Genomic DNA, 60,948 nt, shown 5'->3' with positions numbered 1-60,948 from the left:
TCAACTTTATAGTTGCTACGGGACGGACCAAGTCACAATCCCCTCGGTGCACGCCCACGCGCCTGTCACCTAGCATGTGCGTCACCTCCAAAAATAATCACATGATACCAAAATTCGGGGTTTCATACCCACAGGACCAGATTTAAAACTGTTACTTACCTCAACCCGTAAATTTCTTATTCCGAAATTTCCTTTCCTCGTGAATTGGTCTCTAACGCCTCGAATCTGGTCATAAATAATTCGATTCAATCAATACCAATTATTGTAATTAATTCCATAAGAAAATACTAATTTTTTCAATAAAATCCGAAATTAACTCAAAAATCGCCTGTGGGTCCCACATCTCGGAACCCGACAAAAGTTACAAAATATGAATGCCCATCCAACCACGAGTCCAACCATACAAATTTTACCAAATTCCGACATCAACTCGACCCTCAAACCTTCAATTAAAGTCTTTGAAGATTTCTACCTTTTTCAACCCAATCTTTACCCATTTGAACTCAACAATCTTTCCATAATCCTTATTGATATGTATAAATGATACTATTACACCCAAGCATCATACTCTTAATCACCCATCTTTACCCAAACTCGAAATTGAAGACTAGGGGTTAGAACCTTACCTCTTGGCTGAAGATCTTGTGATATTTCCTTGTTGGATTTCAAAGCTTGAACAAGATCTTGATGAACAAAGTTCTTGAGCTTCTTCCTCTCTCTAGAACACTCTCCATTCTCTCTAAAAATATTAGATTTTTGCTCCAAAATGAGCTTCAAGGCTTATTTATCGAAGTTGGGTCGGGTTATAACAATAGAAGAATGGATACTCCAAACATTCCGGACCAGGCTACAGACCTGGCCTCGCCAGGCTAAAGCCTGGTCTTAGCGCGCGATAGGCCTGGCCTTGCGAGCTCTGTAGCGAGCTACAGGACAGCCTTTGGGTATTTGATCATAACTTCTTGTAGGAATGTCCGAATGACGAACGGTTTGAAGTGTTGGAAAGTAGACTCGAAGATCTTTCATTTAATAGGTAGATCATCACATAACTCCATATATATGTAGATGTTCTCGTTCAAAGTTGGGTCTTGTGCGAACTCACTTGAAACTTTAGTCTTATGAAATTTCCAACTTCTACATTCGAGCCGAAACCTATCGAATCAAGTCCGATTGACCTCAAATTTTGCACACAAGTCATAAATGACATAACGGACCTATTCCAATTTACGGAATTGAATTCTGACCCCGATATCAAAAATTCAACCCCCCAGTCAAACTTTTCAAAAATTTAACTTTCGGCATTTCAAGCCAAATTCCACTACGTACCTCCAAAAACTTTTCCGGACATGCTCTTAAGTCCAAAGTCACCATACGGAGCTATTGGAATTATCAAAACTCCATTCCAATGTCATTTACACATAAGTCGATATCCGGTCAACTATTTCAACTTAAGCTTCGAACATGAAATTCATTCTTCCAAGCTAACTTCGAAGTACCTTAAAACCAAACCGATAATTTACACAAGTCATAATACCTCGTAGGAAACTATTCAATACTTCAAATAGTTGAAAGAAGCGTAAATGCTTAAAACGACCGGTCGGGTCGTTACAATCTCCCCCACTTAAACATACGTTCGTCCTCGAACGTGCCAAGAGTTGTTTCCAAGCCACCACATCACTATTCCTTCTTACCACGCATGTACCCGGGGGTGATCTCACGTCATCCTATTCTATATAGGCCTGACCACACAACATAACTGAAAAATTATTAATTTACCCTTAGCCCAAAAACCATGGAGCCAAATTTCTAACATCCAGAATTCTTTTCAATACCCGGATCTCACATCTACACACTGTATAAGTATGAACAAGATGTATCCAGCCATAACTATAGTCCCAGATAAAATCACTTTCTAGGCCGACCTTCAATATGTTCCTCCCAATATACCGGAATCCAACCTGATAGTATCCATTCTTGGTCCAATGACCTTATATTATTAAACACAACTATCCGATTGACATGCCACACCAATACAACTCAATCCACAACTGCGCAACTTTGTACCCAAAAATGGAAAATGTCTCAAAGTAGAGAACTGTATTGTAAGTTCAACAAGAACCACCACCACTGTAATGCTATAATCTCATTATATATTGTACAACCGATACACACAAGTTTAATAACAGTAACCAGTTCTTTTAGAGCTCACATTAACATCACTCGCACAAAAAACTCACGTGCTATCGTATCAATAACATAATCCGCCAGGCATGGTCACAGGCCTCCAGTCCAAGCATATCATAGAGGAGCAATCAAATAAGGACACATGTATGTGATACATGAAATAAGATTCACATGCTCCTGGACTGGTATAAATAACGCGCCATAGCGTAAGCATGTGCAAAGTCTGGTGTTACACTTCAAATTGGCATGTTAACGCAAAAATAGTAACTACCCATTTATTCAGGGGAATTAACCTCTTTTAAACCTCAAATGTAACCCAGATAGTTCTCAACAAAGGTACGAACACGAGAAACGTTATAACTTTACGCTCAACAGTCAACTCTAGGCATATCATAGCCTAAGCATTCTTTCGAGTATGAGTACTTGCCCTGATGCCCGCACATTGGCTCAAACCCCACATATATGCACACTTATAGTGTGTAGCTATCACAATTAATTAACGCAACTAGTGCCTCCACTGAGTAAAAATTAAAATACTCACCTCAAACAGGCCGCAACCTAAAATAATATACTTCTGAGAACTCCCAGTCCCCAAATTCATCAAACACATGAATCATCGTAACTGATCCCAACTCCAGCACAGGAATGACTAACACGTCTTCTTTTCACGATCTTCCCATGACGAATACTTTCATAATTCTTTCGTGCCACATAGAAATAATTTGAATATTAGCAGTCTATAACCCAGGTGGGTACTGCAATATCGATGAACATCCGTAAGTCAAAACATAACACGCCTTCTGAAATGCACACCCTTCTCAGGGATCCTCGGGCAATTATAACATTCCTCTAAATATCTGAAACTGACCATTCTGTCCAAAATTCATGATCTTTCTTTCAAGAATGAACTGTCACCTTATGCGTGTGAATCTAAATCCTGCACAACACACCATATCTACCATATGAAATGCACAAGAATCTCATTATCAACTCTGAGTCACCGGCAAATTACATACCCGGTTAGTTAGAAACCCTTCTCTCGCTTCCTTCCAGGAGGAAATCACAATATACAACATGTTTCCCACACCGGTAGAGAATATCTCGTTCAAACCGTCAAGAACACTTTGAAATCCATCTGCACATAAGTAAGCTATTAGAACTAAATTCCTCTAACTAGATCAAACCACGTAGGCCACCAAAACCCAAGAATATTGCCACCAAAGCATCTGTAGAGTCTCTCCACATCATAATTACTATTATAAATACCACAACCGAAACACCCACTCTGAAAATACCTTATTTGAGTTTAAGGCCATTTCGTTCACCTTCCTGATACCGAAATATAAAATCCCTAATGATATACAAAAATGGCACAAGTTTCGACACCATCCAACTTAAATCTCATATTTTAGCCATAAACAAATCCGCCAAAAATTCTCAATTGTTACATATTAATCTTGAATCCATTGGAACTTTCTCGAGAGTCACCCCCTGTGTTCAAATCCACATTACACCGCCCAAATGGGCCAAAAGACACGTTCCCCATTAGCACAACAACACTCAAAGGAGTAACTCTACTTTAATACCACCTATCAGATTCATACTCCGTGCACACTACATCATTCACAAATAACAACTCACTCATCCCACGATTTTTATATACTTATAAAGCGCAATATAACCCGTATCTAGAAATTTCCTTACTCGACTCATTCTCGAACTCCACCTCTGTAAGTCATCACCGATTCCCAAGTATACTTCAGACCAAAACAAAAAATATTTGACACATAACCATGAATTGAATTGTCAAATAGAAGGCTCCCCCACTTGGCTCAAAGCCATAGATTAAAACACTTCATAACTCACAATACCCATACTTTATTACTACCATAATACTACAGTCAGTTCAACAAAAATTCTTCTCAAGATCAAGACACACCAACCATAATTACCTCAAGTATCCGCTAAGTTCGCATTTATTCTCGTGACAGTCAAGTCAACTTTCTCAACTAGATTCAAATTCAAATCCCAATACATCTGCCCTACTGGTAGAAAAGAAGATTCTCCACACAACATTATAAAGATCACACCTCTGTAGTTTATTCCGCAGGTGATACCCCGCATGTTTAGCCTCAAACTGGCATCTTTCTATACCCTTTTTACTCCCACAACTCCTATGTAATCACTTAACCTTCATGAGTTTGAACTCATCAACAAGACATGAAAATTCAATTTGTTCCACAATTACACCACATAAAAGATTCTTCAACACATTCATAACTCGAGACTCTATGTCAAATCGAGACAGAAATCAAATACCCAATAGTCTCTTTTTACACCCTTAACCATCTAAATACATCCCGCGTCACAAAAAAAATCATCATATGGTCATCCAGCCATTCATCGAGCTACAAATTCCACTCATAGGGACACTACCACCGGACATATGAGTCAAATTGTACAAGTTTATACAACTGAAACTACCGAGCCTAAGCTGCGGTCTAATCCTGGCCTCAAGTCCTCCAGACTGACCCATCACCAAAACACAGAATACACATTTCGAACCTCATTCATGAAATAACAAGCCGTGATCCACAGCTGATACCGAGCGCTCATGTGAGCATACAAATGCGTGGAAGGAAATCAAAGAGTTATGTTTCAAGATAAATCAATTCCGCACGATAGAATACAAGAAAGTGAAATTTTCCTAAGGGTTCGACAGCCTCTCGAAGATAAGTACAGACGTCTCCGTACCGATCTGCAAGACTCTACTAAACTTGCTCATGACTCGTGAGACCTATGTTACCTAGAGCTCTGATACCAATTTGTCACGACCCAAAATCTCACCCGTCGTGATGGCACCTATCTCGATACTAGGCAAGCCGTTAATGTCACTAAACCATAATTTCTTTTTAAGTTTGAGAATATAATATTTAAATACAATACGAAATCTCCCAAATACAAATACGAACACTTTCCAAAATCTGGTGTCACTAAGTATATGAGCATCTAATATGAATACAAATCTGGAAAAGTACGGTCTACAATAGTCTAAGACCAAAAATTACAGTAATACAGAGATAGGGAAGGAGAGACAAGGTCTGCAAAACACGGCAGCTACCTCTGAATCTTCGAAAAATTAATTGTACGGAAGAATCAATACCCGCTATGTCCGGGAATACTTGGATCTGCACACGAAGTGCAGGGTGTAGTATGAGTACAACCAACTCAGCAAGTAACAATAATAAATAAGGAACTGAGGATAGTAACGAGCTACACAGTTATGGTTCATTTCTAGTAATCCCAGCAAAGAATAGACATGCTATCAAATCTGGCAGTTTAATGTCAAATCAATTTTTATACAATTCATGTTCATGTAATCCGTATATCAACAATCTTTCAGAGATTTCACAACAATGACAGATAGCAACTAAATGCAACAACAAATGGAATTTAAGTACAACCTCTCAGAACAACAATCACTCACTGGGCTCCCAGCCCTCATCACTCTCTGGGCTCCCAGCCCTCACTCAATGGGTACCCGCGCTCACTGGGGTGTACAGACTCATGAGGGGCTCCTACAGCCCAAGCGCTATAAGTACGGACAACTCACGTGCTGCACGGACAACTCACGTGCCATAATATAAATATCTGGATCTGCACGGCCAACTCACGTGCAATAATAATATCTGGATCCGCACGGCCAACTCACGTGCAATAATAATATAAGGAACCGCACGGCCAACTCACGTGCAATAATAATATCTGGATTCGCACGGCCAACTCACGTGTTATAATAATATAAGGATCCGCACGGCCAACTCACGTGCAATAATAATATCGGGATCCGCACGGCCAACTCACGTGCTATAATAATATAACGATCTGCACGGCCAACTCACGTTCTGCACAGCCAACTAACGTGCAATAATAATATCTGGATCCGCACGGCCAACTCACGTGCTATAATAATATCTGCATCCGCACGGCCAACTCACATGCAATAGTATAATATATAAATCTGCACGGCCAACTCACGTGCAATAATATAATATATATAAAGCCAACATGGCCTGCTGCGGCGTGCAGCCCGATCCCAAAAATATCCTCACAATCAGACCCTCGGCCTCACTCAGTCATAAACCTCTCAAGCCACTCGGACATTTCAGTAAAACAGGGCATTCGACCCAAAACATTGATATGCATCAAAATTAGAGTCACAAAAACTGAGTTATGCGGTAAACAAGTATAAACATGATTGAGTATAGATTTTCAATCAAAAACAATGAGAGAATAGTAAGAAAAAAGCCCCTAAGAGTCCAAACAACACTGGCGCAAGGCCCAAACATGGCATTCCGCCCAATTTAAAGAAATTCTTTCTAAAACATATAAGTATCATATAATTTCCATAAAATATTCAACTTTATAGTTGCTACGGGACGGACCAAGTCACAATCCCCTCGGTGCACGCTCACGCGCCCGTCACCTAGCATGTGCGTCACCTCCAAAAATAATCACATGATACCAAAATCCGGGGTTTCATACCCTCAGGACCAGATTTAAAACTGTTACTTACCTCAACCCGTAAAATTCTTATTCCGAAATTTCCTTTCCTCGTGAATTGGTCTCCAACGCCTCGAATCTGGTCATAAATAATTCGATTCAATCAATACCAATTATTATAATTAATTCCATAAGGAAATACTAATTTTTTTAATAAAATCCGAAATTAACTCAAAAATTGCCCGTGGGTCCCACATCTCGGAACCCGTCAAAAGTTATAAAATATGAATGCTCATCCAACCACGAGTCCAACCATATAAATTTTACCAAATTCCGACATCAACTCGACCCTCAAACCTTCAATTAAAGTCTTTGAAGATTTCTACAATTTTCAACCCAATCTATACCCATTTGAACTCAACAATCTTTTCATAATCCTTATTGATATGTATAAATGATACTATTACACCCAAGCATCATACTTTTAATCACCCATCTTTACCCAAACTCGAAATTGAAGACTAGGGGTTAGAACCTTACCTCTTTGGTGAATATCTTGTGATATTTCATTGTTGGATTTCAAAGCTTGAACAAGATCTTGATGAACAAAGTTCTTGAGCTTCTTCCTCTCTCTAGAACACTCTCCCTTCTCTCTAAAAATATCAGATTTTTGCTCCAAAATAAGCTTCAAGGCTTATTTATCGAAGTTGGGTCGGGTTATAACAATAGAAGAATGGATACTCCAAACATTCCGGACCAGGCTACATTTAATTAATTAGGAGATATTTAGAATTGGCCAATAAGACGATGACACGTGTTTCTCCGTTTAAATGAGGGGTATATTTGAACCCAAAGTATGACTGTAGGGGTATAGATAGCCCAATAGTATAACGAGGAGTATTCTTAGACCATTTTCAAAAGTACGGGATATATTTGGACTTTCTCCGTATAATATAATACCCTTTTGTTTTGATAATGTTAGAGTCTTCCTTGGGCTTTAGCCCACTAACTCTCTCTCTCTCTTTCTTTCCCTTTTTAAAAATATAAAAAATACCATCTATGTCCATTTATAAGTAGCTTATTACAAAAATTGGTCAATTCATAAAATATTACTAATATTAGCCAAATAGCTATTTGTAACAAAAATAAAAGGTCAAATTTTTGCTTTCTTTTGAGTGAGTCTTATTAGAATGGATTAGGTATATCTTAAGAAGCTTGAATCTCAGTTTTGGGATGATTTGGTGGAGTTTTGAGATGGTTTGAATTAAAATTTCGAAGTAAAATATGAACATAAAAAAATAATAGGTGTATCACACTGTGTATAGCATATGTATCATATTTATATCAAATGTGTATCACTTGTATATCCATGTATACCTGCGTGTGAGATACATGCGTGCTACATGTTTGATACATGTGTCGAAGAAGAAATTTTTGAACTCGATTTTAACTACGAATTTGGATATCAAATCAGTCCAAATCACCTCCAATCTGCCCTAAATTTTGTATACTGACTCATCTAATATGTTTTCAATGAATCTCAACCATACCCATTGAAAAAAATCCTTTTTTGCTTAACTTTTTGGAATCTTATATATATATATATATATATATATATATTTATATTTATATTTTTGTATTTCATCACCTTATTTGTTACTGCAGACATCATTTTGACTTCGGATTTCACGATGTTCAGTAATGTTCGGTTGTCATAAGAAGAACAAATTAATAGAGTAAAAATACATTAGGAAGTGTTAAATATTTGGAAAACCTTAAATAATCCAGCTTGTACTTTACAACTTCACTTTTTACTTGAATGATTGTATGGTTCTTCAGTACAATAATATCTAGATCCGCACGGCCAACTCACGTGCTATAATAATATCTGGATCCGCACGGTCAACTCACATGCAATAGTATAATATATAAATCTGCACGGCCAACTCACGTGCAATAATATAATATATATATATATATAAAGCCAACATGGCCTGCTGCGGCATGCAGCCCGATCCCAAAAATATCCTCACAATCAGACCCTCGGCCTCACTCAGTCATAAACCTCTCAAGCCACTCGGACATTTCAGTAAAACAGGGCATTCGGCCCAAAACATTGATATGCATCAAAATTAGAGTCACAAAAACTGAGTTATGCGGTAAACAAGTATAAACATGACTGAGTATAGATTTTCAATCGAAAACAATGAGAGAATAGTAAGAAAAAAGCCCCTAAGAGTCCAAACAACACTGTCGCAAGGCCCAAACATGGCATTCCGCCCAATTTAAAGAAATTCTTTCTAAAACATATAAGTATCATATAATTTCCATAAAATATTCAACTTTATAGTTGCTACGGGACGGACCAAGTCACAATCCCCTCGGTGCACGCTCACGCGCCCGTCACCTAGCATGTGCGTCACCTCCAAAAATAATCACATGATACCAAAATCCGGGGTTTCATACCCTCAGGACCAGATTTAAAACTGTTACTTACCTCAACCCGTAAAATTCTTATTCCGAAATTTCCTTTCCTCGTGAATTGGTCTCCAACGCCTCGAATCTGGTCATAAATAATTCGATTCAATCAATACCAATTGTTGTAATTAATTCCATAAGGAAATACTAATTTTTTCAATAAAATCCGAAATTAACTCAAAAATTGCCCGTGGGTCCCACATCTCGGAACCCGTCAAAAGTTACAAAATATGAATGCTCATCCAACCACGAGTCCAACCATATAAATTTTACCAAATTCCGACATCAACTCGACCCTCAAACCTTCAATTAAAGTCTTTGAAGATTTCTACAATTTTCAACCCAATCTATACCCATTTGAACTCAACAATCTTTTCATAATCCTTATTGATATGTATAAATGATACTATTACACCCAAGCATCATACTTTTAATCACCCATCTTTACCCAAACTCGAAATTGAAGACTAGGGGTTAGAACCTTACCTCTTTGGTGAAGATCTTGTGATATTTCATTGTTGGATTTCAAAGCTTGAACAAGATCTTGATGAACAAAGTTCTTGAGCTTCTTCCTCTCTCTAGAACACTCTCCCTTCTCTCTAAAAATATCAGATTTTTTCTCCAAAATAAGCTTCAAGGCTTATTTATCGAAGTTGGGTCGGGTTATAACAATAAAAGAATGGATACTCCAAACATTCCGGACCAGGCTACATTTAATTAATTAGGAGATATTTAGAATTGGCCAATAAGACGATGACACGTGTTTCTCCGTTTAAATGAGGGGTATATTTGAACCCAAAGTATGACTGTAGGGGTATAGATAGCCCAATAGTATAACGAGGAGTATTCTTAGACCATTTTCAAAAGTACGGGATATATTTGGACTTTCTCCGTATAATATAATACCCTTTTGTTTTGATAATGTTAGAGTCTTCCTTGGGCTTTAGCCCACTAACTCTCTCTCTCTCTTTCTTTCCCTTTTTAAAAATATAAAAAATACCATCTATGTCCATTTATAAGTAGCTTATTACAAAAATTGGTCAATTCATAAAATATTACTAATATTAGCCAAATAGCTATTTGTAACAAAAATAAAAGGTCAAATTTTTGCTTTCTTTTGAGTGAGTCTTATTAGAATAGATTAGGTATATCTTAAGAAGCTTGAATCTCAGTTTTGGGATGATTTGGTGGAGTTTTGAGATGGTTTGAATTAAAATTTCGAAGTAAAATATGAACATAAAAAAATAATAGGTGCATCACACTGTGTATAGCATATGTATCATATTTATATCAAATGTGTATCACTTGTATATCCATGTATACCTGCGTGTGAGATACATGCGTGCTACATGTTTGATACATGTGTCGAAGAAGAAATTTTTGAACTCGATTTTAACTACGAATTTGGATATCAAATCAGTCCAAATCACCTCCAATCTGCCCTAAATTTTGTATACTGACTCATCTAATATGTTTTCAATGAATCTCAACCATACCCATTGAAAAAAATCCTTTTTTGCTTAACTTTTTGGAATCTTATATATATATATATATATATATATATATATTTACTTTTTTTTTTTTGTATTTCATCACCTTATTTGTTACTTCATCCATAAAATTTCCTTTTCGTATTGCATCTAATGTTCAGTAATGTTCGGTTGTCATAAGAAGAACAAATTAATAGAGTAAAAATACATTAGGAAGTGTTAAATATTTGAAAAACCTTAAATAATCCAGCTTGTACTTTACAACTTCACTTTTTACTTGAATGATTGTATGGTTCTTCAGTACAATAATATCTGAATCCGCACGGCCAACTCACGTGCTATAATAATATCTGGATCCGCACGGCCAACTCACATGCAATAGTATAATATATAAATCTGCACGGCCAACTCACGTGCAATAATATAATATATATAAAGCCAACATGGCCTGCTGCGGCGTGCAGCCCGATCCCAAAAATATCCTCACAATCAGATCCTCGGCCTCACTCAGTCATAAACCTCTCAAGCCACTCGGACATTTCAGTAAAACAGGGCATTCGGCCCAAAACATTGATATGCATCAAAATTAGAGTCACAAAAACTGAGTTATGCGGTAAACAAGTATAAACATGACTGAGTATAGATTTTCAATCGAAAACAATGAGAGAATAGTAAGAAAAAAGCCCCTAAGAGTCCAAACAATACTGGCGCAAGGCCCAAATATGGCATTCCGCCCAATTTAAAGAAATTCTTTCTAAAACATATAAGTATCATATAATTTCCATAAAATATTCAACTTTATAGTTGCTACGGGACGGACCAAGTCACAATCCCCTCGGTGCACGCTCACGCGCCCGTCACCTAGCATGTGCGTCACCTCCAAAAATAATCACATGATACCAAAATCCGGGGTTTCATACCCTCAGGACCAGATTTAAAACTGTTACTTATCTCAACCCGTAAAATTCTTATTCCGAAATTTCCTTTCCTCGTGAATTGGTCTCCAACGCCTCGAATCTGGTCATAAATAATTCGATTCAATCAATACCAATTGTTGTAATTAATTCCATAAGGAAATACTAATTTTTTCAATAAAATCCGAAATTAACTCAAAAATTGCCCGTGGGTCCCACATCTCGGAACCCGTCAAAAGTTACAAAATATGAATGCTCATCCAACCACGAGTCCAACCATATAAATTTTACCAAATTCCGACATCAACTCGACCCTCAAACCTTCAATTAAAGTCTTTGAAGATTTCTACAATTTTCAACCCAATATATACCCATTTGAACTCAACAATCTTTTTATAATCCTTATTGATATGTATAAATGATACTATTACACCCAAGCATCATACTTTTAATCACCCATCTTTACCCAAACTCGAAATTGAAGACTAGGGGTTAGAACCTTACCTCTTTGGTGAAGATCTTGTGATATTTTATTGTTGGATTTCAAAGCTTGAACAAGATCTTGATGAACAAAGTTCTTGAGCTTCTTCCTCTCTCTAGAACACTCTCCCTTCTCTCTAAAAATATCAGATTTTTGCTCCAAAATAAGCTTCAAGGCTTATTTATCGAAGTTGGGTCGGGTTATAACAATAAAAGAATGGATACTCCAAACATTCCGGACCAGGCTACATTTAATTAATTAGGAGATATTTAGAATTGGCCAATAAGACGATGACACGTGTTTTTCCGTTTAAATGAGGGGTATATTTGAACCCAAAGTATGACTGTAGGGGTATAGATAGCCCAATAGTATAACGAGGAGTATTCTTAGACCATTTTCAAAAGTACGGGATATATTTGGACTTTCTCCGTATAATATAATACCCTTTTGTTTTGATAATGTTAGAGTCTTCCTTGGGCTTTAGCCCACTAACTCTCTCTCTCTCTCTCTCTTTCTTTCCCTTTTTAAAAATATAAAAAATACCATCTATGTCCATTTATAAGTAGCTTATTACAAAAATTGGTCAATTCATAAAATATTACTAATATTAGCCAAATAGCTATTTGTAACAAAAATAAAAGGTCAAATTTTTGCTTTCTTTTGAGTGAGTCTTATTAGAATAGATTAGGTATATCTTAAGAAGCTTGAATCTCAGTTTTGGGATGATTTGGTGGAGTTTTGAGATGGTTTGGATTAAAATTTCGAAGTAAAATATGAACATAAAAAAATAATAGGTGTATCACACTGTGTATAGCATATGTATCATATTTATATCAAATGTGTATCACTTGTATATCCATGTATACCTGCGTGTGAGATACATGCGTGCTACATGTTTGATACATGTGTCGAAGAAGAAATTTTTGAACTCGATTTTAACTACGAATTTGGATATCAAATCAGTCCAAATCACCTCCAATCTGCCCTAAATTTTGTATACTGACTCATCTAATATGTTTTCAATGAATCTCAACCATACCCATTGAAAAAAATCCTTTTTTGCTTAACTTTTTGGAATCTTATATATATATATATATATATATATATTTGTATTTCATCACCTTATTTGTTACTTCATTCATAAAATTTCCTTTCCGTATTGCGTCTAATGTTGTTAATCACGCTTAAAATATAAAATAAAATCTTTGTGTGTGATTCTTTAAGAAAAATAACCTTATTTCTTTGGATTTTTAATTTTTATATGTGTTTGGCTAGTTTTTATAAATTAACGATTAATGGCTAGAGGTTGGTAAGTAAGGACTTTTTTGGGACATTTCTGTAAGATTCTCTTAAAAATGTATATTTTGGCTTTGTCACCCCCCCCCTTTCTTTCTTTCTTTTTTTCTTCCTTTTTCTTTTGTGTGTGTGTGGAGGGGGGATAATATAGAGTTAAGGTATTTTTCACGCGTATTGCGTGTGTATCTCATCTCAATGAGTGTAATTTTAAAAAATTACATAAATATTTTATTATAAATTATTTGATTTATGAAATAAAGATGGAAGAGGTACTATGTCAATAAATATCCAAGTAAGAATATAAATTATCAATCAAACTTTCAATTTAAAGAAACACTTATAAATTAAGTTTTATGAATATAGAAAAAACTACTCCCTCCTATTTAATTTATGTGAACTCATTTGATTGGGTACAGAGTTTAAGAAAAGAGAGAAGAATTTTGAACTTGTGGTGTAAAATGAGGCACAAATATTTTGTATGGCTATAAATCATTGCATAAAAGTAAATTATTTTCAAATAAGGAAAGAGGTCATTCTTTTTGACACGAATTAAAAAGGAAATAAGTTCACATAAATTAAAACGGAGGAAATAGTATTTATGAATAGCGAAATAACTCTTATGCAGATACTACTACATAAGATCTATAAGAAAATAGATACTTCATGGAAGAACATGGGCGAGAATGCTCTCCCATTAAAATTTTCCAAATAATATTATATTTATATTACATAGTTCAAATAAGGAAAGAATTTCTATAAGGTAAATTTTTAGTTGATTTTAAAATTTTAAATATTAAGAATTCTTACAAAGAAGTTAAAATAAGAAAACTTTAATACATAAAATTTAGTTGATTTTGAAATCCTAAATATTAAGAAAAACATTAAATGATTATTTTATTTAGTGTGCAACCTATTTTTAGAGAGTAAAATGATGAATGACTTCGTGATAGTGTAGTTTAGATCGGTTATAGCATGTTGATTATCTTATTTTGCATTTTCCAGCTTATGCTTATTATATGACTTTTGAATTAATAATGAAAGTAATCTTTATACTATTTTTTTTGTGGAATTTATATTATTAGTGTATAAATCAAACCTATAAATTACGTTTGCCTTATATTAGAGAGTTTATAATTACATACTAATAACGTATGGAAAGTAAACTCATATAGGGTGGGTGATATACCAAATTAAAGCATTGTACATAACATAAAAAGATATGAACTTATTAATTACTTCTCTCTATATATATAGTCATATAGACAAAGCTTCTTCACTACAAGAAACAAACACGGTAACGTTACATAACCACTACCAACTTTACTTAACAAAACACGAGCATATATGCATAAAATTTTACCCTTTATTCCTATTTACTACAGTTATACCATGCATATATACAAGGTATACTCTTAGAATTTTCCAGCATCTGTATCAAGTTCTGCTTTAGGAACATCACCTCCATTACCATTGTTGAAGTCTTGCCTTGGTATATAATGGTGATTATTCACGCTGCTATTTTCCCCCTGCCCGAAACCATTATCGGCTTCGTTATAGTTCTGGACTAAGTTCCTGCTCGTGGCCAAGGTTGAAGTCATCACTAACATGACTAAAACAAGCACAACCAACCTCATAATTATGTACCCTTTTTATATCTTCCCCTGTGAATCAAAAATGATAAATAATATGATTGAGTTTAGTCGTACGTTGTGTATGCAACTACTTCAAACGTGAATAGATGCTTTCCCAGTCAAAAGATATAAGAACATGATTGCGGACAATTTTCAAAAGAAAAATAAAGGAGTAACTAAAGTTTATGGATATCATCAACATACTGGCTATGAAAAAGTACGTAACAGATACGCCGTCCAATTCTTATGTTTAAGCACTACATGAGTTTTGTAGAAGTAGAAGTAGAAAAGTGAATAAATAATTCATTATTTGCTTCTTCTATTTTGCATAACAACTCAAAAACAAAGAAATAAGTCCATTCTCTTCATGCTCGTTACAAGCTCGAAGTACTATTAATTTGTAAAATAAGAATCTCCTTTATTACATGAATTGCTTCATGTAATAAAATTTTCAAATAAAAATCTTCTTTTGAAAAAAACTGTTAGTAGGAGTTTGGACATAAAAATTGTAATTTTTGAAAAAAGAATAATATTTAGAGTTATGGTATATGAAATTTATAATTATGTTTGGACATCCATTTCATTTGAAAAAATGTAAGCAGTTTTGTGAGTAAGAATGGACAAACACGTTCTTTTTAAAAAGAACCGGAAAAAAAGGAGAAAAAAAAATGTATAGACAAACAGGTCCTAAGTTTATGGGTCATCAGCATAATGGCTAAGAAAAAGTATGTAACAGATACAAGATAAATCCATTTCTCAAGACGTAAGCACAACAGTATTGTGGAAGTAGAAGCAGAAAAGCGAATAAATACAAGATAAATACTTTTAAGTGTTTGTGTCTTTTGAAACAAAAACTGCTTAAGTAGATGTATATTGTTGCATGACGGTGATATTTTCTTCTCATATAAAATGGCATAATATAATATACTATCTAACTGTGAAATTTAAACATACCTTGCTAAAGATAAGTAGTGCTAGAGAATATTTGAAGTTAGCTGTGAGGTATATGAAGTTCTTTACGTTGTTTATATAGTGAGTGAATCCAGAGATCATGTAATTACTATTTGTCTTATTTAATTTGGAGATGGGAACTCCACCAGAAGAGGCAAGGATAAGTGGGATTGCCATATTAGACAAATAAATGATGGAGTTGAAGGAAATTTATGTCACATTATATGATATGGCTAATAAATAATTAGAATTTAATCCCACATCAATGTCAGTGGAATTTATGATAAACCAAAGGTCAACCAGTAACAGTTGAATTACTGTGTTACATGATTTGTTATAATTAGCATAATAATAATCTCTGAAGTTTCTTTGGGATTTTATCTGTTTAAATCCTATTCTAGATATGGAATTTGGCATGATTAAATTGTCTGTTTAGAAATGCATAGTAATTTCCACTCTGCCTAGTTGTTGCTCTAAAACAAATTTTACTTTCTCATGATCAACACTTATCATGTTAGTCCACTGCATTTGAATGCTTTTCAAATCCTATCACAACAACAACAACATTTAAAGTGTTAATTCTATAAGTGGGGTTTGGGTAGAGTAAGGTATACGCATACCTTAACTCTATTTTGTACCTATATAGTAAAAAGGTTATTTTCGATCGACTCTCGACTCAAAATTTGAATTTTCAAAACACGTTTGAGTAATACAAGAGTGAGCAAAATAGTGAAGATAACATAAGATGCAGGATACGAGCCTCCATTTTGTCTACCCGCTTCATTTCCATTAAACTATGTTCTATTTTGCTTCTAATAAAATAAATATATGCAATATAACTATTGTTAGGCGTATGAACAAAATAGCAATTGAAAGGTTGTAATGTTAGATATAAAATATAAAAATACTATATATCAATAGGGTGAGATTTTTTTTAGAAAAAATCATGCAAACTATTCAAGAGTATCTTTTTGTCTTAATAAGCCAAACTTCAATAAATAAAGAGAAAAAGGAGGCAAGGATGTATGAGCTTCCGATATATATCGTCCACTTTGGTCAGTGGAGGTGATTTCAACTTTTTTCGATCAGTGTCGAATAATGTGTGATATTTATTTTACAGGAACAACATTGGAAATAACTCGCAATTCTTTCGTCACATGACAAATAAATTTCCATATCCAAATTTATCAATTATATATAAACTAATAATAATCGAGTATCCATTAATAATAGAGCATTTAATTGGTAATAACTAATAACCATACATGTCTACCGTTTCACATCCCTCATTTAACTCTACTGAAGTAGCTTAAACAACTCAATCAATTTAAGCAGCTCAATTAGTTATTTAAGCAACTGATCAATATTCAATAGTTTAAATAAATTCATCGTTTGTTTAAACAGCGATTGAAATTGTTAAGGGACTCTCACTTGTTTAGTTCAATTACTTTTTAACCTGATTTGTACTATGTGATTTGCGCATATCTTTTCTTGAAACAAGGATAGTATTAATGCGCGTTGATCATAGAGTTTAAAAGGTAACAAATAGGTGGAAAGAGTTTTTCGGAGGAATGTATATAATTTATAAAAAAAAAGTTTTGTTAATTTTATTAATTAGCAAAATATTATTAAATCGGGTAAAATAGTGTGTAATATAGTATAAAAATCCAAAAAAGGGGAAACTACTCAATATACCCATTAGGTTCAAATTAATTATCCGTTTTTGCCCATTTAGGAATTAATTATAATTTCTACCTATCCAGCACAAACCTATTACCCGACTACCCATTTCCTTTTTTCTCTTGAATTTGTTGTACCTGGCATATAAAAAAATTCGTCCATCTCCGTAGACTTTGCGATTGACGGAAATTATTAGGTCATCGGAACTAGCAGATTGACAAAAAGTTGTTGCTTCAATACCATGGGAGGGGGGGGGGGGAGGGATAAGCTGGATCGGCGAGAAAAAAAAATTGAATTGATAATTACTTGTGAAAAAGTGATTAGTAGAAGTAGGGACCTTTGTTTGAGGATCATCAGAAGTTTAAAATTTTCAACGGTTGAGCCGACATATGAACAGAGGAAGAAGATTGTGTGCATACGGTAGGCTTTGGCCAATTTTGAGAATATTTGACTACAAAACTAATGGAAAGGTTATTTTTCAGTTTTAGGAACTATTTGTGCATAACTTTTTGGCGGAGAAGGCAGATAGCAGAAGAAAAACAAAAAGAAAGAATTGAGTTGAACTAGCGAATAAGATAGATTCGTATTGTATACCAAAATGTTATAATATATATAATATTGGTATACAATAATTAATTTAAGAATATATAATTAATTGCAGTAGTATACTACTAATTTTTTTGAAGTAATGAACCAATCCTCCGTGATACCGTGATAATATATGATATATATCATGTGGGTATCATCTATATGAGTTAATTAGATTATATGACAACTTATATTATTTCAGTTTAATAATTAAATTAAAAAAATATTTTTTAAACTCTTTGCGTATAATTTATACCCTGTTGGTATAGTTATATACTATACCGGTATCATATGTTAGTTGGAACCTTTTTTGGTTGTATTAGCTATATTTATTTGGTACACTATTTAATTTTTCTTTAGTAATAGTAGAATAGTACAGTATCTTGAATTTTTTTAATTTTCCTTTATGCATGTGTATTATGTAATCATTTTGATTTTTTCTTTATGCGTTTGTTTTATATAATAGTATTATAGTACAATATCTTGAAATATATTATTATATTAATATGTGGTACACTATTTTTTGATTTTTCTCTTTATGCATGTGTATTATGTAATAGTAGTATAGTCATACTAGAATTAATTAGTAGAACTGTATACCCTATTGGTATAATTCTATGTCATATTGGTATCATATGGTAGTTGAAATATTTTTTGATTGTTTTAGTTGAATTTTAAGTGAATTTTATTCTTAAATGATTTATATGATCATGTTTTGCTGTGTTGAATTTTCTTGTACCTATGGACATAGATTTTGTGTATTATGTAATAGTTTGTATAGTTATAAGCAGTTGTTGGAATGACCCCGTACAACTATATACCCTATTAGTATAGCTATATACTATATTGGTATCATATGCTAGTTGAATTATTTTTTGGTTGTATTAGCTGCATTTAATTGATACAATATTTGATTTTCTTTTAATAATAGTAATATAGTACAATTTCTTGAAATACTTTATTATATTAATATGTGGTACACTATTTTCTTATTTTTCTCTTTATGCATGTGTGTTATGTAATAGTAGTATAGTCATATAGTTGCCGAAAATTAAACAGTAAAACTTTATACCATGTTGGTATAGTTATATGACATATTGGTATCATATGATAGTTTGAACACTTTTTTGGTTGTTTTAGCTGCGTTTTAAGTGAATTCTATTATGGAATTATTTATATGAACATGATTTGTAGTGTTGGAATTTTTTTGTGTCGATGGACATAGATTATGTGTATTATGTAATAATTTTTATAGTTATAGGCAATTGTTGGAACGGCCCCGTACAACTATATACCCTATTAGTATACGGAATGAGCAGGTTGCTTTTGCGAATATTTAGCTTGTAATGCGAGCATGTAATTTTCTCATACTTTTATTGCATCCTTTAATGTTTTGGAACAGTAGTATAGTCGCAGATAGTTGTAGCAATATTCTAGAGCAATCATATACTCTGTTGGTATATTTGTATACCGTATTGGTATCATATGGTATTAGAAGTCTTTTTTGCTACTTGTATTTTTATTGCATTTTAGAATATTTTCTTATCATATCTATTCTAACTAGTATATATGGAGATTTTGTGGCCGTAGATTACGTTTTCTTGCTCCATAACTGGTTGTGTTACTGCTAATGGTAGAGTGTGTACTGATATTTGTAGGGAAGGAGATCAAGGTTTGCATGACAATCACGTGGAATTAGAAAAGGAACAAGAAATAAATAAAATAAATAAAAAGAAAAACAAATAAAGAAGGAGTCAACTTTGAGTAAGAAATAAGTTATGGTAAAAATAACAATAATACGATTTGGGCAAAAATAAATGAATAAAAGAGAAAAAAAGAAAAAGAAAGAAGAAGACGAGAAAAAAGAAAAGAAGAAAAGAAAGAAAAAAGAAAAAAGAAAAGAAGCATAGAAATAAAAAAGAATTGGAGAAAAAAAAGAGAAAATTCCCAACAAAAACTACTATGGGTAGGAAATATAATTAGTTTGATGGGTAGAAAAATAAATGGATAGATAAGGGTAAATAGTTTTGTTTTTATGGGTAACTATGTCATTCACCAAAAAAAGGATTTTTTTCGTTACTATACAATATTTGAAATTTATTTACCAAAATTGTTCTAATTTTGTATATTACCCGCCCTAAACAAGGATTACTTACAAATTATATACATTCCACCTTAAAAGGCTCCCAATCCATTATTAGTGCCTTAAATTAGGGGATTTAGTTACATCATTTTTTCTTTCTCTCTTCTCCCCTCGATTTCCCTATTCTTTGCCTCTCTCCACCCAAAATTCCCGTAATTGAGAGCCAAAATTCGCGGGCAGTGAAGCCACGCTTCATATGAAGATAATTCAGAACTTTAAATGCAATATCCTTTCTTGCCAAGTACGTATCTGAATGTTGCGTTGTTTCCATAGTTGGCATATCAACTATTCCTTTTAATTGCAAAATTATTTTGCATTCCTAAGTTGCCAACATGATTTTTCTTAAGGAATATAAATTGTTTCTTTCATTGCAGAATCCTTGCTTTTCTTAACTGGCTTATCTTTTTCCTTTTCATCTAGTTTATCCCAGAAATTCGGAACAGATTTGTGTTATCCTCCATGTCCTTTTTCAAAGTTCCTGTAACAGTGGTGTATATCACAAACAGGATATATATATCAATGATCTCGAGATTAGTTGAAGTTGAAGTGTAAGTAGAACAGAGAGGTGATAAATTTGTATGGTACAATAGCATACAAATTAAAAAATAAATTTCGTAAAAATTTAATACAAATTTGATATATCTACAACATCATATAAATTAAAAATAAATTTTATACAACTAATTATACAATATACAACTTATTTATAACTTATCTACAACTTTCATACATACTAAAAATAAAATTTATACAACTAACTATACAATATACACTTATTTATAACTAATCTACAACTTATCTACAACTTTCATAAATTATTTTTACCCAGTTAAATACAACTACAATATCATACAACTTAAATACAATTTTTATATAAATTTTATACAATATGCCTTTTGTATATTTTGTATCCGATTTGTATATATTTTGTATATGGTGTGTGTTTCTTCCTCTCTAAAATTCCAATCAATACTTTCTCTCTTGATACAATTTTGATACATATCAACATTTTTATGTAAAAAGATAGTATTGATAAATTAAATATAAATTTTATACAACGATTCATACATTGTACAACTATTTTTTAATTTTCATACAACATTCAAATAAAAAAAAAAATATAACTACAACAGAATACAATTTACATACAATTATACTACAACTTTACTATAATTTCGTAAGTATATTGTATGTCATGTGTTCTTCTTCTTCGAGTTTCAATCTGAAATTCAGCCAAAATCAAGTCTAATCTTCACCAAACACCCTCAAGATTGAGATATAAACTCCAAATAATATTCCAATTATTTGCAACAACACCCAATCCAAATAAATAATGATTTTTGAAAACCCAAATTCGATTTCAAAACTTCAAAGCTTTTTTAATGGCTGTCAATGATGGAGAGTCAAACACCTTCAAAATTTATTGATTGGCAATTTCAATTTGAACACCAATTGTGCAACATGAAAGGAAATTGCTAAGTTAAAACGATTGAAATCTATTGATGAATTTCATTAAAACTATATACAACAAGAAAACATAAAAAACAGAGAATACCAAATGAAGAAAAATTGGGGAAAAAAAATAGAGGAGAGTAGAGAGACGAAGAGAGAGAGGGGGAGAGAGAGAGAGGGGGAGAGAGAGAAAGAGACGGAGAGAGAGTGTGCAAGTATAAAGGGATAAAGAAATAACTGACATTCCTTATTTAATTTCTAATATAAAGAGATATTCATTTAAAACTTATTTGTATATAATTGATAAATTATATATGACCATGTAATTAAATTGAAACTTGAGTAGGTAAGGTAATAAGGTTTCAAATAGTGTATAGGAAGGTAAAAATATCAATAACAAAACCAATCAGATGGAATGTTTTGTAAGCAACTTGGATTGGGCCAGTTCGGTAATACAGTCTAGACTCCAGCCCAATTAATAGCCGCTGACTGGAATTCTCAGGAATTGAATTGAATTGTTGAAGAAGAAGAAGAAGAAGAAGAAAAAAAGGAGAAGAGAGAAAAATGAATGCTCCAGATCGTTACGAACGATTCGTCGTTCCAGAGGGCGTTAAGAAGTAACTCTATTATCTGATTATACATAGTGTTATTACATACACACTTTTTTTTTTTAATTATATATAATTCACTGCTAATTTGATTTAGGGTTTCATACGAGAGAGATACAAAGATCATAAATGCAGCTACATTCACCGTTGAAAGAGAGGAACACACTATCGGCAACATTCTTCGCATGTAAATTTCACATCTTTTAGACTGAATAGATTTGCTCTCTTTTGTCTATTTGTATTAAAATTTTCATTTTTTTAATAATATTTGCATGATTTTTGAAAAAAAATGACAGGCAACTGCATAGGGATGATAATGTACTATTCGCTGGATACAAGTTGCCTCATCCTCTTCAGTACAAAATCTTGCTTAGGGTTAGTAATCCCCTGTATTGTTCTCTTCTTTTGTGCCTGTTTCTTCAGTTTCTTGTGCTTTTTAGCTCTATAATTGTAATGCTTTTAGCCCCCGGGCTTTGGTTTTGTGTTAAGAGCACAACGTGTGATGTGTGAGTTGGACGCGAATGGTATTTACGTAGAGAAGGGGAGAGAGGCGGACCCTTTATCCATCGAGTATCAGATCGTATGCCACTGGCACTCGGGATTTCTAGGTTATACACAAAAAAACAAAAAAAAGTGCAGTGCCTTTGAAAGTAAGACAACCTGTGTATAGCATTATATGTGATAATTGTGAGTATCGATTTTTTTTTAAAAAATGGCTCGTAGCAACTAGGAAATGTCATTGCTGGTTATATTGCTCATAAAGGAATAGCGAGATGCATGAGTTAAGCTAGTTCTGTTCTAAATGTATAAGTAACAGAAAGAATGGCGGTGATGCCCGGAGCGGAGCTAGCTTGAAGAAAGGGGGTTCAATTTAATTTCCTTTATTGAAAATTATACTGTGCAAATAATAAGGTAAAAATTATTTTTTCGGCTATAATAAGCTGACAAATTCACTTGACATAAGGAAAAATTCTTGTGAAGCGGCAAAGGGGATCCGGAAATTGCTTCAGGTCACAGGTTCATATCTCGGTTGTTATATTTTTGGATCCCCTTGTATAAATTCCTGGCTCCGCTTATGCGGTGAGCATTTGTGAACAAGGATGAATACGAGAAAGAAATGTTTGTATTCACTATTTCACTAGATAAAAGCCTGCTCCAATTACTTGTAAGAGTTGGTGGAGAAGCTGAATTGATGGGGTGGGAAAATAAAGCTATGGGAACATTGGGAAGATGTGTCGTGCATATAGTATCCTAAATTGGAAGGGGAATTTTGGGTCTAAAAGGAAAGTAATATGGTTGCATTTTTAGTGCTTTCTTAGTGCAGGTACCTAGTGTATGGTTTTCCAGCTAGTGATTGCTTTGGCTGACATTCCTCTGTAAAAATGACCAATTTAGATATCAAGTTGATAAGTGAGTAGCGAAAAAAGCTCAGATTAATGACAGTTAAAAAGAGAACTAAAAAAGTTAAATAATTTTTCATTATTGCCTCCTGATACTTGAATCATTTTCCTGTCGAAGCTTTATTGCTTCAAGACTTACCTTATGCTATCTTGCACCGTGAATATGACTGTAACAACTAACAAAAAAGGAGGATAAGTTTAAGTGGAATATTTTGAGTGGGTCTCTGTGTGCTTCTGTATGTGTTTTTGTGCGCGCATGTGCTTTCTTTATTTCATTTGTTGGATGACTGCGAAATAGACTACAAAAATCATGTATTACATGTGACAGGACAAGACTTAAGATTGTAGGTCGGTCTTATCCCAAATCATGTATGACATGCAACTGAGTTTATTGCTAGAGGGTGATTAGAGAGGTTACTAATTGAATTAACCTCTTTCTATTTCATTATATGCTGTTTTTCACTTTTTGTTAACTTATTTGTCAGTCTTGCTGTTAGTTGCATTTTTATTTGTTAGTTTTATTGTAGTTTTTATTAGTCGCTTATTTGATTTGTTAGAGCTTTATTATGTATTCATGTTTCAGATTTGCAGGTTTATAAGAATTGAAGGTTGTATTTTCCTCAGTAATGTTGGAAGAATAGAATCTTTATTTGGCTTGTAATATTCAATTGTGAATATTCTTCCTGTTCGGGGGTGTATATCCTGAAAAAATTGCTGCTAAAGCAATTTTGTCTTCTCGCATTACTCTTCCCACTATATTTCTTGTGGACTTGTATATAATCTCTTTACAAAGTGTTTCTAATTTGTCTGTTGGATACTATGGTGTTCTACTGCAATCTTGTTTGTTTATGCACTTTAATCTCTCTGGATTTGACCTATTGCTTTGTTGGTTTGCAGATTCAAACAACAAGCCAGTCCTCACCTATGCAGGCATATAACCAGGCCATAAATGATCTTGATAAGGAACTTGATCATCTGAAGAATCAGTTCGAGGTACAGTTATCTTTTAATTTTTGTCTAGCTCGTTTTAAATAGACCTTGTTAATGTACTATCATATGGTCCTAGCATTACTGCAGACATCATTTTGACTTCGGATTTCACGATGTTCAGTAATGTTCGGTTGTCATAAGAAGAACAAATTAATAGAGTAAAAATACATTAGGAAGTGTTAAATATTTGGAAAACCTTAAATAATCCAGCTTGTACTTTACAACTTCACTTTTTACTTGAATGATTGTATGTTTCTTCAGTACTTCTTTCCATTCCTTTTTTGGGGGTTGATTATTATGGCTCTCGTTCTTCAGTACTTTAGTTGAAGCATCAATTAGAAATCTTTTATGTAGCGTGTTCTTTATTTTTATATGAAATACTATGGTTCTATGCTGGGGTGGATGCAGAGTGTTAGAAGCATCTAGTGAATTGAGTTTGAGCTTCTTTACCTTCTTGAGATACAATAAGTGATAGGGAAGATAATCTGTTAGATAAGCTCTTATACCGAAGCTGTTCAATTTCTCGCCTTGAATTTGACAGTCGACACTTATTTAAATACTCAATTTAAAAGCTGAAATGAGAGAATGTAAAAGTGATGCCTATTCTTGTCACGACACCAATTTCCCTCCATAGGATGTCGTGACGGCACCTAGTCTCTAAGACTAGGTAAGGCTAACACTTACTAAATTAATAGAAGAATTCAACCATCAAATAATGAATATGAAATAGAAATCTTTATACACAACTTACAATTCCCCAAACTGGTAGTACAAGTCATAAGTTCTACTGAGTTTGCTAGAAGATCCCTAAATACAATTGTTCGGAATCGAATTAAACAGTACAAGAAAAATATCAGAAGGTGACATGCTCGACCAACCAACTAATAATCAACAACAACCGAGGCACCTGGATCTGCAAAAAAATGTGCAGAAGCGTAGTATGAGTACACCACAACGGTACCCAGTAAGTATCAAGAATAGTCTCGGTGGAGTAGTGACGAGGGACAGTCAAGATACCTACCGGACTAAACAACCTGAACGAGTGTGTAGATGAACTAACAGAGAAACAATATTAATATAAAGCTAAGCAGGATAAAGAATACAAACAATACTTGCAATGATACACTAGTAACAACAATATTCAACAGGAAGCAGTCAGGTAATAATGTTGTAGAGTAATTGATCACAGTCTAAGTCCGGTAAAACCAAATAAAGGAAAACCAACAATAACTCAATAAGAACAACCGCTTTCACACCAGATCTGTTCAAGCATTTTCACGAGGTACCGAACCTCATAATCACAGCTCACGGGTCCCAATTCATGAACCCTAATCACTTGACATCTTGTGCCCACATTACAACTCATAACCGCACGGACGACTCACGTGCCAATAGAACAATCCTCACACAGAAGGCAAGTGGACAAGAGTACGTATAATGGTCACTAACGTCAGGATTCATCTTCTAAAAATTAAGAGTAGAGACAATGAATGGCATATAGAAACGATCACCATGAAATGTACAGTGTAATAACGAGAGCAATGAAGTTGAAGCAACGACTAGCACTACAAGATTAGCTACATAGAAATAAGCAAATAGTACAATACGGAGGAAGACAATTAATAGTATGCTAAGAAGACAACAATCAAAGACAAGTACAAAAGAATGGGGAAATGACAACAAGAGCCCTCCCGAGATACCGCCTCGTAGTCTCAAATAATAAAATGAATCACATACTTTCCTTATATCATCGCGGGAGCCTTTACATTTAGTTTTGAAAATCATTTTTCTTGAAATAACATCCCGCGTTTTAGCCCACCTTATCACACCGCATGGCTTCTAGTAGTTCCCCTACTAGCCACGCATTTCAAGCCCACCTTATCTCACCGCATGCGTATTAACACCCAGACCTTATACCACCGCGTGCAAATACAATAAAAAATGCACGACAGAAACCTCGTGCAAACACAATAACAATTCTCTCAACAACAACACGTGTGCCAAAACATAACAATTCAAATAAATGACTTTCACAATATGTACCCACATGTCACAACGTTTTCTCAGAACAATTTCAATATCACAACCACACATAGCCCTCGGCTCAACAACACTGAATACAATAGTAACAACCAGTGTTAGAGAAAGCGCTCGCTTACTCGCTTTAAGCGAGAAGCGATGCGAAGCGACTCAATGCCCGCTTCCCCATGTGAAGCGACTCAGGTAGAAAAAAGCGACCGCTTCCCACTAAAAAGCGAGAAGCGACCAAGCGAAGCAATGCGAAGGAAGCGACCGCTTCTTTGTTTTAAACAGAAGCTAGGCTATTTAATTAAAAACGAATTTCAGTGTCTTTTATTAAACGAAGGGTTTTCAGCAGAGGCATCTGAGAGTCTAAAAGGCGACTAAGGTTCTTATTCTTCTTCAACTTCAAGTTCAAGTCTTCAACAACAACAAGTATGTTCTTATTTTCCTTCTTCTTCTTCTTTTTCTTTTTCTTTTACTGTTTCAACGTCCAAATAGCAGTGAAATGCTGGCGATATATATATATTTTTTTTACCTTCAGTTCTTTCTCAGTATTGATGCCAATCCTTGGGTTCTTCTTTCTCTGCCCAGTTTTTAACAGAGAATTATTGCCCTTCCTCTAATTTTTATATCCTTTATTCTTAGTTCTTATTGCCTTTCTTATGTGTTATGTAGTTGTTCTTTTAATGGCACCAAAAGAAGATAGGAAAGACCCGGCTTGGGCTTACTCTGCAAGAGTCCGCTTCACTTCAAAAAAGCGAACGCTTCGCTTCTCGCTTCTCGCTTTAAGCAAAATGGGGGTTGTCGCTTTTCCTCGCTTCACGCTCTTCACAACACTGGCAACAACGACAATAATAAGAGAATACGACAAGTGAATCAACTCATGAACTTCAGAACACAAAGAGACGGAAGAACGAGCTCACAAAGAAGGACACAACATGGAATAATAGTCTCAACAAGGAACAGATAATGTGTAGCAATGATTCTACAAAAGTACAATTCGACGATAAGAGAGATAACATAAATCAATGATTCCAAATAAGAATACGTCAATAATGGAAGGAATAACAAACTTCAATTAAGGCAAAGCAATTATGGAAGGGATAATAGTAATTTCAATTAAGGTTAAGCAATTACGGAAGAGATATTAATGACGTCAATTAAGGTTAAGCAATTACGGAAGAGATAACAACAAATTCAATTAAGGCACATAAGGGTTCAATTGGCAACAAGGGTAAAACATGAATCAAATAAATTCCAAATACGACACGTAAGGGTAAATTTAGTAAGTGGAGGATTTAGCATGATAAAACAACTTCATATCTAATGAACATAAGAACCTAAGGCCCTAAACGGTCAAATTTCCACAAATAAGCCCGAGCACGTACTCGTCACCTCGCGTACACGGCCTTCACCTGACACAATTAGCACAAATGACTCAAATCCTAAGGGGTAGTTCCCCCACACAAGGTTAGGCAAGATACTTACCTCAAAGAAGCTAGATCGTTACTCTAAAATGACCTTCTCGAGTGAAACAACCTCCGGACGGCTCAAATCTAGCCAAAATAACTTCAAATCATAAATAAAACTCATAGGAAACGATTCCGGATAATAAAGTTTCAATCTTTAACAAAAACTAAAAAGTCAACCCAAAAGTCAATCCCGGGACCGCATCTCGGAACCCGACAAAATTCACAAATCCGAACACCCATTCAATTACGAGTCCAACCATACTAATTTCATCCAATTCCGACTTCGAATCGATGTTCAAAATCCAATTATTCTCTTTAGAAAAGTTTTTGATAAAAAACTCCCGATTCTCCAATCAAAACATGGATTAATTCAAAAAATGAACTTCTGTAATCATATTAAAATACAAAATTATAGTTAGATACTGACCCCCGTGAAAAGACAAGAAGAACGCCGCGAAAATCACCTCAATCGGAGCTCTAGAACTCAAGATATGCTCAAAATACTAAATACACACAGTCTGATTTTTTTAATACATAGGGAATTTCGCTTCCGCGCCCAAAACTACGCACCTGCGGTCTGCCAGCTGTATTTTTCGCATTTGCGGACCATTTTTCGCACCTGCGGGGTCGCAGATGCGAACCCAACTTCGCATCTGCGAAGCACTAGCACCAACTCTCTTCTCCGACACTAAAATGAGCATAACTCCCTCATACGATGTCCAAATTCGACGATTCTTTTTGTTATGGCTCCGTAATTACAATACAGATCTAATGCTTCAATCAAAACAGAAATTGGAGGCCATTTGCTTAATGTGGTACCATTTATGCTTGAAGAAACGACGTCGAAACATAAAAAACGAGCGCAACACAACCCAAACCTATCCGAAACTCACCCGAGCCCCTCGGGGCCCGTCCGAACATACCAATAAGTCCCAAAACATAACGCGGACCTGCTCGAGGCCTCAAATCACATCAAACGATATCAAAACTACGAATCACACTTCAAATCGAACTCTATGAACTTATGAACTATCAACTTCTACAACTCGCGCCGAATCATATCAAATCAACCCGGAATGACGTCAAATTTTGCATGCAAGTCTCAAATGACATAACAGAGTTAATCCAACTCTCGGAATCGCAATCCGAGCCCCATATCAACAAAGTCAACTTCCGGTCAAATCTCTTAATCTTCCAAAACTTTAACTTTTCAATTTTCGCCAAAATGCTTCAAATTATCCTACGGCCCTCCAAATCCAAATCCGGACGCACGCCTAAGTGCAAAATCACCATACGAAGCTATTGGAATCATCAAAACGCCATTTCGGAGTCGTCTACACAAAAGTCAAACTACAGTCAACTCTTACCGTTTAAGCTTTTAAAACAAGAATCCTTCCTCCGAATTGATCCCGAATCATCCGAAATCCGAACTCGACCACACACGCTAGCCATAATACATAATATGAAGCTGCTCGAGACCTTAAGCCGCTGAACGTGACGCTAATTCTCAAAACGACCGGTCGGGTCGTTACAATTCTTCTAGAGTTCTTTAATACTTCTCAAAATGTACAGCTAGGTCCTATTTCAGTTCTCCTGGTTGAAATTCATGACGTGACAGCTCACACTCAAAGAAACTCCTTACTGTTTCCTCTCTTTTTCATGCGCCAACATTGTCTTCCCTTTTACTGCCCAATGATCCAAAAAGCCATAAAACCTCGAAGAAACAGAAAATACCAGTGGCCATTCTCTCCCTTTCCCAATGCTATTGAAGGAGAAATCCACTTATTTGGTAACAGTGACCCCGTCCTTGAAGCTGCTCAATTACCCCTAGAAAAAGCCCCATAGGTTTTGAAACTTTGAGAACTGAAATTGGTGATCATGGACTGGTTCTCGTTCTCCCACCACTTGCTTTACCTTGGTCATCGATGTCATAGGAAAGACAAACAATATTTATAGACTCCATTACAGAACATAAGAAAAGGTTAAATTGATGAAAGAGGAGAGGTGAGAAATCCTCTTTGTTGGGCAGCTTTTTCGTTTGCTAAAACATTTAACTATGAGCATCTTCAAAATCTAGTCATATAAATAGTAAGATTGAACAAAACAATCATTTTATCTCTAGATCTACCATGAATTGGACCGAAGAGAGCTTGTTGAATCTCGTTGCAGTAGAGAGATGAAATAGAGAGAGAATGGGAGCTGTCGCCAGGAAAGAGCGAACTGGCTAGTCTGATACACATCTTAATCTTCTAACTCGGTGAGTTTCTAGAGTTAGAAGATTAAGATGTGTCCTTGGCTATTAAGCTATGATACAACCTTATGCGAGGTTCTTGACATGTGATTTGAGAAGATTAGTGGAAACTTTCCTCGGTGAAATTTGGATATTTGTAGAAAGATATCTAAAGTGAAATTAGTTCTTTGGCTTTTATCTTTGATTCTCTAATCTCGAATTGTTTGTGTTAGAAAACATGAGCAGGGTGAAAGCTAAATAGTGAATATGAGTGAGCCTAACCCTGTTATCACTATTTAGAATAGGAATCCCATTGGCAAATAATACCAGGGAAGCTTCAAATCAAGCCAAAAATTATCTTTAGATGTGGTTCACTCTCAGCTTGGTCATGGAGAGGGGGTTGCTGATTCACCTCTTTAGCTGATTCTATTGTTGCAGAATCAGACACCATTTCCAGGGGATGCTATCTTCCTTTTCTTTTTTCTTTTTTTTTTGTGTTGTTTTCCATATCACCATTTTGTTTTTGTAAAATCATGGTCCATCTGGTCATTGTATGGGAAAATACTCCTACATATATATTTGGCCTACTTACCATTTAGAGAGTGAATTCTTCGTGGAGAAGAAGCTTTATGGATGGTCTAAAAAAAGTGTCCAGCTCATAAATTTTGAATTCACTCCATTGACTTATATCAGGTTTTGTCCATGCATCAGATTTTGCATTTTCATTTTCGCTTGGTGATGAGTGAATGATTTTTGCTTGAAACATTCTTGTGCTCATTCGTACTAACAATGCTTAGTTCGTTTTCTTGACTGTAGGGCGAGTTGGCCAAGCACTCGAGGGAATACTAATCCATTCGGCAGTGACATTTGGTTCTCAACAATGGTGCGTCGTACAATTTCCTAGTTCTGTGTAGGCTAGGAGTTTTGTCTTGTCAAATCTTCGTCTATATATATATATGTTGGACCAACAACTACAATTTTTCTTGGGCTGTTAGCCCAGGCTTCGTTTAAACTATTTGCTTGCAATGTTGACAAGTTATACTTTGAAGGTCTGCTTTATGCCTCAAAGTTTAGGTTTAAAAACGCTTGTGCATGTTGGTAAATCTTATAGTAGGTGATCAGCTAAGTTGATATTGGCACCTTTGGCACTTTTTTTTTTATCTATATGGTTTTAGTTTGCTTTTTAGTTATCCTAACAACTGTTAACTTTAAAGAAGTTTCAAGTTTCTACAAATCAACTGTTGAGGCACTCCTATATAATAGAGGACAAAATACTTTTAGAGGAAAAATTTAATAAAAGGAGGTATTTTAGAATACCTCTTTTTTTCCCATTAGAAGAACCATACCAGTCTTGAACACTTGACCAAGTGGTGTTGGAAAAACTTCCTCAACCACTTTGACCAGGGGTGACTGATGTCCTCCCATCAACAGGAAAAATTATTTCAGTGAAGTCCAAAATTGAGTGGGCAGTGTCCATGTGTCACTTGGCAAGATTGAGTTTTAGTGGCCCAAAAAGATAGGCCACAAGTTTAAGAACTCCTCGTGCAAAAAAGGCAGAAATAGAGTACTATAAGGGGTGGTTTTTAACTTTTACTTGGGGCAGGTCACGTAACTAATGGGTTAACCTAAGTTAAAAGTTAAAAGTATTACTCATGAGGCAAAACTTGTTAAACTACGTTACTTGTTAAATTTGAAGTTTTGTCCATTAGTCAGGTGACTTGCCTCAAAGGTCAAAGGTCAAAAGTTCAAAACTAGCTCTTTCAATTTGTGAACTTAACCCATTCTCATGTTTATGAGTTTATTATACAATATTTTAGAGTACATCCCTTGATGAGCTACTAAATGAAGTAGATGTCATCTTTAATATGTTATTTTGTTTGGTTCATATTTGGCATGTAAATGTTTTCATAATATTGGTACTTGGTAGTCTATATAAGAGATATGAAATCATCTAGAAACTACTTTAAATAGATTATATGAGAAAAACATATGGGAAGAAAGTCGTTTTTTCCTTAATAAAATATTTTTCAAGAAAAATATTTTTTGGTATTTGGTTGCAGTAAGTGACTTATTTTCTGTAAAAAATTCTACCATACACATTCATGTGTATGTATTTGTGTGATCGTGCGCAAGAATGGCAATACTAGAAATATTTTTGATTATCCTTAAGAATGACGCAGGAGAAAATTCACATTCCTTAACTTGAAACGATGCGAACAAAGTATTAATCCTACGAGGTATTTTACGGTAAAAACTTAGTCGCATCATGTATTTTATTAAATTCTATTAATTTATTATGGTTAAGTGATATAAATTAAGGTGAGCATATGGATTAGTTAACTATGATTTACTGATAATCACATTTGTGAAAATATGTGTATATATTTATTGGATTGGTGTAAATTTTTACCAGTATGTATTTCACTACCCTATGAAAGCAAATTCACTAGTCTATTACAATGTTACAATTTGCACCATATGACATTTGATACAAATAAACACAAATTTTTAACGTGAACAAAGGTAACAGATTCCAACTTTCTTTATTTGGTTAGATTAAATATAAATATATTTTCTTATGAATAACAATATATGCCGATGTTAAAGCTAGTCATATCAAAGAAATTCTATAGTAGTTTGAATTCTTCCCCTAAAAGTCAACACTCTTTCTTGGAAACAATTTTTTTTTCCTACTAAAAGTAATCTCTACAATTCTTCTATAAATAATACTATCTCTACAATTCTTCTATAAATTAAATAATATTCCCTCTTATATAATTTCAACGTTATAAAACTTTTTCTTGTTTGGTTGAATGCGCATTCAGCAAGAGCCAAGAGCCAAACTTATAAAGAAATCACGAAAAAAAGGGAAAGACAAAAAGGGTTGTTTGCCTTCTAATGGAAGCGCAAATCAAAAAACCCGGACTAGGATTACAATATAGTCATACCTCTCTATAACAACATTACCATAAAACAACACTTCACTTTAAAAGTCAAGTTTTTGCGGAATCAATTTTCATATTATGTTATAATATATGTTCTCTATAACAACATTTCGATATAACATCCAAAAATATTCGGAACAAACGAAACTGTTATATAGAGAGGTTTGACTGTATATACATGATATAAGTACCACTCCCTTTGTTTGAATTTAAACGATAGACTTTCTTTATTAATTCATTGCAAAAAGAATAACATATTTATATATTTGAAAATAATTTAACTTTAAATTTTTTATTTACCTACTTTACAATTTAAAATAATTTAGAGAGAGAAAAAAGGAGGTGTTTTAGAATACCTCACTTTTTTTCCTTGCTTTCTTCTTCTCTATCAGCCTTGAACCCTTGACCTAATGGTGTTTCAAGAAACTCTCTCAACCACTACAGCCAAGAGTGGCCGATGTCTTCCTATCAACAGAAAAAATTATTTATTGCCAACTAACATAAAATGGGCCGTGAGAACAAAGTTTGAGAATGGTCCATATTCTTCATCAAATAGAAGTTCAAGATTGAGGTAAAAATAGCACGGGCTAGTCAGTTTTCAGAATGATAATTCAAAAATAGCTACCATTTGTAAAATTATTGAAAAATAGCCACTATTTTGCTGCAATACGGACCGATCCAGCATAATATACTGGAGATTGGTGCACCTGTGTATGAACTTCCAGCATATGGGTACTGTCGGGTTTAATTTCGGTATATTCAGGAGTATAGTATTGAAAGTTGGCTTAGAAAGTGATTACGGTTCTGGTTGGGGTGAGAGAGCTCCGTGACTTGTTGATCTGGGGAGTAGTCATGAAATTTTGCGTGTTTCTTTTATTATCAACAGTGTACGAAGGTTTTGGGATGAGGTTTGGTTCGATATGGGTTTAATACTAGTATGTTGGTTGATTATATCCGTGGTTATAGTTATAGCTCGATGCAACTTGTTCAGACTTATACGTTGTGTAAATGCAAGATTTGTGTCTTGAAAGAAATTTTAAAGGTTGAAAATTAAACTCCAAGGTTTATGGGCTAAGGTTAAATTAATGATTTTCAGTTGTATTGTGTAGTCAAGCCTATGTGGAATAGGGTGATGTGGGTTCACCCCCGGGTACGTGTGTGGTAAGATAGAACAATGATTTGATGGCTTGGAAATAACTCTTGGCATGTTCGAGGACAAACGCATGTTTAAGTGTTGGGGAATGTAACGACTCGGTCGGTCGTTTTGAGTATTACAACCTCGTTTACTGGTCAAATTGTACTTCACAGTTGTTATGTGACTTGTCGGGGTAATTGGTTCAGGTCTGGTGAGGTTTTGGAATGAATTAAAATACTTAGTTTCAAGGTTTAAAGCTTAAGTTAAAATAGTGATCGGATGTCGACTATGTGTAAACGACCTCGAAATTTAATTCTAATGATTCCAATAGTTCCGTATGGTGATTTTGGACTTAGGAGCATGTCCGAAAAATTATTTGGAGGTTCGTAGTGGATTAAGCTTGAAATGCCGAAAGTTAAATTTTTGGGAAGTTTGACCGGGGGGTTGACTTTTTGATATCGGGGTCGGAATCTGATTCTAGAAATTTGAATAGGTCCGTAATGTGAAATGTGACTTGTGTGCAAAATTTGAGGTCAATCAGACGTGATTTGATAGATTTCGGCATCGTTTGTAGAATTTGGAAACTTCAAAATTTATTAGGCTTGAATCTGTGTATAGTTCGTATATTGAGGTTGTTTGATGTAATTTGAGGCCTTGAGTAGGTCCGTGGTGTGTATTAGGACTTGTTGGTGCATTTGGACGAGGTCCCGAGTGGCTCGTGTGAGTTTCGGATGGTTAACGGATCAAATTCAACTTGAGACATTTCTGGAATTGCTGCCTACTGGTGTGATCGCACCTGCGAAGCTTTTGATCGTAGGTGTGAAGCCGCATGTGCGCGAAATCAGTCGTAGAAGCGGCCAAGTGTGAAACTGGGCAGTGCTCGCAGGTGCGAGGAATTTCCCGCATCTACGAGGCCGCAGGTGCGAAGGTGTTGGCGCAGATGCGGACTGGGGCTGGCGTGGGACGAACGTAGGTGCGAAGGGGAATGTGCATCTGTGAGCCCGCAGATGCGAGATTTGAGAAGGCCGGCTATTTCCGCAGGCGCGCAATTTTGTCCGCAGATGCGAAAATCGCTGGGTCAGAGCCTTAAATTCGAGGGTTCGACATTTTCACCCATTTTCGGATTTTGGAGCTCGGGTTGAGCGATTTTGGAGAGGAAATTTTCCACACAACTTGGGGTAAGTGTTCTTAACTCCCTTGTGATTATATTCCATGAATTAATCTTCATTTTTTGTGTAAGATTATTGAATCTTCAAGAGAAATAGAAGGAAATTTCTATAATGTCACAAAATGAATTTTTCAAGTTTGAATACCGATTTGGAGTCGGATTTGATAAAAATTAGTATGGTTGAACTTGTAATTGGATGGGTTATCGTATTTTGTGAGTTTAGTCGGATTTTGAGACGTGGGCCCCACGAGTGATTTTTGGGGGCGTAATTTCAAATTTTGTGGAAAATATTAGCATTTTGATATGGAATTAATTCCTATAAATTGTATGGACTGAATCAAATTAATTATGATAGATTCGAGTCGTTCAGGAGTTGATAGGCGCATAATGGAATTTCTGGAGCATTGTTTAGCTTGCTCGACATTTGATTCGGCTTGTTCGAGGTAAGTAACTCTTCTAATCTTGGAGTTGAGGTAATGAACCCTGAATATATGTATTTCATGAATTGTTGGGAGGTGACGCACATGCTAGGTGACGGGCGTGTGGGTGTGCACCATAGAAATTATGACATAATTATTTCTGTGAAATTTTGTAGTTAAATGATTGGCATTTTCCCTGCGTTTTATGAGTTAAAGAAATTGAGCTGAAAAGCATATTAAAAATCATTTTGAGGCTATGTGCCAGTATTATTGGGACCCATTGTCACGACCCAAACTAATCCCTGTCGTGATGGCGCCTATCGTGGAACTGGTCAAGCCGACTCATTTCTAAAACAAATCGATATTTTTACTTCAAAGATAATTTCAATGTTATTTAACATAAAAACCTTCGTAAAGGAGTTCCAATCAAAATAAAAGTGCGGAATGAAAAACCTGACATCGAGGTGTCACTAATCATGAGCATCTACTATAAATTGTCTAACAATATCAAGGCTAACTCAGCCTGGAAAATAACTAAATACAACTAGAGGAAGATAAGAGGGAGAAGAGCAGGGGTTGCGATCGCCAAACAGCTACCTTGCTATCTCCAAGAAAATCTTCAACCAGAACGCTTAATAATCGCTACCGTGTCTAGCTACACCTGAATCTGCACACAAGGTGCATGGAGTAACGTGAGTACGCCAACTCAGTAAGTAACAATAATAAATAAAGACTGAGCAGTAGTGACGAGAAATAAAGCATATAACATTCATATCGGGAAATCTCAGTAAAATACCACATGCTTTTAAAAATCAGGATTTGAATCAAAACATCTCGTTTAACCCAGTTCCAGTAAAAATCATTTAAAGATATTTTTCAACAGTTTTCAGACAGAGGAAAAATGCAAAGGTGAGCAAAAATGATGAAATCATAAACAGCCCCTCGGGCAAAACATTACTCATATATAGCCACTCGGGCAAACCTCACAGTCACTCGTGCCACTCGGGCATACCTCACAATCACTCTTGCCACTCGGGCATACCTCACAATAACTCATGCCTCCCAGTCACTTAATACTCGGCACTCGGCACTCGCACTCAGTAGGTACCTGCGCTCACTAGGGTGTGTACAGACTTCGGAGGGGCTCCTTCAGCCCAAGCGCTATAATCTGTACGGATAATTCACGTGCTGCACGGATAACCCATGTGCTATAATAATAAAGTATTTTGCAGGCGGACAGCCCCGATCCACACTCATCCTCACAAATCAGGCCCTCGGCCTCACTCAGTCATAAACCTCTCAAGCCACTCGGGCATTTCAGTAAAACAGGGCATTCGGCCCAAAATATTTATATGCATCAAAATAGAGTCATAAAACTAAGTTATGCGGTAAACAAGTATAAACATGACTGAGTATAGATTTTCAATCGAAAACAATGAGAGGATGGTAAGAAAAGGCCCCTAAGGGTCCAAACAACACTAGCACAAGGCCCAAACATGGCATTCAGCCCAATTTACATAAACTCTTTCTAAAACATATAAGTATCATATAGTTTCAACAAAGTATACAACTTTACAGTTGCTACGGGACGGACCAAGTCATAATCCCCAACAGTGCACGTCCACACGCCCGTCACCTAGCATGTGTGTCACTAAAAATAGTATAATGATATAAAATCCGGGGTTTCGTACCCTCAGGACTAGATTTCCAATCTTTACTTACCTCAAGCCGTGAAATTCTTATTTTGCAATGTCCTTTCCTCGTGAATTGATCTCCAAACGCCTCGAATCTGGTCATAAATAATTCGTTTCAGTCAATAAAATTTATTGGAATTAATCCCATAAGAAAATAATGTTTTCCCATAAAAATCCGAAAATTAGCTCAAAAATCGCCTGTGGGACCCACGCCTCGGAACTCGACAAAAGTTATAAAATTCGGAAGCCCATTCAACCACGAGTCTAACCATACCAATTTTACAAAAATTTGACCCCAACTCGACCCTCAAATCTTCAATATAAACCAAGAGGGTTTTCAAATTTTCCCAACTCAATTCACCAAATAAATAATAAAAATAACCATGGATTCGGGTAATTTAACCAATATTGAGTTAAGAACACCTACCTCATTGTTTCCTCTGAAAATCACCCAAAATTGCCTCAAATCCGAACTTAAACTCACTACCCAGACTTTTCTTCTTCGCGAACGCGGTCAGTGCCGCGCGTTCGCGAAGCACAAAATAACTCTCGTCCAAATTCCTCCTTCGCGAATGCGACATCACCCTCGCGTTCGCGAAGCACAAAATGCCTCTACCTCAATGCCTTCTATGCGAACGCGTTCAACCCATCGCGAACGCGATGCTTTGTTCCCTCTCACTACGCGAACGTGACACCCCCTACGCGAACGGGTAGACCAATTGTCTGGGGTCCTCGGCTGCTTCCTCTCTTCTTCGCGAACGCGTAACACCTCTCGCGTTCGCGATGCACACCCAATCCACCCTTCGCGAACGCGAAGAGAAAATATTGACAGCCTCTCAGTTCCTCTTCGTGAACGCGAGGCTCCACTCGCGAACGCGATGAAGGAAACCAGATGGCGCATCAGAAAAATTCCAGCATAGTTCCAAGTTCATAATCCAATCCATTTACCATCTGAAACTCACCCGAGCCCCTCGGGACCTCAACCAAATATACCAACAAGTCCTAAAACATCACACGGACTTAGTCGAACCCTCGAATCACCTCAAACAATGCTAAAACCATGAATTACACCCCAATTCAAGCCTAATGAACTTTGAAATTTCTAATTTCTACAAACGACTCCGGAACCTATCAAATCACGTCCGATTGACGTAAAATTTTGCACACAAGTCATAAATGACATAACAGAGGTATTTCAATTTTCAGAATCGGATTCCGACCCCGATATCAACAACTCAACCCCCGGTCAAACTTCTCAAAAATTAAACTTTCGGCATTTCAAGCCTAATTCCTCTGCGGGCCTCCAAATAATATTTCGGACACGCTCTTACGTCCAAAATCACCATACGGAGCTATTGGTATTATAAGAATTCGAATCCGAGATCGTTTATACATAGGTCCATATCCAGTCCACTTTTCTAACTCAATTTTTTAATTATGAGACTAAGTGTATCATTTCACTCCGAGTTCCTTCCGGACCCGAACCAACTAACCCGATATAATATAATATAGCTGAATAACACAAAACGAAGTAGAAATGGGGAAAACGGGGCTATAACTCTCGAAACGACCGGGGGGTCATTACACCCACAGAGGTCATATTGCTGTGAATTATTTGTTTAAATTGAAAATTCATACTAGTCATATTTATTTCATTGCATATCATATCTCAGTTTCTGATGTTATTTATTGATCATATCATCATTTTTGGGCTATTCTCATGACATTGTGAGCCCATGAGAGAGAGACCGGAGAGATTGATGACTGAGGAAGGCCGAGGACCTTATTGTGAGGATATTTTGGGATAGGGTTGCACGCCGCAGCAGGCCATGTTGGCTTTATATATATTATTACTATTATATGGATCGGGGATGCCCGCCTGCACCAGGCCTTATTGGCTTATTATGGCACGTGAGTTGTCTGTGCGGATTCTGATATGATATTATAGCACTTGAGTTGTCCGTGCAGATTATAGCGCTTGGGCTGTATGAGCCCCTCCGGAGTCTGTACACACCCCCAGTGAGCGCAGGTACCTACTGAGTGCGAGTGCCGAGTACCGAATTCTGAGTGACTGGGAGGTATGAGTGATTGTGAGGTATGCCCGAGTGGCATGAGTGATTGTGAGATATGTCCGAGTGGCATGAGTGACTGAGAGGTATGTCCGAGAGGCATGAGTGACTGTGAGGTTTGCCCGAGGGGCTGTATATGAGTGATGTTCTGCCCGAGGGGCTGTTTATGATTTTATCACTGAGTTGCATCGCATTGGCATGCACACATGACATACAGGCATAGAGATGTATTTTTCTCATGTTGTACAACATCACATCATTCATGATTTCTCACACATTTTTATAGATGGGCGTAGTGATGCATTTGTTTTATACGGGTTATCCGGAAGGAAAATAAAACATCTTATTTATTATTGAAAAGGTTTTGGGAGAAATTATAGTTTTCAAACTATTCATATTTTTGGCAATTTCGGCAAACGATTTGGGTTTTCACTGATGTATTTGAAAGGAAGAACTATTATTTTTTTTAAATCATGATTTGGCTGAGCATTTTATCTCTGAGATACTTATGGTATTATTTGCTTTATGTTGTTATGGACTGTTGTGGACTATTGGTTATGGACCCGACCTTGGTAGAAGCTCGTCACTACTTTTAACCTACGGCTAGGTTTGTTACTTACTCAGTACATGGGATCGGTTGTACTGATACTACACTTCTGCACATTGCGTGCAGATGTTGGCTGTTGTTGTTGCTGTACTCGATGGTTGCGGGACTTGAAAATGTACCTGCATTCCTGTTATAGCTGCCTCTTGTTCAGGGTAGCCTTAGATTTATAAAAGCTCTTTTATGTATTATTCAAACAGATTATGTATTTATTTCATTTCCGCTTTGTATACTCTATTCTTAGAAGCTCATGATTTGTACTACCAATTCTTGGGGATTGTATAAGATTAAGATCTTTATTCACTTAAATTACTTTAATAATTATTATTGGACTTGGATAATTAAAAGTTGGGTTAGGTGCCATCTCGACTAATTGGATTTTGGGTCGTGACAGATAGCTACATGAGCAAGAAGGGTTACATTTCGAAAAAATGAGCTACTAAATGATTTCATAACTCTTTAATACCAACATAATCAAAAAATTGCAATGCCAATTTACGAATAAAAAAGAATAGGATATAATAAAGATGACATTTACTTCATTTAGTAACTCATCCACTTATGTAATTTGAAATATTGTTTAAACATGATGTGTTCTCAAACTTGTTGGCCTTATCTGTTTGGGCCATTAAACCTCAATTAAATTATTGAGAAATTAAATGTATATTTTTTGCTCTAAAAAATAACAGCTGGATAATGTAATTAATTTCAGCCAACCAGCGAGTTTTGTAATTTGCCCTAAATAATTTGCCAATTGATGCATGGACACTGCCCACTCAATCTTGGGAGAAATTCAAAAATAACCAGATTTACAAGTGGCAACTGAAAAATAGCCACAGTTTCAAAAGTAATCGAAATTTAGCCACTTTTCATATAAAGATAAATCTGAACGAAAACACTGTTTAAAATCCGGAAAATATTCTATTATAACCATTACACTATCGATCATGCAATACCCAATTACTCATCACACTTAAATTCCGCTATAAAGCTCAAATAGAACCGCACCATCTGTGCACATAACCAATGAATCACAACTCCTCGTAGCATAAAAGAGTAACTCACAGATCATTTGAGAACACAAATAAGTTCAACATCAATCGAATGACACATCCCTCAATAATAGAAGTATGGAGCCAACCATTCTGGCTCGGTGTAGAATACACATCTTAATTGGGCCTACCTATGGACCCCCAAATCAACTCGAGTTACCCAAAAATAGATAATAATCCCTCCGAAAATCCATAATGACTAAATCATAACACATTTTATCATCTGGCTAGCTCCGGCCACAACTTCACAGTCCACAACTATGAAATAATCTGCTCCTGAGAACTCCCAATCTCCAAATCCATAGAACACGCGAATCACCATATTTGATTCCATCTCCACCGCCCGAATACGTAACACCTTTCTCATACACGATCATCCCACGAGAAATACTTTAAAAGTTCTTCCGTGCCACTTGACAAAATTTGAATATCAGCAGTCTATCAACCATGTGAGTACCGCAATACTAATTTATATATCTGTAAATCAAAGTACAATGCGCTTTCTGAAGTCTGCCCCTTTCTCATACAATACCAAGTAGTAATAGTATTCATCTAGTTATTTGAAACCATCCATGTTGTCCAACATTCGTTACCTTCTCTTCAAGGCTGTACTGCCATCTTGTACATGAAAATCTAGCTTTCGTACAACACATAACATCTAACTTGCCATCATGTGAAAAGTATAAGAATCTTATTATCAACTTTGAGTCACCAATAATTTACATACCATTTTAGTTAGAAATCTTTCTCTTGCTTCTTTCTAGGAGAAAATCACAATACACAACACGTTCTCCACACCGGTAGAAACCATCAAGAATACTTTGGAATCCATTTGCACATAATCAAGCCCTTAAGACTTAATTCCTCTAACTCGACCAAGCCACGCAGGTCGCCAAGTCCAAGTGTATTGCCACAAAGCAACTGTAGAAAACCCCTACATCATAAGCACCCAAAGAACCGATCATATCCATTACCATACTGATCCAACCTACTACCTAATTGTCCTATTTTCTCCGAGTCCCTTCCGAATTTATCTTCAGATTGATACTTCTTCTTGCTAAAACACTACGATCTTTAACCACAACTCACCCTACAAACCTTAGCATAGAACCACAACTCCTTACGACCCATAAGCAACTGTATTCTTCTTAAGCACCTTCAAAAATACCACAACTATAACACTCACTCTGAGAATACCTTATGTGAATTTGAAATTGTTTTTCTTACCTTCCTTATACAAAAATGTAGAATCCATAGTCATAGAATTTTCGCAAGTCCAGGCACCATCAAATGCAAATCTCGGATTTTATCCATACACATGTCCGGAAACATTCTCAATTGCTATATATAATTCTCAAACCCACTGGAATTTTCTCGGGAGTCACCCACTTTGCTCAAATCTAATTGCACCACCCAAATGGGCCAAAAGACACGTGCCCCATTAGCACCACAGCACTCAAAGAAGTAACTCTACTTTAACACCACATATCAAATTCATACTCCGTGTGCACTACATCATTCATCAATAATAACCCACTCATCCCACGAATTTCATATACTCATACGTGCAATATAATCCTTAACCAGGAATTTTCTTATTCAAGTCATCCTCGATCTCAACTTCTGCAAGTCATAGCTAACCCACAAGTATGCCTCAGACCAAAATTAAAATTTAACACCTAATCATGAAATCAAATTATCAATAGCAGACTCACCCACTTGGCTCAAAGCCATAGATTAAAATATTCCATAACTCACAATACCAATACTCTCTTACTGCCATAATGCCACAGTCATTCCAACGAAACTTCTTCCCAAGTTCATACAACGCAAACCATAAAAATACCTCAATCATATGCTAAGCTCGTATTCATCCTCTTAACACACAAGTCAACTTTCTCAACCAGATTCAGATTCAAATCTCTACCCATACACCCCATCGGCAGAAAAGAAACTCTATACTCACATCATAAGGAATACTTCTACGTAGATTACTCCGCAGGGGATAACCCACCTGCTTAGCCTCAAACTGGTATCTTGTTATACCCCTTCGCATTCACAATTACTATGCAATCACTTAGTTTATCTGAGTCCAAATTCATTAATCAGACATGAGAGTTTGGTCTGTCCCAAAATTTAACAATGTGAAAGATCCTTCAAAACATTCATTACTCGAGACTGTTTGTCACATCAAATCAAAAATCAAGCACCTAATGGCCTTCATTTACATTTCAAGGAAATACTTCTCGTCACATTCAAATCGTCTTAACACATCCCGCAGTTACATCATACTTATCACAAAGCCATTCCACCGCTCATCGAGCCACAAATTTCACTGTAGGGTCATTACCGGACATATGAGTCCAATTGTACAGGTTACAACTGAAGCTACCGAGCTCAAACTACGATCTAACCATGGCCTCAAGTCCTTCAGACTGGCCCATCACAAAAACACAGAATACTCACCTCGAACTTCGTTCATAGAATCACAGGCCGACGATGCACAGCTGATACCGAGCGCTCATGTGTGCATACGAATACGTGGAAGGAATTCAAAGAGTTATGTCTCAAGCTGAATCAATTCCGCACGATAAAGAAGGAAAGATGGGAAGTATATATCCTAAATCCCCTGTAGCCTCTCGAAGATAAGTATGGACATCATCATACTGATCCGCAAGACTCTACTAGACATTTGCTCATGACTTATAGAACCTATGAACCTAGAGCTCTGATACCACCTTGTCACGACCCAAAATCCAACTAGTCGTGATGACACCTAACCCAACCCGCTAGGTAAGCCAACTTTCAATTATTCAATTCCAATAATAATTATTAAAGCAATTTAAGTGAATAAAGATCTTAATCTTAGACAATCCCCAAGAACTGGTAGTACAAATCATAAGCTTTTAAGAATAGAGTATACAAAATGGAAATAAAATAAATACATAGTCTGTTTGAATAATACATAAACAGAGCTTTTATAAATCTAAGGCTACCCTGAACAAGAGGCAGCTATAACAGGAATGCAGGTACATCTTCAAGTCCTGCAACCATCAAGCACAGCAACAACAACAGCCAATATCTGCACGCAATGTGAAGAAGTGTAGTATCAGTACAACCGACCCCATGTACTGAGTAAGTAACAAACCTAGCCGTATGTTGAAAGTAGTGACGAGCTTCTACCAAGGTCGGGTCCATAACCAATAGTCCACAACAGTCCATAACAACATAAAGCAAATAATACCATAAGTAACTCAGAGATAAAATGCTCAGCCAAATAATGATTTAAAAAAATAATAGTTCTTCCTTTCAAATACATCAGTGAAAACCCAAATCGTTTGCCGAAGTTGCCAAAAATATGAATAGTTTGAAAACTATAATTTCTCCCAAAATCTTTTCAATAATAAATAAGTTGTTTCATTTTCCATTCGGATAACCCGTGTAAAACAAATGCATCACTACGCCTATCTGTAAAATATGTGAGAAATCATGAATGATGTGATGTTGTACAGCATGAGAAAAATACATCTATTTGCCTGTATGTCATGTGTGCATGCCAATGCGATACAACTCAGTGATAAAATCATAAACAGCCTCTCGGGCAGAACATCACTCATATACAGCCCCTCGGGCAAACCTCACAGTCACTCATGCCTCTCGGGCATACCTCACAGTCACTCATGCCACTCGGGCATACCTCACAATCACTCATGCCACTCGGGCATACCTCACAATCACTCATGCCTCCCAGTCACTCAGCACTCGGCATTCGGCACTCGCACTCGGTAGGTACCTGCGCTCACTGGGGGTGTGTACAGATTTCGGAGGGGCCCATACAGCCCTAGCGCTATAATCTGCACGGACAACTCACGTGCAATATCAGAATCCGCACGAACAACTCATGTGCCATAATAAGCCAATAAGGCCTGCTGCAGGCGGGCAGCCCCAATCCATATAATAGTAATAATATATATAAAGCCAACATGACCTGCTGCGACGTGCAACCTGATCCCAAAATATCCTCACAATAAGGCCCTCGGCCTCCCTCACGGGCTCACAATGTCATGAGAATAGCCCAAAAATGATGAGATGATCAATAAATAACAACATAGACTGAGATATGATATGCAATGAAATGAATATGACTGAGTATGAATTTTTAATTTAAACAAATAATTTACAGCAATATGACCTCTGTGGGTCTCAATAATACTGGCACATAGCCTCAACATGATTTTTAATATTCTTTTCAGCTCAATTTCTTTAACTCATAAAACGCATGGAAAATGCCAAGATCATTTAACTACAAAATTCCACAGAAATAATAATGTCACAATTTTTATGGTGCACGCCCACACGCTCGTCACCTAGCATGTGCGTCACCTTCCAACAATTCACGAAATACATATATTCAGGGTTCATACCCTCAACTCCAAGATTAGAAGAGTTACTTACCTCGAACAAGCCGAATCAAATGTCGAGCAAGCTAAACAATGCTCCAGAAATCCCATTATGCGCATATCAACCCCCGAATGACTCGAATCTACCACAATTAATTTGATTCAGTCCACACAATTCATAGAAATTAATTCCATATCAAAATACTAATATTTTTCACAAAATCCGAAATTATGCCCCCAAAAATCACCCGTGGGGCCCACGTCTCGAAATCTGACTAAACTCACAAAATACGACAACCCATCCAATTACAAGTTCAACCATACTAATTTCATTCAAATCCGACTCCAAAACGATATTCAAACTTGAGAAATTCGTTTTGTGACATTATAGAAATTTCCTTCTATTTTTCTTGAAGATTCAATAATCTTACACAAAAAATGAAGATTAATTCATGGAATATAATCACAAGGGAGTTAAAAACACTTACCCCAAGTTGTGTGGAAAATTTTCTCTCCAAAATCGCTCAACCCGAGCTCCAAAATCCGAAAATGGGTGAAAATGTCGAACCCTCGAATTTAAGGCTCTGACCCAGCGATTTCCGCATCTGCGGACAATATTGCGCGCCTGCGGAAACAATCGGCCTTCTCAAACCTCGCATCTGCGGCTCCATCTCGCATCTACGGGCTCGCAGATGCGCATTCCCCTTCGCACCTGCGTTCACCCCACGCCAGCCCCAGTCCGCATCTGCGCCAACACCTTCGCACCTGCGGGCTCACAGTTGCGGCAAATTCCTCGCACCTGCGAGCACTGCCCAGTTTCACACTTGGCCGCTTCTGCGACTGATTTCGCGCACATGCGGCTTCGCACCTGCGATCAAAAGCTTCGCAGGTGCGATCACACCAGTAGGCAGCAGTTCGAGAAATGTTTCAAGTTGAATTTGATCTGTTAACCATCCGAAACTCACCCGAGCCACTCGGGATCCCGTCCAAATACACCAACAAGTCCTAACACACACCACAGACCTACTCAAGGCCTCAAATCACATCAAATAACCTCAAAATACGAACTACACACGGATTCAAGCCTAATAAATTTTGAATTTCTAAATTCTACAAACGACGCCGAAACCTATCAAATCATGTCCGATTGACCTCAAATTTTGCACACAAGTCACATTTCACATTACAGATCTATTCAAATTTTCAGAATCAGATTCCGACCCCGATATCAAAAAGTTAATCCTCCGGTCAAACTTCTCAAAAATTCAACTTTCGGCATTTCAAGCCTAATTCCACTACGGACCTCCAAATAATTTTTCGAACCCGCTCCCAAGTCCAAAATCACCATACAGAGCTATTGGAATCATCAGAATTAAATTCCGAGGTCGTTTACACATAAGTCAACATCCGGTCACTATTTTTAACTTAAGCTTTAAACCTTGGAACTAAATGTTCCAATTCATTCCAAAACCTCACCGGACCCGAACCATTTACCCCTGCAATTCACACAACAACTGTGAAGTACAATTTGAGCAGTAAACGGGGTTATAATACTCAAAACGACCGGTCGTGTCGTTACACTATCTTAAAATAAAACAATGTGAACAAACGGTTAAATCTATATGGCTATTATTTTATTTGTGAGTTGATATTTAGTTCCATTTATTTTCAAGTACCTCCACCACATTCCCATCTCAACTGCATTTATATACTTTCACAGTTTCACTCATTAATTAATGTCTTCACCGTCATAATTTACTTACATCCATTCTTTAACTCGTTTTTCTTTCTACTTTTAACGTTAGGTAGTTAACAAGGAAAATTATGAAACGCCTGTGTGATTAAATAGGAGAATTACAGTAATGTGAAACTGATCAAAAAAGAAATTTACTTTGATTAAACTTTCTAATCGTGTGAAATTTCTATGACATGCACAGCTCAGCTGGTTTGAATAATTAATGGTTTGCCTTTTTTATTATTAATATATGATAGAAGATTATAATAAGACCATGACTCCTTTTTGAAATTCTATTCCTTGACCTTTTTGTGGTTGAAATTGTTCTCACATATGCTTTGTTAATCATTCATATTTATGTTTGTCTATTTACGCGCCACGTGGAAAGAAAAGCAAATAAAGCTCGTTATCTAAAGCAAAGTTATATATTCCAAAAGCAACTTTATTCCATTAAAATTGGTGACACCAACGATTTAATATTAAAGTTCATATTAAATCAAAAGATAGAAGACCTCGAAAAGCTAGTCCTGCTAATTTTTAGGATTTAATATTAAACTCAATAGACATATTCCAATTGATTAAATTGATGTATTTTCTTATTAAGAATTCTCAATATTTCAGAATGTAGGTAAATGAGTTTTCTTTTTTCATGAATTCTTTTTCCTGGTGCTTTAGGTTTTTAGGCATTTTCTTAATAAGTCTAATTTGTGTTCTCATGAATCAATTTATCAATCAGAAAGTGGAATTAAGATTTTATGATCACATGTATTCTTAATCTAAGGATTGTTAGAAAGCATAAGGAATGCAATATATTGCTTCTGAATAAAGAACTTTTTGACACGTATAACGGTTTAAGGTTTATATTTTCAAGATGTCTAATTTTCATTTTATTGCAAACTAGTGAATTTAACCGCGCGTGATTTTATAAAGCTTCAATAAGTTTATAGAAAAATCAGAAAGCAATAACGAATTCATATATTCTCCCTCTTTTATATGAGGAAAAAAATACTCGTAAATTAAAATATATTTGGAATAAATCATAAATTTGGTTTATTTATCTGCAGTACACTTTTATGTAATGTATAGTATTAAATGTATACTAATGAAGTTTATTTAAGTTTTATCTATTAAGAAAGTTCAAGAAGTGTTAATAAAAATCCTAAAAAATTAAAATTACTTATGACACAAAAAATTAAGAGTTGTAAATTGAGAAGGTAAAAGAAACGTAGTTATTAGAAAGACCACTTTCTCTTTGCCCATGCCACGCAAATTTGGAACTTTTTCTGAAATTTTTAGTACATTATCCTGCCATTTAAAGCATGATTTTATGAGATATATTTTTCGTTGAGTAACTACAACATTACATTAGAGATTAAAACAGAATTTAAGAAAGAAAATTAGTAAGTATTCACGTAACATTTGAATTGAAAAACCGAAATAGTTAAAATCCTAAAAGCAAAAAAATAATTGTTGTACCACTTCACCCATCGTACAAAACAGAACTTTCAAAATCATAAAAGCATTAGTTAACACATTAGACTTTAAAGATGATAAGGAACCAAAACCAATTTCATTTAAATCCTAACTATAAAAGAATATAATTACCATTTAATCTACAAATTTTTTATTTATTTTTCCCTCATACTATTACTAAGGCGAGACTTCGTATCCTTCTACATTGTTAGTAGATTTGGACCCCCTCTAAAATAGCTATTGCAAATTTACAATCTATAGCACAAATAAAAATCTTAACCACTTCAGATTATCATACAAATTTACTGGACCTACTGGCGACCTTCTCAGAAGTTCTTATCGTCTCAAACTCATTTTAGTCATATGATAATAATTTTTTTTATACTCAATCAAAATATTCACAAAGCTTAGCATATAAAAAGAACTAACAATCCAAACCATTCCCGGTAAATGATTTCCTCGTTGTAAATCAGAATATTAATGAATTTAGTTAAGTAATGAGTGATGTTTTAATTTTTTAAACTGTATTTAATTTATATACTTATATACTGAAGAAAAATTTACTCTATAAATGACATGTAACCTATTGTAACATGTTATTTTGTTAATTTACGACATTATATGCCTTGTTAATTACCTTTTAACTGGCTAATTGAATATTTAAATTTCTTGGCACAACCTTCACAATGTAAGTCAAGCTTTAAGACAATGGTGTGTAGGAGTGTTTATGGTTCGGTTTGGGTCGGTTTTTCCCTAAAAAGAAACCAAACCAAGTAAGTCGATTTTTCAAATATTGGAACCAAACCAAACCAATTAAGTCGATTTTTTATCGATTCGGTTTTTGTCGATTTTTCGATTTTTTCGATTATTTATCGGTTTTTTCTTAAATATGAGATATACACTACCAAACGCATATTCCGGCGACTACATTTTTAACGTAACACTATCAAACTAATTGCTCTTTGAGAAATCTATCACTACTAGAAATCTGGTAAAAACCGACCAAAATAACCGACCAACGTTGGTCGGTAATGGCCAAAAACTGACCAAAACGCGACCATTTACGTGTGGACGGTATTTTTGTGGTCGGAAAGGAATACCGACCAAAGTTGGTCGGAAATTACCGACCAACTTTGGTCAGTCAATTAAATTCAAAAAAAAAATATTTTGCAAAAAAAACCGACCAAAGTTGGTCGGTTTTTTCCGACCAAAGTTGGTCGGTATTTTAATTATGTAAAAAAAAGATTCACCATCTGGGAATCGAACCGGGGTCTGTACTGTGGCAGGATACTATTCTACCACTAGATCATTGGTACATTTTGTTTTAAGACTGTCTTTTATTTGATTTATACTCTTTAATTGTATTTTCGCACGAAAATAACCGACCAAAGTTGGTCGATTTTATTAAAAAGTAAAATTACCAACCAAAGTTGGTCGGTTTTTTTAAATGACCCGCCGAATTAACCGACCAATTTTGGTCGGTTTTTTTAATATTAATTTTTATTTATATTAATTGAAAAACCGACCAATGGTCGGTTTCTTGAAACATAAAATTCGCGGGACTCAAAAATAGTTTTCCGCATTTTTGCGCTAAAGAAAACCGACCAAAGTTGGTCGGTTTCGTAAAAAAAAAAAAAAAAAAATTTTGAAAAACCGACCAACTTTGGTCGGTTTTTTGGTCGGTTTTTTTACCGACCAAAGTTGGTCGGTCGACCTTGGTCGGTTTTTGCCGAATTTCTAGTAGTGTATCATTTACCAAGATATATTGATGATAATTGACTTAAATAGTGATGAATAATTTAAGTACTCAATTAAAAATCGATTATTTTTAACATGAAATAAATTTTTGTACTTAGCAAAAGAAAACCACCAATCAAACTAGAAGGCAAAGAATTAGATTATTATAATAGCAAAGAACTAGACCAAAAATATAAATGACTAATATGTACCATAAAATTTCAGAAGCTTTATATAAAAATATACATATATATAGGTATAATAATAAATTTATATAGCTACTTTTATATTCAGTTTGGTTCGATTTTCTTCGGTTATTTTTTTTATTAAAACCAAAACCAAACCAAATTTGATCGGTTTTTAAAATTTAAAACCAAAACCAAACCAAACCTAAAACGTATCGGTTTCTTTAGTCGGTTTGGTTCGATTTTTCAGTTTTTATGAACACCCCTAATGGTGTGGTGGGGTTGTTATTTTTTATTTTTTCAAGAAAGTCACTACCAAAATTGTTCTCCTCGGAATTCTTCTTCTTTTCTCCTCCTTATTTGCTTTTTCTTCTTTTGCTTTTTTTTCTAAAACCAAAAGGAAAAAAACAAATATTTGAATATTATGAACCAAATGGAAACAAACTAAAATTTTGAGAAAGAGTTCAGAATGTGTTGGAGAAAGACTATGTTACGAATGTAAAAGAGTTATGAGTGTTAGAAAAGAAGTAGATTAAGACAGAAAAAAATCTAATGTAAATTGAAGAACATATATAGTCGTGAACCCAACATTAAAAGTAGAAAAGATCTCTTTGCATTTACCTTAGCTTGTTCAAAAACAAAGAAAGAATATTAAAACTTTATCCATTTCAAGGTATAAGGCTTCTGCACTCTAGTTCCTTCGTAAATTTTTCAAGAACTTCCTTAGATCTTGCTTTGTCCCTCTCCACTGCCATCAAAAACTATGATATTGTTGTATATAACCGCGCATATCAGTTTAGAAAATTATATAAACAATTAATTTCTACAGTTATAATTTTAGGGTGGAGACCGGAGAGGACTTAATTAGGATTTGGAATAGAAATACAATATGAGATTAGAGAAAGAAGCGAAAAAGATACAGATGTAATTAAGAGATCGTGGAACAGGAAACTATTTTTGCTAATTATATTGCAAGCAAATAGACGGTTCAACGTTCAGTTAGTAGTGACATTTGGGCTTTCAAACATTAATCGGTGTTATTTTTTTCACCAAGAGGCGTTAATGTATGAGAGGAATGACTGCCAAAAGATTGTGAAAAAAGATAGGTGTAATTCCTTGTTAGTTTTTAAAAATAGCACAAAATAAATGGGAATATAAGTAGAAACAGTAGGAAAAACCCCAAAAATTTGAGAAAATAGATAAATGTGATTCTTGGCCAAAGAAAAGTGCCAACTAATCTTTTTCATTCTCTCCTTTATATATATACTAGTAAACTTATCCGCGCTTTCGCGCGTTAGTAAAAGACAATATTCATAAATTTGAAAGGATTTATTTTAATAAATTTAATTGAGATAGAAGATGTAAAAATAAGTTCTTAATATTGTTTACCCTCAAAATCAGATAACAATTGAATTTGTAAGTGGTTTTAAGGATATGTGGATTAACTTGATACAAAATGATAAATTAAATTGCAATTGAAATAAATAATGATAAAGTAAATACAAACCACACGAATTGGATAATTTCAGCCTTGAAAGGTTCCTCGAGCCGAATGTACTTCGATCGATATCAAAACACGGAAGGATAAGAGCTTAAAGAGAATAATAATGTATTGCTTTGGAATGCGTGTTACCATGTGTTTTACAAGTAACACACCCCATTTATATAGTAGGAGAGTCCTACATTAGGTACAACTCTATAAAAGGTAAAAATTCTCTAATTAACTGATTGCCGATCTCTTATCCATACATGCCGAGATCTCCGCCGTGATATTCGGTCAGTCACGGATATCACGACCTTCTGTTGGCGAGCTTGACTACCTAACAATGTTCTTCTAAGTTAACAGAGTCTAGGGACCGATCCCAAATCACGACCCCGACATCCTTGAGGGCGGGCGTTATGGTACGGACTCCAAATTGATGAGATCTTTACCTCGATCTAAGCTTCTTTGTTACCATATCTCGAGCTTAGCTTATCATGTTGGAGATCGGGATGTACTATGAGACCGGTTCTACCCGTATACAGATAGTCCCCTCGTTTCTCGAAAAATGAGTTGACAAGAAACGACATGAGATTCTCGGTTCTTTCTTCGGGATGTCGTATCAGAAATGACAAAAACGTGAAATGTCTCGTTAGTCATTTCATAATGGCATTAAATGCATGTCAGCCGTCGGTCGGCTATCCCTGAATGCGAAGCGTCGCCGAGTTCTTATAAATACCATCACCTTAGTTCATTTTTACTTTACGTCAAACCTTCTGCCCTCGAGCTTTCAAGATTTCTGTTCTCCTCTAGTGTTTTTTCCTCCGTCACTCACGGTCTTTTGCAAAAAAATTTACCCATCTTCTTCTCAAGCTAACAAGCCTAATTCTTCAATCTTCCTTTCTTTCTTCATCTTTTCCAGATTTCCCTCCATTTTTGCTTTCTAGAAGAAAATGGCAAAGACTTCCAAAACTGTCACCCAGAAAGAGAACCCTTCTACTTCGTGGCCGGCCACTAGGGCCGAGGCGACCACTCCGAGTGTAACAATTGATGAATCGGTGGCCGAACCTCCATTGAATATGTTCGTCCACGGGGGTTGCACGGTAAATAACGATTTCAAAGTTGAAAACACTTCCTCCGTACCGGGTCGGTGCGAAGACTTCTCGAGATACATCTGTTCGATTACCGAAGAGATTTTTCCTACGGTTCGGATAGATTGCAACTGGGCCAACAAGCTGTAGTGGACCCTAACTCCAAGGAGTCCATCACCACCCATGTTGAGGGATACATGAGTGTTTACACTTATCCCTTCATATTGGGACCGATGAACCTGGTCATCATAGATTTATGTAAGAGGTACGAGGTTTGCCTCGGCCAGATCTATCCTTCAATATGGAGGATTGCAATCCTCCTCCGATTCTTCGTGAGCAAAATTGATGGCTGCCGATTCACCGTGGATCACCTACTTCGGCTGTAGAGTACCCGACTATTCCGAGAGGGGCTGATAAAGCTTGTGCGTCGGCTAGCAAAGCCCCGTTCTCTAGCATCGATGAGGACCGGGACCGAGGCTGGCAAGGCCGTTTTGTCTGAGTAAGGAATTCAAACCTGATTCCGTCAGAATGCATGCCATTTCTTGAGAAGTGGAATACAAACCGTAAGTGGAGCTTTCCTTTGAATGTTGATTTTACATTTATGTTTCTTGTTCTTATTGATGATTGTGGTGGTGTAGCCATTACCTCGGTTCCAAGTACTGTCCCCCGACTCAAGGAGTGGATCGAGGGTATTATTTTCCAGATTCCCTACTCCGAGCATTCGTGGCGCGAACTCACGAAGGGCCGTTGGGAGGCCCGTTCACATGGTAAGATCACTTTTCCAACCAGGTTGTGTTAGGCCTCTCTTTTTGCTATCAAGTTCTTACTCCCTTTGTTTTCTTTCTCAGGTTTGCCTAAGGATGTCGAGCTTAGGCCTTCGGTTGGTGAGGAGGAATTTCTCATCGAGTCTCCTGCTCTGGGTCAGGTCGGAGAGAAGAAGAGAAGGAGGACTCCGAGCTCCCCGAGCTTGGAGAAAAAGAAACCGAGGAGGAGGCTGGTCCGCAAGCCAAAAGAAACCTCGAGCTCCCAAATACTTGACTCGGACTCCCTCTACCGGCTCAGGGTCGAGTCCGAGGAGGATGAAAATTCAGTGACCCGGGAGCCATCGGTCCCTGAAGAACGGGCATCAACAGAAGGGGGGACGACAGAGGCCAATCCCTCCCAAACTCAAGAGGCCGATGCAACAATGAGGGTCGAGAACCCTCAAGACGCCGGTTCTGCTCCACTTGGTGTCATCGATATAATGGGATTACCTTCATTCACAAACTCGATGTTCGGTGAAGCTCAAGTGACGAAGGAGCAGTTAAATGAGGGGGTTCAAGGAGCGAACGATCCCCTCCAAAGCTTTTTTGATGGTGTGGATTCTACTGCCACAAAGGATATCACTGGATTGGATGACTTAGAAGCACCAAGGAAAAGTTTTCCCTTAGGGGGAAGGTGGGTCTAGTTCGAGCCCGAGGCTGGTCAATCGGTTCCTTGCCCTGAGTGCCAATCCCAGTCAGAAGCGGTCGATCATTATCTCCATTTCGGAGGATGCCCGGGTCCTTTCCATGCCCGTTGGGGGTAGCTAGTTACCTCCAGTGCCTGGTGACTGAAGAAGACCAGGTAAAGATGAATGAGGTGGAATCTCCATACTTGTTCGACGAAGCACAGCAGGCGCTGAATCGGGTAAGGTGTTTCCAAACCTTCCCATTTTTTTAGCTTTGGTTACTTAATGATCTTAATATTTCTCCTTGTATTCGCATGCCTCGGTGCTTCACCACGAGACCTTCCTCTGATATCGAGAAAGCTGAGTCTCCTCGAGGTCGAAGCCAAAGAGCTTACTGAGAAGAAAGATATGTGCAAACTTCTCAATGAGCAATGCGAGGAAGAGGCTAAGAGTCTTCGGGTCATGTTGGACGCGGCTCAGAAAGAACATGCCGACATGGTGGAAAAGGTAAAAGTCTTTGAGGTTAGTGACGATGAACTAAACTCGGTGACTAACGGTCCGAACCCGCAGGTCCAATAGAAGCTTGACCGGATCGACCAGCTTCGGGCAGAGATGGACGTGATAAAGGTCAAGGCCGAAGAATGGAAAAGCAAAATGGACCGCTTGGCCTCAGAAAAGGAAACTGCCCAGGTGCAACTGGCTTTGACAGAGGCTCAACTTTGAATGATGAGGGAGAAGGGTGAGGCACAGTCCCATAGAACCGAGAAGCTCCAATCTCAACTAGGCTCGGTTGTTACAGATCGGGAGGCCCTCGCCAAGGAGCTTAAAGTGGCCAAGTCAGTGGCTGAAGTAACCAAAGCTGATGCCGACGAGATAGTGGACCGGTATAGAGCCGATGCCGAGGCGGCGTAGGACCGCTTGAAAGACATTGTTAAATATGAAAAGCGGTAGTCACGAAGAGAGGCTCTTGAGGAGATTCACGCTCGGGGTTTTGATCTGTCGGCCGAGATTGAAACCGCTAATGGGCTCGAGGCCGAGGCCAAGAAGTTGGCTTACCCCGAGGAAGGAGAAGAAGAAGAAGACTCCGAGAGTTCCGGTGGATCCGGGAGTGGAGAAGACCAGGATATTTAGACACATTTGTAGATTTTTTGCTTTTTTATTTTTTGTACTTATGTACTTTTGTACTTTTTGTCAAGGCAGTTTGGCCTTTGTAAAGACTTTATGTATATATAATACAAGGCTTGCTTTTCCCTTCGATAATTTTTGTGTTTTATTTTTCTTTGCTTTATTCTTTATGTTTGCAAAAATCAAAATGCCTTAGCATGAACTCGTTAGGTCATGTTCGGAGGTTCGAACATGCCTTGCCTTTGACATTATTTTGCCTAAGGCATCGTGGGGGCTCGGTATGACCATAACTTTTCCCCAAAGTACTTATAATGTTTTAGCTTATAGTTTGTCGAGGATAGTCTTTAGAACCAAATTAGAAATTTTTTAAGGCCTTATTTTTTATTATGGGTCACGGACGTCTCCGATCTATTTTAATATATCCGTAGCCTTTTTAGTTCAGGTGTTTCCTAGTGGGATTGTCACCTTGAGTTATCCGGGCTTGCCTAAGATGACAGTCCCTGAATGGGGATGGCCATAGCCTTTAAGGATTGGGCGTTGCCAAATAGGTCTTGTGCCCCCGGGCTCCCTTAGCCCGAGCCGTCCGAGTTTATTTTGGACGGCAATCCCCAATTGGGAGTGATCGTTTGAACCCGGATAAAGGCGACCATTGGGCTCGATACCTTTAGGGTATCGAATGTAGGAAATTCCTTAAGAGGAAAGAAAAAAGAGAAATTGTTTAGGGACGAGATATTTATACGCAAGGTAGAGACTTCTTTTTATTCTTGTGCGTAATAGTTACACATGTGTACAAGCTTTGTGCCAGGGCTCAAGCAGTCTATGCGGGCACGGTTCATTTGACCGTTTGGCCGAGACCATTCAATCATAAAGTTTCTTTCCTTGCTAAAGTCGTTATCTGAGGGTAATGCCCCCCAGTGTTTGGGGCCGATCATAGAGAGGCCTCGAATACTGTTGTCGTGATCTTCGATACTGGTTCGTAACCGGCCTTCAATTCTATGTTAGCACGATTTACTATTGCCTCGTTAAAAACCTTGCCGGAAAACCCATTTGGGACAAAACCGGTTCAAGAAAAAAAGAGTGCAACGCGTACTTTCAGGCCTTAAAATTGTATCATTCATTGTTTGTTACATGCAAGTGTTAGTTCAAAATAAAAGAAATGAATAGGGCCATACGTTAGCAGTAATATCAGTTCAAGTGAGTTATATTCCAGTTGTTCGGTAGTTGCTCGCCGTTCATTGCTCCGAGTTTGTAGGACCCATTTTCGGTGATCTCGATAATTTAATACGGACCTTCCCAGTTCGGCACTAATTTCCCTTCATTCGGGTTTTAGGTGTTTAGTGTAACCTTCCTTAATACCAAGTCCCCGACATTGAAGTGTTGAAGGTTGGCCCTTCGATTGTAATATCTCTCGATCCGCTGTTTTTGAGCGGCCATCTGGACTAGGGGTGTGCATCGGTCGGTTCAGTCGGTTATTATGAAAGTACGGTTCTGTTTATCGGTTTTCGATTTTGTAATATTAATAACTAAATCAAACCAAAGTATTTACGGTTCGGTACGATTTTTTCAAAGTTCGGTTCGGTTATTTCCGGTTTATTTTTTCGTTTTTAAACAGTTATAGGAACAACAAGTATTTACCGTTTATAAGAACATCAATAAACAAGGCTGGAACTTATTTGCTGTTCGTCCAACCCAGCAAATTGCCATTTTGACTTTTGAGAAAGACAGCCCAGCAAATTGTCATTTAGTTGTTGTTCGTCCAGCCCAGCAACAGAGAAAGACAGCGGCAAACGACAATCTAACACAATTTTTGCTGACAATAACACTCTAATTTGAAACTAAACTATGAATGAAACCAAGAATAGACTATAGAGAATAAGCACACAGAGAACATGGAGGCCTTCAGTGCAAACAGAACACCTAAGTAGCAAAATTCCGCACAGTTCAGCAGTGGCAAACTAGTCCAAAACAGTTTAACACAGTGGCAAATCTAGCAGTTACCAAAGTCTAAAACAAGCCTAGAAATACCATCACTGTAATGGCCCGGCCTGTCGTTTTGAGAGTTATAACCCCATTTTCCTCATTCCTACTTCTTTTTGTGTTATTCAACTATATTATGTTATATCGGGTTAGTTGGTTCGAGTCCGGAAGGAACTCGGAGTGAAATGAGACACTTGTATCATAATTGAAAATTTTAAGTTAGAAAAGTGGATCGGATATGGACCTATATGTAAACGACTTCGGATTTGAATTTTAATAATTTCAATAGCTTCGTATGGTGATTTTGGGCTTAGGAGCGTGTCTGGAATATTATTTGGGAGTCCATAGAGGAATTAGGCTTGAAATGCCGAAAGTTTTATTTTTGAGAAGTTTGACCGGGGGGATTGACTTTTTGATATCGGGGGTTGACTTTTTTGATATCGGGGTCAGAATTCGATTATGAAAATTGGAATACCTCTGTTATGTCATTTAGAACTTGTGTGCAAAATTTGAGGTCAATTCGACGTGATTTGATAGGTTCCGGAGTTGTTTGTAGAAATTAGAAATTTCAACGTTCATTAGGCTTGAATTGGGGTATAATTCATGGTTTTAGTGTTGTTTGAGGTGATTTGAGGATTCAACTAAGTCCGTATGATATTTTAGGACTTGTTAGTATATGAGGTTGATGTTCCGAGGGCCTCGGGTGAGTTTCGGATGGTTAACGGGTGAGTTTCGGATGGTTAACGGATCAAAAATTGAACTAGAACAACTGCTGCAATTTCCTTCTGTTGGAAATTGCTTCTGCCAGATTCGAGCCCAGAAATCGAGTCCAGGGTCGAGGGCCATGATCGAGCCCAGAGTCGAGGGCCACGATCAAAGCCATGATCGAGCCCAGAGTCGAGGGCCACGATCGAAGCCACGATCGAGTCTAGAGTCGAGGGTCATGGTCGAAGGCCGGGTCGAAGACATGATCGAAGGCCTAGGATCGAGAACCAGGATCGAAGGCCTAGGATCTAGAACCAGGATCGAGGGCTAGGATTGAGGACCAGGATCGAGGACCTCCATCGAAGGCCAAGATCGAAGGCCAAGACCGAGGCTGAACCGAGGATGTCTGGGCAGAATTATAAAAATAGGGACTTCGTCCCATTTGCCATTTTTGACAAATTGGAGCTTGAGGAGAGGCGATTTTTGATATATTTTCAAGGAAAACTTGAGGTAAGTCCCTTGTGATCATTTCTACTCCATAATATTGAAGTATCATCCAATAATCTGACTAGATTACATGATTTTGAGGTGTAAATCGGAGATTGGAACTTGGAAAATTTGGAAATAAGATTTGTAGATTTGAGGGTCGAGTTGAGGTCGGATTTTGGTAAAATTGGAATGGGTAGACTAGTGATTGAATGAGCTTTTGGATTTTGTAACTTTTGTCAGGTTCCGAGACGTGGGCCCCAAAGGCGATATTTGAGCCAATTTCGGGTTTTGGTCTAATTTTATAGTTTTGCTTGTGGAATTCATTCCATTAGCGCGTATTGATGGTATTGTACTGATTGTGAATAGATTCGGAGTATTTGGAGGCTGAGTCCAGAGGCAAGATCATTGCGGGATAGAGATTTGAACGGTTTGAGGTAAGTAACGATTGTAAATCTAGTCCTGAGGGTATGAAACCCCGGATTGCGTATCATTCTATTATTTTGAAGTGACGCACATTCTAGGTGACGGGCGTGTGGGCGTGCATTGTTGGGGATTTGTGACTTGGTTCGTCCTGTAGCAACTGTAAAGTTGCATACTTTGTTGAAACCATTTGATACTTATATGTTTTAGAAAGAATTTCTGTAAATTAGGCTGAATGCCATGTCTGGGCCTTGCGCCAATGCTGTTTGGACCCTTAGGGGTTGTTTCTTATCATCCTCTCACTGTTTTCGACTGAAAATATATACTCAGTCATGTTTATAATTATTTACCGCATAACTCAGTTTTATGACTCTATTTTGATGCGTATAAATATTTTGGGCCGAATGCCCTGCTTTACTGAAATGCCCGAGGGCCTGATTTATGAGGATGAGTGTGGATCGAGGCTGCCCGCCTGTAACATACTTTATTATTATCTCACGTGAGTTGTCAGTGCAGATTATAGCGCTTGGGCTGAAGGAGCCCCTTCGGAGTCTGTACACACCCCCAGTGAGCGCAGGTACCTACTGAGTGCGAGTGCCGAGTGACGAGTGCTGAGTGACTGGGAGGCAAGAGTGATTATGAGGTATGCCCGAGAGGCAAGAGTGATTGTGAGGTATGCCCGAGTGGCAAGAGTTGACTGTGAGGTTTGCCGAGGGGCTGTTTATGATTTCATCATTTTGCTCACCTTTGCATTGAGCCTTTGTTTGAAAAACTGTTGGAAAAATGTCTTTAAATAATTTTTACTGGAACTGGGTTTAAATGAGATATTTGATTCAAATCCTGATTTTTTAAAGCTTGTGGTATTTTACTGAGATTTCCTGATATAAACGGTATATGCTTTATTGCTCGTCACTACTACTCAGTCTTTATTTATTGTTGTTACTTACTAAGTTGGTGTATTCACGTTACTCCTTGCACCTTGTGTGCAGATCTAGGTGTAGCTGGCCACGGTAGTGGTTATTGAGTATTCTGGTTACAGATTTTCTTGGAGATAGCATGGCAGCTGTTTGGCGATCGCAGCCCCTGCTCTTCTCCCTCTAATCTTC

At 36.5% G+C, this 60,948-nt stretch overlaps 1 protein-coding gene and 1 long non-coding RNA gene across 2 annotated transcripts; one reads left to right on the top strand and one right to left on the bottom strand.

Moving 5' to 3' along the window:
* Window positions 1-14,548: 14,548 nt before the first annotated feature.
* Window positions 14,549-16,067, bottom strand: LOC107770431 (uncharacterized). The gene is made up of 2 exons (XR_001644615.2): window positions 15,929-16,067; window positions 14,549-15,004 (listed from the first exon to the last, which is right to left on the bottom strand). It is a non-coding gene; the product is annotated as an uncharacterized LOC107770431 (long non-coding RNA).
* Window positions 16,068-22,226: 6,159 nt separating this feature from the next.
* Window positions 22,227-31,659, top strand: LOC107770430 (DNA-directed RNA polymerases II, IV and V subunit 11). The gene is made up of 5 exons (XM_016589740.2): window positions 22,227-22,405; window positions 22,494-22,583; window positions 22,693-22,771; window positions 24,694-24,789; window positions 31,327-31,659. The coding sequence occupies exons 1-5, from the start codon at window positions 22,353-22,355 to the stop codon at window positions 31,357-31,359; spliced, it is 351 nt and encodes a 116-aa protein (XP_016445226.1). The 5' UTR covers window positions 22,227-22,352; the 3' UTR covers window positions 31,360-31,659.
* The last annotated feature ends 29,289 nt before the right edge of the window (window positions 31,660-60,948 follow it).

The sequence above is a fragment of the Nicotiana tabacum genome, chromosome 9 (assembly GCF_000715075.1).
Source record: "Nicotiana tabacum cultivar K326 chromosome 9, ASM71507v2, whole genome shotgun sequence".
NCBI classification, from domain to species: Eukaryota; Viridiplantae; Streptophyta; class Magnoliopsida; order Solanales; family Solanaceae; genus Nicotiana; species Nicotiana tabacum.
This window is presented reverse-complemented; position numbering and strand designations above follow the sequence as displayed.

Bases quoted from the DNA above. Each gene is read 5' to 3' on its own strand.
- LOC107770430 (XM_016589740.2), top strand. From the start codon at position 22,353: ATGAATGCTCCAGATCGTTACGAACGATTCGTCGTTCCAGAGGGCGTT. The intron at 22,406-22,493 runs GTAACTCTATTA...AATTTGATTTAG, and splicing joins GTTCCAGAGGGCGTTAAGAA to GGTTTCATACGAGAGAGATA. The intron at 22,772-24,693 runs GTTAGTAATCCC...GTTGGTTTGCAG, and splicing joins AGTACAAAATCTTGCTTAGG to ATTCAAACAACAAGCCAGTC.